The sequence below is a fragment of the Canis lupus genome, chromosome 23, assembly GCF_011100685.1.
Source record: "Canis lupus familiaris isolate Mischka breed German Shepherd chromosome 23, alternate assembly UU_Cfam_GSD_1.0, whole genome shotgun sequence".
NCBI lineage: Eukaryota > Metazoa > Chordata > Mammalia > Carnivora > Canidae > Canis > Canis lupus.
In genome coordinates, this window is record NC_049244.1 from 45,401,017 (window position 1) to 45,461,964 (window position 60,948).

At 46.0% G+C, this 60,948-nt stretch overlaps 2 long non-coding RNA genes across 4 annotated transcripts; one reads left to right on the plus strand and one right to left on the minus strand.

The window, feature by feature from the left end:
- Positions 1 to 19,772: 19,772 nt before the first annotated feature.
- Positions 19,773 to 60,647, minus strand: LOC119865420. Of its 2 annotated transcripts, none has more exons than XR_005377189.1 (3): positions 60,475 to 60,647; positions 26,032 to 26,150; positions 19,773 to 20,081 (listed from the first exon to the last, which is right to left on the minus strand). It is a non-coding gene; the product is annotated as an uncharacterized LOC119865420 (long non-coding RNA). The 2 variants fall into 2 exon arrangements; XR_005377190.1 differs by lacking the exon at positions 60,475 to 60,647 and adding an exon at positions 26,754 to 26,960.
- LOC111091988 lies at positions 24,523 to 31,984 on the plus strand. 2 transcript variants are annotated; one of them, XR_005377188.1, is made up of 3 exons: positions 24,523 to 25,824; positions 26,127 to 26,305; positions 31,927 to 31,984. It is a non-coding gene; the product is annotated as an uncharacterized LOC111091988 (long non-coding RNA). The 2 variants fall into 2 exon arrangements; XR_005377187.1 differs by lacking the exon at positions 31,927 to 31,984 and adding an exon at positions 31,062 to 31,751.
- Positions 60,648 to 60,948: the final 301 nt, after the last annotated feature.

Consider the following 60,948-nt stretch of genomic DNA (forward strand, 5'->3'; position numbering starts at 1 on the left):
AACATGAACGTACGCATGATAAAATTGCATGGAATGTGCACACACACGTACAAATGATGTGTATAAAAGTGGTGAAATATGCATAAAGCCTGTAAATTGTACCAAGGTACCTTGCTTGATCTTGTGCTATAGCTGTTAGCTGTTATCATTGGGGAACAGTGGGTGAAGTAGTATAGAAGGGACCTGTCTATACTACTTTTGCAACTTCCTGTGAATTTATTTCAATATGAGAAAAAATTTAAAATACTACATTTTTGTCACTGATCTTACTCTCTTCAAAATCTTTACAGAAGATGCCAACAAGTAGTCACTTGGGGTGATTTATTTTTCTACTTCTTCATGACTTGATGACAAGGACCCTGAATTGAAATGAAATATCAACAAAGTCACCTAACAGAGGAAGAGGGAAAAAAATAAATCAAGAATTTGGGTGAGGGCAGGGGAGCATTATTATGTCCAGTCATTACTGAAAGGGATGCTTTTCTCAAGGTGTTTATTTTTTAATGATCTTGAATTAACAAGAGTCAAGGCAGCCAGACAGTCTTAGAGAGGAGGTGTTTACAAATGAAGGGGCAGGAGGGGAGCCCTTGGAGACAATAAAGAAAAGTGAAGGTAACAAAAAAGAAATTTAAGAAAGAAGAATTCACTCAGAAGGCAAGGCGAGTAGAGGAGGCTGTCAATTCAAAAATAAAAATAATCCAAAGAAGCAGTACTTGATAAAATGATGAGCATGTTTACTGCTCACCCACCAGACAGACAGAGCTAGTCTATGTTGTGGTTTCCAAGAACTTTTGAATAACATTTATTGAGGTGAGAGGTAACAATTACTGAATTCTGGATTCAGTAAAATCCAGAAATACTTGACAATGGGTATTTACCATATAAATCTTAAAGGGAAAATATCTTGTTTCAGCAATGTTAATTGCTGCCTCATTGTCTTGTCTCTTGTTACCAAGTGAGCAAAATACAAATTGTTTGTTTGCAACTGTTCTACAGTTCTATGGTGTTCTATCAATATTTGCATTTCCCACCAAAAGGATAATTGGATACAGATGAAAGTGAAGAAAACTTAGACTTTCACAACCGATGGACTAGAATTCCATCCCCCTTACTCACCAGTATGAAGACTCAACATCCTTGAGCCTCAGCCTTTTCAGATGAAGATAGTAACACCTTCCAGGACTATTGTGAGGATTAGAAATGATATATGGAGAAGCTTCTAGAACGTCTGGCACGTTGTTGGCATGTAGTCTTTGATAAATATCTGATTATTATGTTGTTATTATTAGTGATTCTTCAGTATAACATTATTCACTATAAAGTGTCATTTTGTGCACATTGCATCTTTCTTGAGCCAATCCAAAGACTAGTGACTGATGAATCACAAAGGCCTCTGTATGAAGTAGTCTTACTTTATAAGGCTGTCTCCTGGAACGGATCCCAAGGATAGAGTTACGGGAGATCGTACATTTATTTCCCCAAATTATACAACTTACACGGTAGTGGTTTGTATTAATATAGTAGAAAGCGTATACTGCAGGTGTATTCTTCTCTGCTAGAAAGTCAAATAATATGTCCATAACATAATCATAGAAAAATAAATAGATTTCCCCAGAAAACTGCGGGAAGTCAAAGCAAAAATCATACATATTTTTGCTCCTCAGAAAGAAACCCATGTTTTTCTACCTCTTGACAAAGATTCTTTACTTGACCAAACTTTGGTGAGGCTCCTGAAGCTTTTCCTAGGCCCATTTTTACACTTCTTTACAAAATCTGCTTTCAGCAGGAACCCTGTTAAGTTGGTTTTCCAAGGATCCCCCATTCTCCATATCTGAGCACTCTGGACACCTGCTCAGGTTCCTCACCCTCTACATTTCCCAGGTGGTGTCTGGTCACCTTGGCCCGTGCACATTACATCTTTCTTGAGCCAATCCAAAGACTAGTGACTGATGAATCACAAAGGCCTCTGTATGAAGTAGTCTTCATACAGCAAGAATCCTGTTAGGTCGGTTTAGCCAGATCCCCCTTTACCTCTGATGCTTCCTCTAAGTAATTTTCAGTCCACTGACTCCTGCTCTGTTCCTTGGCAATAAATTCCCACTCACCCGTGCTGTGTTCAGACTTAAGCCCCATTCGATGACAAGGCTTCTTTTCTCCTATCACCACAGTCCTAAATGAAATCAGTTTTTACTGCTTGAACTACTCTCCAGTTCTGGCTTTACCTTGACAGTCTCACATCCTCAAGACTTGTCATGGTTTTCGGAGTCACTCAGGTGTTCAGTAAATTCACTAGACGTGCCTCAATTTTTAAGGGATTATATTGCGTATTATAAAGCCCCAAATCTTTGGTGGAAAGGAAGGAATAAATTCCCTGAAAGAAGTAACTATGGTTGTTCTCCCACCACCAAGTCCAGTGTTAGGCTTCTAGGCATTCATCTTCCAGTCATGAAGGGTTCACTTGTCTTCACTGAACCCCGAGTCACTCCCTGCGAGGCTCTTGCTCATTCACTTTGTTATGAAGACTTCTCAGATTCCCTCGTGCCTCAAAACCCAATGAACCTTGGAACATTTGGCCATCCTGAGTCGGCTGTCATGTTCCAATGACAATGGAAACATTTTATATTATAATTTTAAAAAGAGAACAGCAGGGTAAGTTTGGAAAGAACACGTTCTCAGGGAAACTCAGGGAAATCAAATTATCTGGGAAGATTTAATTTTCACAAAAATATTGCCTTGACCCCAAGTTCTCTCTGAGGTCTGCTCTATAAATGAACTAAGTCTGTGGAAGAAAAGTACAGTGGAATTTGACAACAGAAAAAGCATGTTATTTTTAAGAATTAATGGAAGAAATCATGACTCCAGTTCTTTTCATAATCATAAATAGTGATTGCCTGGACCCATAAAACTTTACAGCGGGAGAGACTTCAGAGATTATAAAATCCAGTCCCATCATTTTACTGATGATGAAGTTAAAGCCTGAAGGTGTGAATGGACTTTCTCATGGTCACACAGATCCTTAGCATTGAGCTGAAGATGAAAACCCAGGACTCCTCACCGGTGGGCCAAGCTCCTTACGTTATCATAGCAGCCACTCGAGGTCACTGTATGAGTCAGGGTCCTCCAGAGAAACAGAGTCAATAAGGACATATACAGATACACAGAAAGAGGTTTATTATGAGGATTGTCTCACATGATTATGGAAGGTAGGAAGTCCCATGATCTGCTGTCTGCGAGCTGGAGCCTTCAAGAAAGTTGGTTGGGACTCCAATCCAAACCTGGAGTCCTAAGAACCAGGGTAGCCCATGGCATAAGCCTAGTCCACATCTAAAAGCCCCCAAAATCAGGAGCACCGAGGAACAAAGGTAGAAGAAGATGGATATCCCAGCTCAAGCAGGGAGCCAATTCATCCTTCCTCCATCCTTTTTGTTCTGTTCAGGCCCTCAACAGATTGGATAATGAATGCCCAGGCTCATTGATGAGGATGATCTTTACTCAGTCTACTGATTCAAATGCTAATTTCTTTCAGAAACATCCTCCCAGACACATCCAGAAATAATGGTTTATTGGCTCTCTGGGCATCCCTTAGCCTAGTCAAGCTGATGCACAAAATTAACCATCACAGTTACCGTATATTTTCAAATATGTCTTTTATCTCCTCTTCTATGTCCAATAAAAAACTTAAACGTAACAGAAGGGGACTTTGTTGTGTTTATCATATTCCGAGCCTAGACTAGTTCCTGACACCTCGTGGACAATCTGTATTTCCTACAGATATCCCCGGGAGTGAGTATGAGGCCTACTCTCAGAGCTATACCCATCTATTCTAGGCTTGTAGATCCTGTGTGCAGGTAATCTTATATAGCTCATTGCCCCAGTGGTGGATTAAAGATGGCCACAAATTCTTAGATAATCCTCCAGTTGGGGGGTAGGTCTAAAGTCCCCTTGCTCCATAATCTGGATAAACTCTGGAACAGCTTTGACCAATATAACACAGCGAAAGCAATGTAGTGCCTATTTCCAAGGCCAGGTTTGAGAAACTAGAAACTTCTGTCCGTTTGAGCTCTTTCTCTCCGGGTGCCCTGAGCCACCATGCAAGGTCTGAGCCCACTGTGCTGAAGAAGCCAAGTGCTGCAGTCAAGAGACCCCACTGAGCCCTGCTTTAGAGGCTCCCTGCCAAGGCACCAGACATATGGGTGGAGCTGTCTTAAACCCTCCAGACACTAGACCATCCACCAGCTGAGTCCCACCCAGTGACCATAGTTGATGCCATATGGATCAGAATAATCGCTCAGCTGAGCGATTCGCTGCCTGGATTCCTGACTCACGAAACCAAGGAAGATAATAGTTGTTGCTTTAAGTTATGGTTGTGGAGCAGTCTGTTATGCAGTAACAATAACCAGAATAGGCTCCCACCAAAACCCCCCAGCCCCTTTCTGTGCCCTTATGGAGGGTCTCAAATAGAATTTGTTCGGCTGTAAGTAACAGAAAACCCTATTTAGTGGCTTAAACAGGTGACAGAGGTCCAGAGGCAGGCATCCTGGAATAGCACGACTTCTCCAGGCTGCCCTCAAGGGCTGGGCTCCTTCTACCCCCCTGCTCCATGCAGAACAACTGCAGTCTCTCCCATCACTGCAGCAGTGTTCAAGGCAGTAAAAAGAAGTAGCGGCAGAGCAATGAAGGGGCAAAGGCCTATGAGACTGCCAGGCAAATCTGCCTCTTCCAAAAGGTTTTTCTGGAGGTTTCCATTCAGTGACTTTCCCATGCATTTCATTAGCAAGATTTGGATCACAAAGGCCACCAGGCTGCCAAGGGAGCCTGAGAAGGTAAGTGTTTTAGCGAAGCACATTGTCACCCTCATACTCACTGAAGTTAGCAAAGAAGAATGGATATTAAAGAGGCAATAAACAGAAATGAAATTCTTTCTGTCCTGAAGCCTCAAGCAAAGAAGCTTGAATTCCTACAGAGGAATGGCTTAAAGCATAAATCTCTCCAGAAGGGTAGGTGAAGGGAGCTGAACTTTCATGGCAATTCACCGTTTTTTGCTTCATTTGTACATTTATGGGGACGGCTTAGGGAATCCGATGATTTTTAGTAGGGGAGCGGCTCCCCTCCCCCCCAGCACCCTCTGAAATTGCCACTGTCTTCTCAGGCAGTGAAACACCAGCATCCACAGCTCCTCTAGGGAATGGTTTGAATTTGCTCTTCACAAATATAAAAGGCCTTAATAACTAGGTCAACCCATACCAATCATTGCTGTACATCTTTGCATGACAAACGAACAAAGATGCAAATCAGCTTTCAGTAGCACCCATATACACAAAAACTCATTACAAAAATGGAGGCTTGTCATGTTTGGAACAAGAATTTTTTTTAAAAAAACAACCTCATCTGAAATCCAAATACCTCACAAGCACTTGAACGTGTAACATGGCCTAAATGTTAATGAAGCAATTCGGCTCACTCAGCAGGATGAGCAACAAAAGAAAGTCTTTTCAAGACACAGCTGTCAACAATTACACTTGGTGGGGTGGAGCTGGCTGATATTCAGCATCTTAAAACTCATGGAAATGTGGAGCCTATTTGACCGAAACCATTCCAGACTCCAGGGAAGACAGTAAACCCCTATTTATTTGGCAAGCCCGAGAATAGGATATTCTAGTTAGCTGGGCATCCCCACCCAGCTCAGAAATAAATGACAGATTTTTGCAAAGACTCAGAATGATACAGAAAGCCCTTACGAATGCTGGAGGATCTAACCTAGCCTTCCTTTGATGCGGTGATTCAGATGGCATTTCAGAGTCTGGCAAGGCCTTGATATTATATTTCAGAATTTTAAAAAATTTGAACTGTCCGATTATTTTTATAAACTGAAGTTCACTTTCCAGTACTATGGTTCCTCACAAGAGAAAGCCCTCATTCTATCTGAGGAGTGTTCCCTTGAGCATGATTCCCTTACCCCCACCTACGCACACACGCACACCCCCGGTGAACACACTTGTACTGAGTGGCCCTTTGACCACAGGTAATTGGACCAGGAATCATCCTTGACCAAAGAATGATACTCAGATTCTCCTTCCTGGCAACTTGGAAGTCAGAATTCAGGGGAAGCCAAGCAGTCTCTTCCAGTTGCCTTGAGCCAAGGATAGGAGAACCTGGGACCCAGGGAGTGGCCCCTTTCTGCCTGGTGCAAGAGATACAAAGCACCAGATGGGAAAGAAAAAATAGGAGGTAATTACGCTGAGTGAAGAAAGGCTAGAAACCATGTAGCCCCAGAAGGAGACCCCCCCAGAGTGGCGGCCTGGGTTCCTAATAGCCTGCGGTTTCTGGCTCTTGCCCACTCCCCAGCCCCCCATGAGGCCTGACTCAACGGCTTCCCTCCTGCTTTCCCCCTCTCCCCCTCCCATGTTGGGCAAGTCTTTCTGCCACATTGGTCTAAGCCTTAATATTTGCCTAATTGTGAAAAATTTCTAACCTCCACAAAAGAGCATAATTAAAACCAAAACCACCCCGTTCCCATCACCCAGATTTAAACAATTGTCAAGATTTTGCCACATTTATTGCATTTTTTTTCTTTTCTGAAGTATTTTAAAACAGATCTCAAACGTCACGTTATTTCACTCCCACATACTTCGGTGTGTTTCCCAGAAATATATATATAATTCCCAGACTTTAAGCTGTAAAATCAGAGGAGGAACAGTAAAGGAGGGAGTTGGGCAAAACTAGAGGAGGAGGGAGAAGAGCAGTGGGGCAGGGGGAAGGTAGTGGGGGGGAGGGTGGTGGGGGAGGGGTGGATGGTGGGGGTGGAAAAAACTTGTCAAAAGCAATGTCTAGAGTTGCTGGATTGGGGATGAGGAGGAGGGTTTGGGGTGGGCTAGTGGAAAGGCTGGGGGAGACTGAGGTTCATCAGAGCAGAAAGAAGAGACAAGGGGATACTAGAAAGATCATTAAGGATTGGATTTGTGTTACCCTTGCATTCCTTCAAAAGACTTGAAGACTGCATTTTAAAAATCTAATTTTTTTCATATTTAAATGTTAAAAATATGACTCTATTCTCAGTCTGAATCATGTGTGACTTGGCTCCACCAAGGTACATTAAATGTGTTAGTTTATCTTATGGAGGAAACGGAACACATGATTTTCCCTCAATATTGTAGGCATCTTAGAGTGTTTTTCTTAAGATTCCTTCACAACGGGCCAGGCACTGCTCTCAGCACTTCACGTGAACCAACGTGTTTAAATTCACAATAACTTTATGATGTGGGGGCTATTATTATTCCCATATTACACATGGGGATACTATGGCCTAGAGAGGTTTAAATGTCTTATCCAAGGTCATGGCTTGTGGGGCAGAACCAGGTATTGAACCGTGGTCTATCTCCTTCCAGAGTGTGGCCCTCAACCACTCTTCCACTCTAACCATTAGGAGGCTGTGAACCCCAAGTCATGGGTGGGATGCCCATCTGATATGCACAGAGCGTTCCACGGCTCTGTGCTGTCAGAAATGCCACCACAACCAGTGTGCTTCCCTTTCTCCGGGTCCTGCAGGGGTTTCTGTCTTTATATATTCCTGTAAAAAAGATAAAGTCCTCCTGAGAATGCAGAACCAGTGAGGTGAATTCGCTGCTCATGAATGTGAGGAGCTGGAAGGGAATTGTCTTAATCTGTTTGGGCTGCCATAACAAATTGCCATACACTGGGTGGCTTATAAACAACAGAAATTTATTTCTTATGATTGTGGGGGCTGAGAGTCTGAGATCAGGGTGCCAACACGGTTGGGTTCCAGTAAGAGCTCTATTTTGGGTTGCAGTCTACTTCTTGCTGTAACCACACAGGGTGGAGAGAAAGCAAGCTAGCTCTGGGGTCCTCTTTACTAAGGGCACTGATTCTATTCATGAGGGCTTCTCCCCCCCCCCCCCCCCCCCCCCCCCCCCGCTGCCTAAGTATGTCGCAAGGGCCCTACTTCCCCAACACCATCATATCGTAGGTGAGGATTTCAACACATGAATTTTAGGGGGACAGACATTCAGTCTACAGTAGAAATGAAGTGATTAGGAGCAGGAACTCTGTTTTCAGGAAAATCTGGTCTCATGCCCTGAGTCTTCCCACACAAGATCTGGAACCTTGGGCAAATTGCTTAATTTCTCCAGGTCTCAGTTTTCTCCTTGGAAAAAGAGTAGTTACGTGATTACAAAGAGTGGAGAAGACAGAATGAGGGAAGAGTGACATGGTTTATAAACGCTAAGAGGGGAAATAGCATGGAAAGGTGACAATGTCAAAAATAAGTTTCACATGTTGCGTTGGTGATGTTGGCCTTTTGTTCTGCCTATTTCAGAACCTACCGTCAATGTCGTAGTCTCTATAGAGTGTCCCTGGACATTGATGTCACTCAACCCTTTGGACTAGACTTTGTGGGTAGAAAGCACCTGATGACAGGCAGAGGTGTGGCCTAGTGGGAGAATGCGTGGAGCCAGGACCAGCTACTAACAGAACAAAGTCTTATTGCAGGTTAAAGAGTAGCAGAGATTTACACTGCCCTCCTCTTCATTGTTCAACCTTGCAACACACAGCCAGGCCTTCTGTGCTGCACATAGAGTGGCCACTCACCAACGAGGGGCTTTCATTGAATGCTAACACTGGAACCATCCAGGGCAAACTAGGAGAAACCAGCCATCCTATCTGTGCAGCTCCAGAGGTGGGGGTCTTCATGAAGTCGCCTGTGTGAATGACACAGTTTATGTAACTACATACCAGTCCCCAAAGGGGTTATTTTAAAAAAAAAAAAAAAAACTTTCAGGTTAAATTCTTATGGGCAGTTTGTACTCTCAATGGTTAACTCCAAATGCCTCCACAAATGAGCAAGGGCTAAGAAAAATAAATAAAGTTATTTGGGCTCTATTTGGAGAAAAGGTCAATCTTTTTTGGCTCTAAAAATAAATAACAAAATTACTTGGTCTCCATTTGAACAATGAGACCAATTTTTCTCCCAAACCATTTATTCCCTCAACATTTTCACACATATGGAAAAGACAGATTAGTACAAAAACCCAATACACTCCACCTAGGTTTTTAGCAATTGTTAGCATATTGCCATATTTGTGTGACCTCCTCCACCCCTTGTACACATGCGCTCTCTAGATGATAGATAGATAGATGGATAGATAGATAGATAGATAGATAGATAGATAGATAGATAGATATAGATATAAAGTCTCCTACAACACGCAGGACAGCCCCCACAGCAAGGATTATCTGGTCCAAAGTGTCAGTAGTGCTGAGGTTGAGAATATGAATTTATATGAATCTGTGTCCAGAGTCCAGTGGAACCATTGTATTTTAAGATCAGAATACTTTCTAAAATGCAATTCTTTGCTACCCATTTTCATGACTCTGTTACACTCTTGCTTCACATCAAACTTTATGTTGAATACACCTTCCTCTACAAGGAATGGTCTGATCATCATCTTCCTCAGGTTATACGTATGCCATTGATTCCTTGAACCCAAACGAAACCTTCTTTCGTTTTTTTCTTTTAAATTCTACATTGCTGATTTCATGCCATGGGAATTGTTTTCCCACATTGAATATAACTTGCCCTCCTTGCTTTGAATAAACTGTAAATAACTAAACAAAGGTATCGCACAGGTGTTTATCTAAACTATTAATAGAAAACCATTGACCTAAAAAGAGCCAAGGTTGGGTGTTTAGTGATACATCAAAAATAACCATCAGCTGGACACAGAAAAGAGTCACTACACTGTATGTGCTATGTTCAACTAGAAATGACTTAGGAAAACTGTCCTCCAGGTGGTCACACCTCACTGGGAATGGTAGCTGCTATGGACTACATTGTACCTCCCCACTCCCACCTCCATTCACCTGTTGAAGCCCTAACCACCAATGTGATGCTATTTGGAGATGAAGTCTTTGGGAGGTGCTGCGGTCTGAATATCTCTGTGCCCCCCAAATTCATAGGTTAAAATCCTAACCCCCAAGGTAATGGTGTTAGGAGGTAGGGCCTTTGGGAGATAATAGGTCAGGAGGGCAGAGCCCTCGTGAATGGGTTTGTGCCCTTATAGACGAGGTCTGAAGAGCTCCCTTGCTCCTTCCCGCATGTGAGGACACAGTAAGAAGTTGGTTTTCTGCAGCCCAGGAAAGGGCCTTCACCAGTACCTGATTATGCTGGTGCCCTGATCTTAGCCTTCCAGCCTCCAGAACCATGAGAAATAAATTCCTGCTACTTATACGCCACTCCTGCCACTCTTTTTATGGCGTTTTTGCTATAGCAGCTGGAACAGGCTAAGATAGGAAGTAATTAGATTGAGATGAGCTCATGAGTGTGGGGTCCTCATGAAAGGATTAACGCCCTTATAAGAAGAGACCGGAGCCTCTTGTTCTCTCCCTCCCCTTCCATCAACCCCCCTGCCCTGCGAGGACACAGGAGAAGGTGGTGGCCAGGAAGAGGGCCATCACCAAGAACCACATCTCCCAGTACCTTGATCTTGGGCTTCATAGCTTCCAGAACAGTGAGAAATCAAGGTCTATTATTTAAGCCACCCAGTGTATAGTGCTGTACCACAGCAGTCAAGCTAAGACACTACGCTTTGATGCTCAGGAAATATTTTATTATTCTTATGCCATCTGTAATCTGGTAACCCCGTCAAAAGATACAACCTAAGATGTCTTCACAATGCATTTCCCATGGCTTCAAAGTTTAGGAAAGGTTCTCTCTTCTCTGGAGCTGCCCTATGTGTTGTATCTCATAAAGGCCACTGATACTTAGAAGACTAACCATTATTCGAAGTACTATAGGAGATTAAAAATATATATACTGCCCAATGTCATAATGTTAAGAGATATACAAGACCCAGATAATCCTAAAGATGCTGAAATGTAAGAAACGTATGCTTTGTACCTGAGGACCCTATGCCCTGGGGAGAAGGTGGGACTCTAGGAGGGAGAAAGAACCAAGCACTTCCAGACCATGGTACTGGTCCTAAAGCTGAAAGTCCCTGTCTTACCCTGGGTTCCTTTTTCAAGGTCCACATTCAGAGAGTAGCTCTCTACTCGATGGTGCTAAATGGAGGGGAGACCTCTTTGCTATCCCCACTGCTGGGGCAAAGATTTGCTCAGCAGTGGAAGCACTGCCCGATGGGGTTTCGACAAGATGCTCTTTTTTCCTGTCTGAGCAAAAAGGTGTTAGATCTGTCTGTGTCTGACCAGTGAATTTCATGAAATTTAGGTGCTTCCAGAACCCTGGCACATGCCATCGGGTCTCCCAGCCTTGCCTCCGTACACATCTCTGCTGGGAAGCTGTCCACTGCGCAAGGTGGGGGGACACTCTGTGGTGGCTTTAGGCTTGGCTGTCACCACTGGAAGCCTTTGTATTTTTAAGATTTTATTTATGAGAGACACAGAGAGACAGAGATCCAGGCAGAGGGAGAAGCAGGCTCCATTCAGGGAGCCCGATGTGGGACTCGAGGACCCCAGGATCACACCCTGGGCTGAAGGCAAGCGCCAAACTGCTGAGACACCCAGGGATCCCTGCCTTTGTATTTTTAATTTCAATATTGTCATCTTGCCAAACAAACAAAAAACAATTCTTATACTGGAAATGGTTTACATGTTCAACAGCGTACCTTTTTGGAACCTGACAATCCCAAAGACCAATCCAGGGGGACACGGGAAGTGAGCACCATGAAGTAATAATAGCACTTGAACATTGCACTGCAGCCCCAGCAGCACCCTCCCCTGGGGGGCATTTTAGAAATCTGTGGGGGGGGGGGTGTTGGATTTCACCATGATTTGGGAAGGGGGCATCCAGCTTTCAGGGGATGGGCTCCCATCTCACACCAGAATTTTTCTGCATCCTGGATAACTTGTCAATGTCCCTCCGGACGGTTGTATAAATGAGAGACCTGTTAATAGTTATATGTGTATAAAGCCTAACTGGAATTACAAGGTACTTTTTAAAAAGCAATTATTCATTTATTCATGAGAGACACAGAGAGAGGGGCAGAGACACAGGTAGAGGGAGAAGCAGGTTCCCTAGAGGGAGCTCGATGTGGGACTCGATCCTGGGTCCCTGCAATCATGCCCTGAGCCGAAGGCAGATGCTCAATCACTGAGCCACCCAGGGCCCCAAATTTAGTGGTTTAAAAACACATTCATTCTTTCCAGTTTCTACAGGCAGGGGTCCAGAGGTCCTCTGTCAAGACCTCACAAAGCAGAAATCAAGGAGGGTGCTTGCTAGTTGTGATGCTCCTCATCTGGAGGGTCAGCTAGGACAAGACCTGTCCCAGGTTTGCATGAGTTGTTGGCAAAATTCAGTTCCCTGTGGTTGTAGGACTGTGGTCCTGGTTTCCTTGCAGCCCATCAGCCAGGGCTGCTCTCAGTATCTGGAGGCTCCCCTCAAGTCCTTGCCAACCAGCCCCTTCCACAGAGCCACACAGAGTATGGTAACTTGGAGAATGTAATATTTCACTTTCTTCTAAAGATCAGGTCCACTGGGGATAATCTCCTTTTTTATTAGCTCACAATCAATGGATTAGTAACTTAATCATGGGAAGGACATCCCCTCAAGTTCCCTGGACCTGCCCACACTCTAAGGAAGGGGATTAAACAAAGTATGTTCCTATCAGGGCTTGGGGTGGGGGTGGGGGACACTCAGATTTCTGCTTGTCCTTGGCAATAAACAAATATCTGTTATATGAAGGAGGCCTTGGGTCTCATAGAACTGAGCAACATTGCAGGCCACGAAAGGGAGTTTTTCATGTGCCTGTATCTTATTGAGGGCTCAAAACACCTCTGGAGGTAGATACAGTTTTTCTGGCCACTCTTCCCATAGCCAATGGGAATTACCACTCAGGCTGACTTAAAAATGCTTAGGGCACAGCACTGCAGGATCAAAAAAGAAAGAAAAGAAAAGGAAAATCCAATCTTCAATAATAAACTTACCTTGAATTTGCCAAACCTAAAAATTTAGAAGAAATAAGCAAAGCTATTATAATGCTAGTGTGCCTTAAAGGTTTTGTTTTTAGTATTTTACAATTTTTAATTAAAAAAAAAATTCGGGGGACCTGGGTGATTCAGTCAGGTGATTCTGCCTTCGGCTCAGGTCATGGTCCTGGAGTCCTGGGTTCAAGCCTCACGTCGGGCTCCCTGCTTGCAGGAACCCTGCTTCTCCCTCTCCTTCCCACTTGCTATCTCTCTCCCTCAAATAAAATCTTTTAAAAATTAAAAAAAAAAGGAATTTCATTCCTCACAACCTCCAAATGATTCCAACCTCACTCCACTTCTCTTCTACCTTGCAGCTAATGTTTATTGAGCACTTCTTATGTGCCAGGCCCCATTTTAAATAACTTGGCACAAATTAACTTGTTCAATCCCCATAAAACACCAAGGAGTTCTCCATCTCACAGGTGGGAGGATGGAGCAAGGGGGCTTGGTACCCCACTGATGATCAAATTGGGGGGTTGGACCCAGGTAGTCGAAATCCAAGCCCATCCTCTCATGCACTTCACTCTGCTGCCCCCCCCCCCCCGTAAGAAAACCAAAACGCTGGCAGGACTTGTCCAAGGTATCAAGACCACACTGGCCCATGGCTACTCTGAGTCAACAGCCCCCCACATTCAACCTCTAGAGCCCAGGTTCCTGTACCTGCCCTTTGGAATGCTTTTGTCTTTGTTTTGAATTGTTTTTATTGTGGTAAAATACATATAACATAAAATTTGCCATTTGAATCATTTTTAAGAGTGTGCGTCCATGGCATTAATCACATATATCACATTGTGCGACCATTACACTGTCCATTTCCAAAACTTTTATCAACCCGGGGAGAAACACTGTGCCCGTTAAGCACTAACTCCTCACCGTCCCTCCCCAGCCTTTGGGAACCTCAAATCTACTTTCTGTTTTATGAATTTGCCTGTTCTAGATATTACCCATCAGAGGATCATACAATATTTGCCCTTTTGTGGCTGCCTTATTTCATGTAGCATATCTTCTGGGTCATCTATGTTGTAGAATGTGTCAGATCTTCTTTCCTTTCTATGGTTGAATAGTATTCCGTTAGATACCATAATTTGCTTACCCGCTCCTCTGTTAATGGGCACTTGGATATTCCCATCACTTGGCTTTTGTGAGTAATGCTGCAATGAACCCCGAACTGCCTGGATCTGGCTCCCTGGTTTTAATTCTTTGGGGCTATATACGTAGGAGTGGAACTGCTGGACCATATGATAATTGTATGTTTAGATTTTGGGGAGTCACCAAATTGTTTTCTACGGCCTCTATACAATTTTACATCCCCACTAGCAATGTATGAGGGTTCTGATTTCTCCACATCCTCACCCACACTTGTTACCTTCCTTCCTTCCTCTTTTTTTTTTTTTTTTTTGACAATAGTCCTCTTACTAGATGTGAAATGGCACCTCATAGTTTGGATCTACATTTCCTTAATGACTGACAATGTTGAGCGTCTTTTTTCATGTGCTTATTGGCCATAGGTATGTATATGTTCTTGGGAGAAAGGTCTAGTCAAGTCCTTTTCCCATTTTCTAATTGGGTAGTTTGCCTTTTTGTTGTTGCCTTGTAGTTCTTTCAATCCTCTAGAGATTGTTTGACTGATAGCTACTGAACATCAGTCCCTCACCCGACAGGTAAGTCTTAGAGATCCAGGTGGAGATACAGACACATCTTCCATAGACGACCTGAACCCGGATGCAGAAGAGAGCAGGAGGTGAGGGAACTGAGAAGCCATCTACCGCTCCGTACCCACCTACCCCTCTCTAAAGCCGGCCACCCTGTACCATTCACAAAAATCTTTGCATTCTGCTAGTCAGTGCTGAGTGTTATCCCAGCACGGAAGCTCTAGGAGCCTGCCCCATAGTACAGGGATGCAGGGACCTCCACCCACATTCTGTTCCAGCCCCACGACAGTTGCAGCAGAGGGGCAGGGACTGGAAGGGGGAGGGTTCTGGGTGGGAAAAGGAAGAACAGAGCCTTTGCCACATGGCAGCGTGCTTCCTCTCAGATGGAAGATCCAGGGGTAAGGAGGGGACACCTGTGAGGAGGAGAGGAGTTTATGGAAGAAGTGACAGAGGGGTGGGGGGTGAGGAATGCAGGGATAAGAAGGAAAACCATGAGAGGAGGAGGAGGGGAAAATACCAGAAGGGGGCAAGCTGGTAGAGCCAGAGCAAGGGGAGGAAGGCTTCCAGGAAGAGAGGGCCACAGACCTCCGTGTTGCACTGACCACACTCCTAAGTTCGCCCCAGGCACCTCTCCTCCCACTCCTCCCTGGCTCGTGGAAAGCTTGGCTCAGTGGTGAGCAATAAACCTTCCAACTTCCTTAATTGTGTATTCACCAGGCCACAGATGGGGGCTAAGAGGAGATTTTTTTTTTTTTTTAATTCATGAGACACACAGAGAGAGGTAGAGACACAGAGGGAGAAGCAGGCTCCCTACGGGGACCCTGATGTGGGACTCGATCCCGGGACCCCAGGATCACGCCCTGGGCCGAAGGCAGATGCTCAGCCACTGAGCCACCCTGGTGTCCAGGGGGCTAAGAGGAGAAGGCAAACGCTTCTTGCCCCGACGAGAAGTGAGCCAGGCTGCCCGACGCTAAGTCTGGGGAGCAGAAACACAGGGCTGGGGAGTAGCCCAACAGACAGGAGGCCACTTCCTCACCTCCGAGCCACACTTGCTGCGTGGAGGGGGAGCAGCTGACCGAGGCCTGGAGCCGGCCTCCACTTACCTGCTAGTGCCATCCTCCAGGGGAGAGGCCGGGCGCAGGCGGGGATCAACCACCCATCAGGGGACCTCTCCCTCCCTTCCTCCGAGCTCACCAACAGCTGGGGGTACCCCAGCTTCAGCACAGTCGAGGGCTGCCGTGAGCTCCTTGCCCAGCAGCAGGTGTGCCGTTGACTGTACGGCAGGTGCAGCCAGGCCACTCCTTCCTGTGAGCTGGAGAGGACGTGTTGGCCCGCATCCTCCGGCCTGCAGCCCGGGAGCCCCAGCACAGGAGGAAGACGGCCCCCCAGGTGGGAGGAGAGCCATGAGCCCCCACCCCCTGCCCGGAGTCACCCCACAGCCTTCGCACCCAGCAGGCCCGGGGGATGGGGGAAGAACCGGGGTTGGTGAGACGATGTCCAGGTCTCCATAATGATCACGTCAGATGCGTAAAGTGATGATGAAGATGAAGGAACAAGCATAACCTTTCTACCCATGTTCCCGTTCACACACCTGCGTGGGTTTGATTCCGGTGGCAACGTGGCCAATTCTGTAGCTGCCTGAACAAGTGTGCAGGATACTAACAATCGGGGGGAAGGACAGAGCTTACATGTGTACTGTGGCCCGCTACTGCTGAGAATTTTTTTTCTATTAACTCAGTTTGCTCTACAAGTCATGACCCTATGAGGAAACTGAGCCAGTCCTGGAAGGCAGGAGGATGGGCTGACCTAGGAAGGCCCAGGATGGAGAAACAAAGTCTGGCTGCCAGAAGGAAGGGACAGGGACCAGGCTTGGTGGAGGAGCATGGTGCCCAGGGAGAGGGAGCCTCAGGAAGGAGCCCCACCAGCAGACAGGTGCCCAGTATCTCCGACCTGGCTAATCCATGTGGGCTCTCCAGACACCAGCTGGCCTCTGAGGATTCTAGGCAAGAGATCAGAAGGAAAAAAGCTTGGTGCCTCTCATCCACTCCTCCCCCAACTGCAGTGCCTAGCATGGAATCTGGCACGTAGTAGGCCTCACTATATACTTGTGGAATGAAGGAGTGAATGAATGGATATGGAGAAGCTAACGAGAACCAAGCAATGCTCCTATCCCAAAAGGATGGAGAATCCGGCACATAGCTCAGAGCCTTAGAGAGAGGGGGCAAGTGTGGATGTTTGGGGGAAGGTGGTGGTAGCTTCTATGATGACCAGCATTGACCTCTGCCTCCTGTTCTTCATGCCCCTGTTTAATTTCCTCCCCTTGAGTATGGGCTGGACTTAGGGAAACAGATTATGGCTAAAGTGATGGAACATCACTCCCAAGATTAGGTTGCAAATCTAGTGGCTTCTGTCTTAGGGCCGTTTTCCTCTCTCTACCTGCTCACTCTGAAGCAACATGGTGCCATGTTGAAAAAGTGCACTACGGGAAGAGTCCTATGGCAAGGAACTGGGGAAGTCTCCAACCAAAAGCCAGTCAGGAACCGAGTCCTTAATAGCCTACAAAGAACTGAATCCTCCCAACAGCCATATAAGTGAGCTTAGAAGCTGATCTTCCCTGAGCCAAGGCATCAGATGAGACCGTGGTCCCCAGCCAACAGAGTGACCACAACCTCATGAGGCATCTAAAGCCAGAGGCACCCAGCTGCGCCCCACTTGATTCCTGACACCAAGAAACTATGAGGTAGTAAATGTTTGTTATTTTAAGCTGGCTAACTTGCGGGGTGATTTATGACTTAATGACAGGCTACAAACATATGAGAGGCACACAGCTACAACTGATTAATATTAGGAGAGGCCCCCTCACAGAGCTGACTTCACGCTGACTCACCGAAGCATTGGAACAGGGCTTCAGAAACGCAGAATTCTTGATCTATGGATGAAAGAGGACTACGTAGAAGGATAGGAAGAGGTAGCTTATGCCAACGTGAGCAGCTTAATATTCAAATAAGTGTCGTGCCTTTCAAAATAGTCACTTTGAGTGATGTACATTTATTCGAAGGACACAATTGTTCCAACCACATCTAGAACTCTTAGATATTCCACTTTGAACAGCAAGGTGATTGGTCGCATCTAACGGATACTCAAGGATGGGAACCGTAAAACGTCTTCCTGCGGCTATGGCTAACCCTGGTGAGCTCCAAGAGAGCTGGGCTCTGGGTGCGAAGTCAGCTGAGGGCACTCTGATACTAGTAGGGCCATGGCCTGCGATTTCCTTCTGCTCTGCTCCCTGAGGAGCTGGCTAGGCTGGATGTGAGGTGAAGATTCCTTGAGTTCAATGTGGAAGAGTGTTTCCCCAACAGTGGTTTGTAGTGGGGTGCTCTGAGTGGGTTACTCTGTGCCCTAAGACCCCGATCTTCTTAGGCCTCCAGGCTTGAGAAGCTGGGACATCACTAATGAAATCTGTGTTGGTTGCTGTGCATGGTTGAGCTGAAGGCAGTGAAGGAGGCACCCTCCTACCTGGGCAGCTACATCTCCTACAGAGACCACCGGTGCCTATCTGGTTGAGGGACCCAAGAAGCAAGAATGAAGCCCATGGGGTGGGCAGTGGAGAAAATGAGACACAAAGCCCCAGCTTCTAGGCTTCACAGCTCCCTAATCTCTGTCTTCATATCCCTAGGATACCTCTGGCCATTTGCAGCAAGGTGAGCACCCCCATGACATGTGTGCCTCTGGAAATTAGAGACCTTATTTTGAAATATTTGATCTCAAAACATTCCACTGAATTCATAGTCTACTGGAAATGCCAACATTTCCTTTGTCAATGAAAGAAGAGGAAGAGCAGTTGGGTTCTCTTTTGTTATTTCAAACGTTGCAGATTTTTGAATGGTTGTAAAGCCGGCCTTAAACATTTTATCACCATCCATAGCAAACAAAGCCAGTGACGGGGACTGTCAAAACTCTGAAGAGGTTATTATTAAAGCCTTGAGGAATCGTTGCAAGGAGCCATCTTAAGCATAAAAATCCAATTTAAAAAGTCTGTTGATGAAAGCTTCTCATTAAAAGTGTTAAAAGATTTTCTTTGAGTTTCAAATTCAATACTTATGTATTATAAGGGGATGCCTCCAGACACCCTTTAATTCTGGCTTTTTATAAAAAAAAAAAAAAAAAAATTAGGGATCCCTGGGTGGCGCAGCGGTTTGGCGCCTGCCTTTGGCCCAGGGCGCGATCCTGGAGACCTGGGATCGAGTCCTACATTGGGCTCCCGGTGCATGGAGCCTGCTTCTCCCTCTGCCTGTGTCTCTGCCTTTCTCTCTCTCTCTCTGTGACTATCATGAATAAATAAATTTAAAAAAAAATTAGCCCTCCTTATGTATTTGTGATATACAAATGGTTGGGAAGCATTAGGACAGTAGGAGTCCAGTCCACTTCTCCAGGGCCCGTACCAGTTCAGACCCAACTTTGGAGGAGTGGAGGGTGTGTAGAGGCTGCCCTCCGCCCCCAGGCTTCTCTCAGCTGTGCAGGGACCAGGGAGAGGCTAACAGAGCATGACAAGAACATGGGACAAGTAGCTCATCCAACCTCCTCTCTCATCCAAGAGCTGCAGCCCCAACACCAAGGCTAGATTCCTTTTACTCCTCCCTCCTGGTCCCAGAATGGCAGCCCCTTATGGGGGTTGGGAGTCCTTATCTTCAGAAGGTGATTGATTTCCAGAAAAGCTTTGAGTCACTTGAGGCTAAATTCACATGCATAAAACACTTTTTAAGATGGCTAATAACATCTGGAGTCCCAAAGAAGCATGACATAATTTTTTTTTTTTTTAATTTCCCCAAATTGACTCTGAGGGCAGTTTCTTAAGCCAAATGCTTTGAGGCCTGCCACAACACTATAGGTTCCCGTGGTTTGCAGGAAGAGTGTCAACTGGATATAAAAGGTCTAAGATGTTTAATGAAAATCATCGTTGCTCCCAGCTGTGCCTCTTAGCATATGCAAAACAATCTCTCTAAATGGGGGCTTCCAAGAGGCACCTGAAATAGCTTTACTATTGTTTCTAACGAATCTCTAACAGTCGAAAGGCATCAGTCATTTGGAGTTTTATCTTTATTTAAAAAAAAAAAATAAGTGGGAATGACAACAGCTTCAGTTACCAAGAATCACTGCAAAACGTCAACATGATCTGCTGGTAATTTCCACTACTTTCAGGCCAGAGGTGGTGGGCTCCGCGGCAAGGCCAATCCAGAAGAGAAGCAATGAAATAAAAAGAGAGGGTGGGAACGAGCGCAGGTGCAGGAGGGCCAGCGCCTCGTGACCAAGCAAAACTCCCAGCCGGCCACTGAGGTTTCCGGGACCCCCAGAGCATCTTTGGGATGTTTTCCATCATTTTGCTCACTGCTGGTTCTGGGTCTCCCATTTGTTTTAAGCATGCTTATTTATGCCCTGTTAATTTAGAAAACAACGTATGCGTCTTTGGAGGAAAGAAAAAATCACAATCCTGCAAAGTAAAAGATGCAAGTGCCCCAGTGATGCATTTTTTTTTATATATAAAACATCTTTAAACCTTTGACACGCTCCCCCCCCCCCAGGTTGAACTCTGTAGGTCTGTTTTCCTCGCATGTTCTCTCTGTCCCGCTCCCCCCACCCTGCTAGGCCTCCCCGCCTTCTCCCACTTTGGTTTTCCATCCAGATTCCTTTTGTGGGTTCAGTCCCTCCTCTGGGGGGTCATTCCCGCCGCGGCGGCTCTTTTAAGCGCGACTCCCTGCGCCACGGGCTCCCTCCTGTGGCCGTCGGGGGTCACTGCACACCGCCGAGCGGCCCTCTCCTCTGCAGAGGCCCCGGGCTTGGGGGGTGCTGCACCGGCCTGGAGGCGGAGGGCTGCAAGGGCCTGGGGGGGCGGGGGGCGCTGCACGGGCCTGGAGGGGCCAGCCAGGCCAGGTCCCATCTTCTAACTCTAAGCACAGTCCCAGAGAGCGGTTTGGGTCTCCTCTGACCCCCTCATGGTGTCTCGGTGCTTCTGTGGGCCTCAAGGTTTCCAAGTTGTATCAAAAAGAGCATACCCCGAGCTCTGTGTGATTGCAAATTTGCTGAGAGCAGAACTTAAACATTCTCACACGAAGATACATACCTACCCACATACCTACACACGTGAGGTGAGGGAGGTGTTCATTAACTAGATGGAAGGGACGTTTTCGAAATGTAGCGGCACACCAAGTATTTTACAATTTGATATGTCAATTATGCATTAATAAAGCTTGGGTGGGGGAGCAAGGTCTGCAGGGTTGACATTCCTAGGGGTCAGAGTGTGAGGTTAGGTGAGAACCTGAGAACCAGAGAAGTGTGTGTGTGTGTGCTGTGTGCAAATGTAGCTGGGAAGGGAAACAGAGGAGTGACAAAGGCTCCTGCGTCTCTTTACAGGTCTTGGGCGGGGGGGGGGGGGGGGGGGGGGTTTAAAATTCATTTGTTTTGCCTCCAGATATTAAGCCATCAGGATACACCAGCACTGGGGACGCCAGAGCGAACCAGATACGATCCTGCTACCAAGGCCCTCTCTTACGGCTCACGGGAGACACAGTTTACAGGAAAGCCTGGCCTAGGAGCAAGCAAGGAGAGTCACAGAGCCAGATGTGAGGTTGGGCCGCTCCTCCACCACGAGCTTTGTGACCTTTGAAATATGCAGGAGAGTCGGAAGAAAGGGCCAACGGGGCTGTGCCCTAAGAGGAGAGCACCCTTAAAAGGGGTTTACAGCACCCTGGAAGGAGCCCTCCATCCTTCCCCATGTGATGAAAACCTGCTGGGTGACAGGTGCAGGGAGGGTTAACCAAATTAAAACAGGCCGCCAACGAGCCCATAGAAACCCCTAGAGTTAGGAACTCTGGTGGTAAACCTCTCGGGTCCCCTCCCTCCTCGGGAGCTTTGTACTATCACTCAATAGATTTTGCTTTGCTGCCCACCAGTGCGTCTGGTTGACTTCTTCATTCTTCCAAGTGATGTGACCAAGAACCACAAGCCCCAATGGAGGGGAAAAAAAATCCTGAAACAGTCACTTAGCCTCATTGAGGCTCAAATTTTTTTCATCTGTGAAATGAGGACAAACATACCCCCTCATTTTTCTCCACTGCCTCGCTGTGAGAGTCAGCTGAGCTGTAACACGGGAACGTGCTCTGAAAACCCCACGCAGATGCCGGGTAGATGCTGCTATTATTTTCAATATAATTTGGCCCTTCAAAAAGCTGGGTTTCTCAGAATACTCTCCTACAGCTTGTGCCTGAAATCCTTACCCAAGGAGTCACTGTTGAAAGGGTTTTCCTAACCGGGCAAGGCAATTGTAGCTGGAGGGCCCGGTGGCAAGGTGCGGCAGCTAGTCTGTCAGAGGAACCCCTCTCCTGGCATCCCAGTGCGAAGGCTCAGTGGGATCCGGCCCGGTGACTCACCCCACACAGCAGGGCAGGGTGCTGGACCCTAACTGGAACTCCTGAGCATCGTATTACCCAGTGGGTCCAGCACCAAGATCACGCGGGCTCGACCAGGTCTCTCTTCCCCCAAGACTTTCCAAGCACCATCCCCATTTGGGCTGGGTCAAATTTCGGGGATATCGCTATTGCTACCAGAGTGGGGTAACCCTTAACCCTTGCTCAGTTCTGATGCAAGTTTGTAGCAGAGGCTGACATGCCCAGCCCGCATCTCCTTGGCCCCCATCTCTAAATACCAACAGCTGTTTTTGTAAACACCTGATTTTTCTTTGTGCGCAGGGCGGTTTCTGGATGCCGATGAGTTAGTGCCCCCAGATGCATCCCTCCGGCAAGGACAGGGGAGGCGTGGGTGCGTAACTACAACTTTCTCATCCCTTGGGCAGCAAGTAACTGAGGAATGTTCTGGAGTGTTTCCCAGTGGGATTAGGGCCCAGTGTCCCCCCAGAAGGCTCTTGCTTAGATACCGTTCATTGGCTTCCTGCCCTTCCCTATCTCTACCAGTGCTTCCTGGGATCCCCTCACAAATACACTACTTGCACCCAAATCCTCGGGTCTGGGAAGGAAAAACTCAACCGAAGACAGTTGGTGCTGGAAGTTCTCCTGGGAAGCAGACCCTTGGAACGGAGTTGTGGAACTAACCACCCCCAGCCCGATGGTAAAGGATGCCTGCCGTTAGTCTTATGTGGAGCTTTCGAGATTCTAGAAGAGCCTCCTCTCAGCTTGTGAATAAGCTTGGTAAGACTGATGTGCAGTGAGCGATGGAGCCTGCTGGAAGGGGACGCAGCAGCTTCTGCAATAGCCCTGGCACTGTGCGTCAGAGGTACTGCGGCAAGAGACTCCGGAGTTGGTTCGTGGTTGAAAAAACCCTGCAGACTCAGGTCACCAACCACCAACCTAGAAGAAAGCCAGAGGCTTCTCAGGCCGCATCTTTACACCCCCAGCCACTGCAGCTGGAGGCCGGTCCCTACACCCCCACCTACTGCAGCTGGAGGCCAGTCCCGAGGCAAACCAGGCCTAGGATGGGCCGCAGGCCGTTGCAACAACCAGAGGAGCTGCAGCCACAGCCTTGGCGGCCTCCTAGGCGGAGCTGAGGGCCCCTGCGATGGGAAACGTGGGGGGACGGGCCTGGGAGCAACAGCGCCCTTGCTCTGGCGAGGAGAGCAGCCACCTGTTACCTGGGGAGGACACGAGGGCCTCCCCCAGGCCAGGTACCTCAGAGTTTGCTCCTGCAGCTCCATCAACCACTAGGGTCGAGTCTTAGGCCTGGGAAGCGGGGCCGGCCCCCCCCGGACCCCACCTCGGGCCCCTGGGCAGGCCTGCCTGCCGGCCACTACCCCACCCTGCGTGTACCCCGAGGGACTGCGCCTCTTGTGCCGGCGCTGGGGTCAACGCTTCGCGTTAGTGGCTCGAAACTGGGCCGTCGTCATGCAAGTTCCGCACAAACCAAGAGTCTGCAAATGCCGCGTGTTCAAACCAGAGGGTTTCTTTTTTTTCCTTCCCCCTCCCCTTCCCGCTCCCCAGTCCCCCCATCCCTTCCCCTTTAGTTTTTTTTTTTTTTATGCTACCATGCAACAAAACTTTAACATTTTGAACAGCTATTGAGAAAACCAGTGATTCAGCTCTTACTGAAACTGGTAATTTCTAAACTTAAATTGGGGCAAATGGCTAGAGGCCGAGCAATGCCATCATTGGGCACTAAGAATTCAAGATTGAAGAATTAACAGCCACCCCTCAGACGAAGAACCAGGTGGAGAGTTGACTCTTTCTGGATGTTGTAATCAGAAAGAGTGCGGCCCTCTTCCAGCTGCTGGCCTGCAAAGATGAGCCTCTACTGGTCGGGGGGGGGGGGGGGGGGGGGGGAGGGATGCCCTCTTTATCCTGGATCTCGGCCTTCACGTTTTCAATGGTATCACTGGGCTCCACCTCCAGGGTGATGGTCTTGCCAGTTAGGGTTTTCACGAAGATCTGCACTTTGACCTGCTAACGAACGCAAGGACACCGAAGTCCATCACGTCCAGTCACCCCCACACCGCCACCTAACAATGCCAGCCGCCTACGAGCCCGCCTTGCAGAACCACGCAGGCTGCGGCCGAGAGGTGTTCCCCATGCGCAGGTCGGGCTTAAAACAAGACCCGGGGCTCCTGAAGGCACCAATGAGCTGCCCGGGTTGCCTGCCAATGTCGACCAATCAGGGTGCAGCGTCTCCAGCCAATCAGGGTGCAGCCTTCCCGAGCAATCGGGATGCTGCCTGTCCAGCCAATCAGGATGCACCCCTCCCAACCAATCAGGATGCAGCTTTCCCAAGCAATCAGATGCAGCCTCTCCAACCAATCAGGATGCAGCCTTTCTGACCAATCAGGATGAAGCACTACCCCCCCTTTCCTTTATTAGCATATCGGACCCGAGTGGGAACCTGCGCTGGCACTTGGTATAAAGTTAGCGTCTGTGGCTCTCAGGAGAGCGGCCTAATTGCCTTTAGTTGTTGTTGTTGTTGTTGCCAGGCCCCAGAACCCAGCTCCAGGAACAACTGGAACGAAGAAGGAACAGTCCACGTGGGGCCCCAGGGCTCATTTGGAGCCTGACTCGGGCCACTGAGCTCATGGTTCTGTCGTGGTCCCTTCGATCCGGGGCCATGGTGGCATTTGGGGTCCCTTGTTGCAGGTCTCCAGCTCAGGGCCTGGGGAGCTCTAGGAGTTCTTTCCTCGGTGTGTCATCACCGGGGTCAAGGGGCACAGGAACCTTCATAGGGGAGGAGCTACCGAGTATACTGGACGTTGCATGGGGCAGGGGCCCTCGTGTGCTCAGGCCCTGACGACCGCCCTCTAGGAACTGGGTGAGGGCGCGCGATCCCTCACTTGGCAGCTGACACCAGCGTCTGCTTACTTGCTCCTACGTGGGCCGAGAGGGTCCCGTGCTGGCTGCCCCGACCTGGCCCGCAGGTGCACCGCGGCCCGGCAGTCCTGAGCAAGCCCTTCGGAGGGTTGATGGGAATTACTTCCACCTTGCCTCCGACAGGCAAATGCCTCCCCTCCCCACTCCCACCCCCCCCCCCATGACTAGAGCCCAAGTCTAAACTAAACCCTCCTTCAGCCAGTCTTGGCCTGCACAGGGCCGCCCCTGCGGAGCTGCTCAGCGATGGTGGGGTCAGTCCCCCCAACTAGTGGGCTCCTTATCCGGCAAAGAAGGTGCCTACCATACCTTCACTGGGATGCGAGTCCTGATTCAAGGGGGGGGGGAGGCAAATCAAGTTCTACCTTATTTCCGACCCCCTAACCCTGACTCAACTCTCTGAAGATGCGTTTCCATGCATGTTCTCCTGGTCCCAAACAAGGCGGACATAGTGATCACCGAGCAGAACTGACCTGGGAATTGTTAGAAATGCAGAACCTCGGGCTCATCCCAAGCACTGAATCCGCATCTGTTTCTAATGAGATCCCAGGTGATTTGTATCCGTATTTAAGGATGAGAAGCCCTGCTTCAGAACTATCCAGAAACCCCAGCAGAAAGGGTCTTCCGTTTCTTAGGCCTGAATAAGCCAACTTTCAACAACCCCATCGTCACCAACCCCTTTGTCGCTGTGACTGTCCCCGTTATCACCATGGAGCAGCATCCGTAGGGTAGACACTTCATCATGAACCATTTTTATGACGGTACATACGGAGCAGACAATGCCTTGCCCTAGCTGACCCTACTTCCACAGACATATTTATAAGGTAAACCACCTTTTTTTTTTTTTTTTTTTTTTTTTGTTTCATCCTCTGGAAGGATTCTGTAACTTATTTGCTTTCACTTAAGAGTTTTAAATCACCTCCCCCAGCAATTCCCACTTTCCCCAATCTTCCACACCCAACTGCTTCTCCTCTGCCCATCGCGCCTGGGTTCCTTTCTCACCCTGCCCCTGCACCTTTTTGTGCACTTACTTGAAGACTTCTGCTATTGTCAGAACAGCCAAAGACCACAATGCTTCAACTGGCAGGAAACAGTCTTCACACTCAGGATTTCCTATTATGTGCAGCCTTTTCCAGAAACACAATTGCATCTAAAAATAGAAACCGCCTGGATTTACCTTCATCTCAACACAATGACTCCATGGCCACTGTGACTGGCCTTGAATGACGGCCAACCACTTTGAAACACACAGACACTCTATCAATGGAGGTGAAGGAAGCCGCTTCCAGGGACTTCCAAGTGAGGGTAGGCAGCTGTTTACTTATTCCCCATTCTTTTGTTATTTTGCTTGATTTTGCCAGTAAAGCTTGGGTAGGAGGAAGGAAAGAGAGGAAGACAGGGGGCCATGGCCCAAAAGGAAGGAATGCAGGGGAGAGGGCTAAGGAAGACCAGGATGTGGGAGCGATAACCGTGGGGTGGAGGAGATGACTCAGGAGAAAAGGAAAAGTGGCAGGTGTGCTGTTGAGGAAGAAAAGTGAACCGGAGAAGGAAGAGAGGGAAAGGACTGCAGCCGGATTTTCAGTGCTCCCTACGCAGCTGGCATGGCCAGGACTTCCCAGCTGGCCCGTGGTTTCCTGAGAGTGGAGAATGAAGAGAGCTGCTCTTCATGCCGGTGCCAAGTTTGGTGGTGTTTATTTCCTTCTTCACAATCCCCTGAGTCGCATAACCGCCTTTGGGGAAGAGAAGTTCTCACCTCTATCCTCATTCCCTTCTGGGGGGGGGAGGAGGACGGTGGAGGTCAGACGGCATCTTGAAAGCTAGAGAGACTGGAGGAGGTTGGGTGCTGGAGGAGGTGATCCTGGAAGAGCATTTCTAGTGATGATCCTGCAAGAACATTTTTCATGAGCTGGAAGTTCGGAAGCAACGGGAGAACTGGTGAGAAGTCAGGAGACAGGTGCATTTGAGGTTACCTGGAGAGACGTGAGCAGGAGGCTGGGAGCTTTCCAAGGCTGGCGAGCTCTCCAGACTGAGTTAAGCAGACCTAAGGCTGGCCCCAGCTCTGCCCATTAAGTGGGGGACCTGGACATGCTGTCTTCTCTAAGCCTCAGGAACCCCAAGCCTGGATGAGGGCACCCATGTCATCAGGTGTTTGCGACAATTCCGTGGTTTGTGCATGAAAAGTTCCACTTCCTGTTTGTTCTATTCCATGGATTGATTGGCAGAGTCAGGATTCAGGAGGTGTTATGAAAAGAGCTTTGACCTGAAGTCAGGCCTTGGACCAGAGAGAGAAGGGGATGCAAGGGAGCCAGAGGTGGAGTGCGCGTTGGCCCAGGTGAATGAGCAGAGAAAACTGGGACCCTAAGGACCTAGACTATGTGACAAGGGGAGAAACGGTGGTGGTGGAGAAAGAGCCGGGTTCTTGTACATGCTGTGCCTCAGGACAACCCAGGAGAGCTAGAAAGTTTCTCCCTCTGGGAGCATTCCAGCTAGTAAATGAAGATAACGAGAATTAAAATTGAGCCATTTCGTGACCCCTAAGGCAATAGAGGACGTAGCTACCGATCATTGTGTCAGTCATCAACGTATAACCTCCTCTAGCCACCCTTCAGTACCTGCTCCGTATTAACGGACTGGGCTCCTGAAGCGTTTCTTATGATGCATGCAATGTTGAGCTTTGTCAGTAGAGGGCACAGGAGGGACCTTGCTGGAGAAAAGGGGCTTTTCTCAGTGGGTGTTCACGTTATTTTCCTTGCTCTGGCTGCATGGCCTCTCAACAGTGCCTGCCCTGCCCTAGCCACGTGCTTAGGATGCACAGTCCCTCAGAGACCTTAGAGTCCTAGCCTGGGCCCAGGCACCGCCTTCGCCTCTGCACCTGTGATGTGGACACGGTGCGCTCCAGGCCTCTTGGTGGCAGTGGAGCCCCATCTCCTCCTGGGCACTGTTTTCCAGCATCAGCTGCCTTGTACCTGAGACCTCATTCTCTCCTGTCCTCCCGATGTGAATGCTGCACACCAGGCCGTCCAGCCATAGGAGCACCCTGCACCCATGCTTGCCTGCATCCATGAGTTCTTTCTTGCTTGCCTGGTGACTATGGTCTAGGTCTGGCCAAGAAGCCCAGTGAACTTAGCTGCCTTCATCGACTGTGCTGCAGCCAGACCTGTTCCAACTAAGTTGGAGCCTCTGTCTTCAGGGAACCCGCCCCCCCCTTCCAAGCTCGTTTCTCCCTGAGTTACTTAGATACTGAATACTATATACCATACCTCTTTATTGTTACTCTCCTATCATAGTGAACAATTCTATTACCCCCGCGGCTGTGTGATTTCAGTTTCCTGGGTGGACCCAGACCAATGTGATCAGGAATGACTGCTAACCTCATAAAGACAACCAGAGTCATGTGGCCTCGTTGGAAATACACAACATGGGACTCCTGGGTGGCTTAGCGATTGAGTGTCTGCCTTCAGCTCAGGGTGTGATCCCAGGTCCAGGGATCAAGTCCCCACATGGGGCTCCTTGTGAGGAGCCTGCTTCTCCCTCTGCCTGTGTCTCTGCCTCTCATTCTGTGTGTTTCTCATGAATGAATAAATAAAATCTTTAAAAATTAAAAAAGGAAATACACAACACACCTATAAGGTATTCTTGTCAAAACATCAATCTTAAATCTAAGCAAGCCTTAGATATAAGTGTTCAAGAAACACACAGGATCCAGGGACATGTCAACACCATCAGATGCAATCAGCAAAATCCAGGCTGTGGAAAACTCCAAGGAAAAATAACCTGACCTGAAGTCAGGTTATTTGGATATAGATTCAAATGAATTGTTGGATCTAGATTCAGATTAATTGTTGGATCTAGATTCAAATGAATTGTTGAAAAAGATTTATGAGACAACGGAGGAAACTTCCTGGATATTTGATAACATTGAGGTAATTTTCAAGAGCTGGTGAAGGAAATATGAACACTGGATGTTTGATATTAAGGAAATTCCTCTTCTTTCTTTTTTTTTTTTTTAAGATTTTATATATTTATTTGGCCAAGAGCATGCAAGAGAACACAAGCAGGGGGAGCAGCAGAGAGAGAGGGAGAACCAGGCTCCCCACTGAGCTGAGAGCCTGATGTGGGACTCAAACCCGGGAACCTGGGATCATGACCTGAGTTGAAGGCAGACGCCCAACTGACTGAGCCACCCAGGTGCCCCCAGGAAATTATTTTTCTTTTTGGCTGTGATAATACTGTGGATATTTTTAGGAGTTTTGACTTTTTAGATTCACTATTTTAGATTTAATATTTTAATATTTAAAATATTAACAGATGAATTGGTATGATGTTGGGGATTTGCTTCAAAATAATCGATGCATGGGGTAGAGTGGATGAGAGAATATATGGGCCATGAGTTGATAATATCAAAGCTGGGTGATGAGTACATGAGCTCATTAAAAACCTTTTTAACATTCCTACAAATTGATAAGAAAAAAGGCAACTTAAGTGAAAAATAAAAGGTATAGATAGGCAATGGATGAAAGAAGCCTGTATGACCAAAAGAACATGTAAATGTGCTCACCCTTGCTGGTTATAAAGAAAATGCAAATATAAAAGAACAGTGGAAGACCAAGGAGGTCATGGGGAAATGAGTATTCCCAATGGTATTTCCATATTGAAGGACAATTTGGCAGAGTTTTTCAAATGTAAAATGTGCATTTCTGTAAGCCCAACAGCTGTTGCTTTTTAGATGTATCTCTCTTAAAGAAATGGTCAAATATATGGACAAGATTACTTAGTACAATATATATATTTTTTTGAAATAGCAACACCTAGAAGCAAACTAAATATCCATTAATGGAGAAGTGGTTAACAAAAAGTAGTTAAAACATGATGTGAATTAATACACCTGGGGGAAAAAACACCTAGAATTTGTCCCTTTAAAAATGGCATAATTTTTGTTTACTTATATACATATCGCTTTGTATATACACATATCCTGCTATGTTGATTTTTCTTAATATCTTCATGGTGCTTATATAATTCACTTTTCTTTCACTTTCTAAGTGTTTACTAAATTTGGCAAGAGATAAATCATTAGTGCCTTGAGCTTTAGTGATCCCCTGGGGCACAGCAGGAAACCAAAGACAGTGGAGTGGGGACATGGTGGGTGGGTCCCTCCCCAGAGGCTATGCCCATAGCCAGGCTCTGGCCCACCCTATCCACCTGGTCCCATTAACAGGTAGGTAACTGGCCAAGTTTCAAGATAGAGAAAACTCAAATGTTTCCTGTTTAAAAGGATTTCCTCAAGTATGTCTTGTCATAAGACTTTAGGGCCAGCTCGTCCAATTCCTGATTTTTAAGGATGAGAAAGCTAAGGTCCAGGGAAGCTAAGGAAGTTACCCAAGGCCACCAGACTGTTTGGCATTTTCAAAAGGTCTCTTGCAAAGTACTAGGAGGACAAGTAGGAAAGCATTCCCAGGAAACCTCTGAACATTTGGGAACTATGAGGAAATAACTAGGGAATTATGTGTCCAGGACAAGCATTCAGATTAGAATTCCTGCAAAGTTGCTGACAGCCATATGAGTGACCAGCATCCAGTGGTAAATCACCAGGATCAGGAGAATGAATCATCGCAGGCTTTGTTCTTTGTAGGACAGCACATTTTTCTCTGGCTCTCTCTGTTCTATATCAGGGGATTGTTTCCATCAGGTCACCGGGCTGAAGGACCCACTAAATCTGGCCTCAATCCTGTCTTGGCAAGCGGCCATGGCCAGGGTGATGGAGGAGTGTTTACACATGTCAGATCCCAGGAACATTTTCTCTGTTCTGTCTGATAAAGGCCAGAGTCAGATAGGCAGTGCTGAAGAGCACTGGATGAAGAGTCGGTTTGCCTGGGGGCTGTTTCTGTTGGGCCCTGAATCCAGCCGTGTGAGCTTGACCTGGTCATTTAAGGGCTTTCTAAGTGGGCAAAATAAACCGGTTGGATGCGACTCCCTAGCTCTCCTGTCTCAGGAACAGGCTTTGGGATGAAAGTAGCTTCTAGCCTGAATACTCATTTTCAAAATCTGTTCTCTCAAGCAGAGTGAGAAAGAAGTGCAAGTTGATAGCCATGACTGGTACAGAGCCAAGGCCGAGTTTAAGGAAGAGAAAGAACCCATGCCCTGTCCAGGCAGAGCAAGTAGGCTCATCCCTGGAGGTGGCTCTTTGTGGTGGCTGCCTGGACGCTGGGTTGAGAAGGATCTGAAGAAAAGCTGAGCTCAGGGAAGAGAGTTCTCAGACCCATGAATGATGTCAGCCATGGGTGAGGGGGTGAGGGCACACCGTGTTTTTGCTACCCTTGCACCTAATCACCACAGTTATGTTCCTATAGCCATGAACCCAGGAACCCAACACAAAGCAGGAAAATGCATCTGAGGAAAACTTAGAAAAAGAAAACTTCAGGAAGCTGGCTCATTTGGGATATAATTAGCAGATGAGAGAGTGGGATCCGGATACCCGGGTTCTGTTCTTTGGCCTATCACTAAATAACTATCATGGAGGAAATCAATAAATTGGGATGTCGATGTTGGGACCATTTGTTCTGTCTCTGTTGTGGCCTGAGGTCTGATAAGGAAGGCTGCTAAAGGCTCTTTGGAAGTGGAGGGGGGAATATGGAGCAGCCCTGATGCTCCTGCAGCCACTGGAAGTGGTTCTTAAACAGCCTGGCCCAGTTTTATCTTGTTTTAATTAGTGCTGTAATTGCACAACATTAACAAAATAAGGTAAATTATAAAATTTTCCATTATGATATGTTAAAAAAAAAAAAAAGGGAATAAAAAAGGAAAAAAAAAAAAAAAATAAAAAAAAATAAAAAAATAAAAAAATAAAAAAAAAAAGGGGGGGGTGGGCAGAAAAGAGAGACCAAAAGAAAATTACCTGTATTCTTTTTTTTTTTTTTTTTTTAAAGAATGGAGAGGAGGCGCAGAGGGAGAGAATCTTCATCAGGCTCCATGCCCAGTACTAAGCCCATCACAGGGCTGGATCTCACACCCTGGAAATCATGACCTGAACTGATATCAAGAGTTGGATGCTTGGGCAGCCCCAGTGGTCCAGCGGTTTAGCACTGCCTTCAGCCCGGGGTGTGATCCTGGAGACCCAGGGTCGAGTCCCACATCAGGCTTCCTACACGGAACCTGCTTCTCCCTCTGCCTGTCTCTCTCTCTCTCTCTCTCATGAATAAATAAATAAAATTTAAAAAAAAAAGAGTTGGATGCTTAACCAACTGAGCCACCCAGGTGCCCCCAAAATTACCTGTATTCCTATTGCTCAGATCCAACATTTGATATCTTGTATTCCCTTGATCTGAAGAGAATTTAGTGTAAATGTCTTCTGTGATAACTAACAGATTCACTTTTTTTGGCTCATGTTCAGGAAATTGAACCACAAACCAAGAGCATGTTATATATTAAGTAGTCAGTAAATAATAATTTAATACAACTAATAATAATTTTGTGTTATTTTATTATCATTAGTATCACGCATGACAAACCAGAGCCAAATAAGGGCAACAGCCTTTTTTTTTTTTTAATTTATTTACTCATGAAAGACACAGAAAGAGAGAAGCAGAGGCATAGGCAGAGGGAGAAGCAGGCTCCTTGCTGGGAGCCCGACGCGGGACTCGATCCCAGGTCTCCAGGATCACGCCCTGGGCTGAAGGCGACACTAAACCACTGAGCCACCAGGGCAAAGGGCGACACTCTATGTCAGATCACTTCTAACTTTGTGGATAAAATTGAGGCAAACCAGGCTCTTTTTGAAATTACATGTAAAAGTGAGTGAGGAACAGAAAGGAACAGATAAAAATAATAAACTATTTTTAAATTTTTATTTGATGCTGCTAAGTTATCTTGTTTGGTAAAATGAAATGAAAGTCACTTGCAAGTGTGAAGGAAAGCCCGAGGATGGTTTTCCAAGGGAGGGTGAAGCCTGGTGGTACCCAGTACTAGTTAAACCTGTTGGCGCTAATGTCAACTGGGCTGAAATCCTGACTCCCTCAAATAATGAGGATAATAGTCCTACTACTTCAGCAGATTGTTGTGAGGATTAATTGAGTTAACATATATATAATGGCTAATTTATTAATCAAGTTGACTGAGCCACAGGGTACCCAGGTATTTGGTCAAACGTTATTCTGGGTGTGTCTGAGGGCATTCTGGAAGAGATTAACATTTGAATCAGTAAACTGTGTAAAGCAGATACATGGCTTTCCCTAATGTGGGGTGGATCTCCTCCTCTCCATTGAAGATCTCTCTCTTCTCTCTCTCTCTTTCTGCCCGTCTTCAAGCTGGGACATCAGTCTTGTCCTGCCTTCAGACCTAACTTGAACTAGAACTATACTATATTGTTTCTGTTTCTCTGGAGAACTCTGATACACTATGTCAAGTCCTTAGGATAGTGTCTAGCACATACCAGGCACACACTAAATCTTGTTGTTAAGATACATCACATGGTTAAGATACACCAAACACGGTGAAGTTAATTCTGCATGGAGGGGTCCCTTGGAAGATCCTTGGGGGTAAGTATAGAGAGCAGAAACCATTACTAGGACTGAGGAGAGGGGTGCCCTCATTGGCAAGAAATAAAATGCAACAGCAAATGCTGGACATTTCTCAGAAGGTTCTGAGCACCTCTTCTCTCTCATCTACACAGCACACCATTGCCCAGAACACTCTTTCTAAAGCGCTTTTTAACATACTAGCTCATTGGGGGTGGACTCATTTGTTTATCCCACACATAGTTATTGAGGCGCTGGGCTTGGCCCTGGGGATACGACAGTGAGGGAAATCCCACATGCCTGTCCAGGGAGCATACAGCCTAGTGAGGGAGCCAGATACCCACACATACATACACCTCTCCAGGCTTAAACTGATACAGCAACAAAAAAAGAACTCGGTGTTGCAGAGGGGATCGCTGAGGAGCCCCTAATTCAAAAAGCTTTCCTGAAACTCCCTTCACTTCATATTCATACCCTCCTCACCCCAGTGCACCTCTTTGATTTGGGTTCGATGGGTTTAACTTGAAATGATTTATGTGTCTTACAGAGGAACCCAAGGCTCCGGGACATCATTTGCCCCTAATTACCCAGCTTGGGCATGGAGGGACCTGGATTTAAACTGGGATCTATCTTCTTCCTCCTTCCTGCTCCTCTCATTTTCTCCTGTTCTCTCCCACCTCCAGCATCACTGCAGCACACACACTTTGCCTTTGCTCAGGCCTTTCCTGGATGTTCCCCTCTCGTGGCTGCTCAGCTAAGTCCCCCCTTGTGGTCGAACCCTAAGTGCAATAGGAGAGGAAAGAAGGAGGAGCTAGCAAAGGCCAAAGTCATTAAGGAACGATAGGGGATTTATGTTGGACCTTTGGAGTTGTGTGGGATGGAGGATTTAGCTAAGGGAACCATAGACAAATAGGGCCTGGATTTGGAGAGCATGGGAAGAGGTGATGCATGCCTCCCGTGACCAAAACCAGGCATTTGAGTATTCTGGGAAAACTGTAGAAGGTGGGATGTTAAGGTGGCTAGGCAAGTCAGGGTCGTGTTATCATGGAAAAAAACAGACGATGTGCCTACCCTCAGGGAATCTCAGAAGAAAGAAAAAAATCTCTTTAATAACGCCTCTTGCCCAGGCACAACTCTGGGCACAGCATAGTTTCCAGAGTTTAATACCAGACCGACTGGCTGAAATTCTTTTGAACTCAGTGGAGAGCCGACTCCAAACCTTTCCATCTGCTGACTCCTTCTTTGTACACGAAGACCACATTTTCCATTTGCCTTAAAACAGCTTAACATTTTTGCTGCATTACCGAGGCCACTTTAATTTATCATTTTGTTTTAAAGAACCACGCCATCCAAAAATAGCACAAAATTACTCATTCTGTTCGAGGGTAGATGGTACTGCAACCTTTACAAGAGACGTGTAATCTTTCATTGATTGGGCAGGTGTGGATACGATCCCGATTCTCTGTGCGTCCCAACAGTCACGGATGGGAGCTGCTGAGTTTTTGTGAAGCCAGTTAGCCGGTTTATTTAATTTATTTATTTACTTTTACCTCCAGAGCCACTAAAGGATGTCTGAGCAGCTGCAGAGAGAAGCTGCACAGCTGGCTTCTGAACTCCTCCCCTGTCCAGGCCGAGGAGGCTCAGATATTTTAGAAAGAGTGGACTTCCCAAGCCTTCCTTCCCCCAGCTTTTCATGATGTTATTTCGTGTCTCTATTTCTAAGATGTTGAGCTTCCCATTGGATATCGTATTTTAAGCATGTGTGAACAGTTTAGGATGTTGCGGAAGGCTGGCATATAATGTAAAGGGAGAATGTTTTGAGAAAGAGGGAAGTCAGGGCTGGCTTTTCCAGAAATTTTGTTGGGATTATGGGTCATTGTTCTCATTTTTATAGCGATTATAGTTTCTCCTCCCTCACCACTTGCCTTGTGTCCTCCCCCTTCCCCCCTGCCCCCCACATACATAAAGAGGGCCTCGTCTGAGTGGTCTGTCCTGAGAAATCACCATAATGGAATATATATGAGGATTAGGCATAGAAATGTCAGGCCTTATTAAGTCTCAGTAGTCAAACTTGCTCTTGTGTTTTCCATTACGGCTCCAGTCTTCCAGACTTTCCAGAGAGGAAGAATCTTGCCTGTCCCATAGGAAATGCAGCCCCTCCCCCAGACTTAGCAGAACCTTGCCTGGGGTCAGTCATTATTGGAAGACTGCAATGTTTTCCACTTTTGTTGACTTTTAGAAAATTCTATTTCAGAGGAGACCTTTGGGAGACTCATGTAATCAAATTCTGTCAAGGAGGGGAAAGTCTAGCTGTTAGTATATTATTAAATGCCCTGGATAACCACAGAATCTGGGCATTCATAATCCCTCTCCCCAAGGAGCTCAGAGAGCTTTGGATACATTACTCTTTTATTCATCCTCACAAGGGACTCGAAGAAAAAAGAGGGGGCCAGACTCTCTAAACAATCCTCCCAGCATGCCCAGCAGCAATAGAACCATATTCCTTATTGTCCATCCTGGGCTTCCCTAACTTAAGGAGAAACATGGAGACTTGACAAAGCTTAGAAGGAACCTAAAATAACTGTTAACTGTAGAGACACCAGAATGGGGGCAGTTGTCAGGGTTTGGAGGCGCCCCTGCTTTTGGAGCAAAGCAATGACCTTGTATGTCCACCTGTGAGGGAGGAGAAGGGGCTTCTCCTTGACTGCCTGAGAACGGGCAGGTGACTTCAGGAGCCCAGAAATGAGCTACGGGCTCGACATACACCTTGCTCAAAGGCGACTCCCCGACCTTCTGCCATCAAGCAGAGCTGCTGACCCATCTCCTTGGCCATCTTCCACTTCAGAGGACGAGTGTGCTGATCAGCAAGGACTCCCCTTCCCGTGGGCTGCCAGGAAGCATCTGGGTCAGCGGGAGTTGACAGTCGCAGGTGGGGCCAGCCCAAGACACCAACTATGGTGACTCCGTATTACGCCCCGTGGCCAGAGTGACCATCACACTCTCCCAGGGGGAGAGTCCCCGATGTCAGACCAGTCTCTGGGCAAAATGTGAGTCTAGAAGCATCTCTTCCCTTGGGCATCTGTATTCCCTCTGGAGCGTTGGAACACACACTCTCATCTCTCCCCCCGGGGCTTTATTTAGTCTACAACTCACTTAGCTCAATCTGCTTCACAGAAGAGATTTAATAAAATTAAATGAGATTCTGTTGCTTCTCCCGGGGACATTTGCCCTTGGAGAACCCAGCTGGAGGTCAAAGAGTAAAACTCCTGTAACACGAGGCATTGGCGAGTGCGGTGCCGGAGGCGTGTTAGCCGCAGTACATCCGTCCCCTAGACGTAGGGTATCCCAGAAGGGGGGCAGGTGCCCGTTCTACCTTCACAAAAATGTGGGACATAGGAAAGAGCAGAGACTAGCGTGGAGGTTTCTCACTGGTTTACCAGCCGAGTGCCTGGGGCCTGACCTGCTTCTGGGCACCAGTTTGCTTCTCTGTTGAAGGAAGGAGAGAAGGAAGATGCAGGCCACACGGCTCCTTCCACCACCTCCTCGGCTCACGCCTCCTCCTCCTCCCCCACTGTTGGGGCCACCGTCCTGATAACAGGGTTTACTCCTGGCCAGCTGTGTAAGCCACAGTGGGAAATCGTGGCCAGTCGCCAGTCACCCCAGAACTCCTATGTGGGTGGAGTTAGGGAGCTGCAATGGGGTAGAAGGTGGTGCTGGCCTGCGCTGTTTCACGTGGGATGCTGTCCTCCCGGCCTCCACCCCACACCACTCTGGCTCTCCTACTCACCACACAGCCTAGGGTTTTAGAACTCAAAATGCCAGCCTCAGCTCTGGGGTCTGACCCACTTGGTGGCTCAGATGGACTCCCTCTCCAGCCCGTCCGTGCTCTCTGCCTCCGCTCTTTGCCTGCTCTGCCCTCCCGGGTCAAGCAGGCTGGAGACATGCAGGCCCCTCTGGGCCCAGCAGGCTCACAGCGGGTGCAAGGAGCTTATACTTTAAAAAAAAAAAAAAAAAAAGCTTTTGTTTATTTATTCATGAGAGACAGAGAGAGGCAGAGGGAGAAGCAGGCTGGCTCCCTGATGAGGGACTCGATCCCAGGACCCCGGGATCACGAGCTGAGCTGAAGGCAGACACCCAACCACTGAGCCACCTGGGCACCCCAGGGTCTCACACGGTCCTCCTCTGCCTTACATAGTTAGGAACGTGGTGTGGGGAAGCCCTTCGGACCCCGGCAGCTTGGGCAGGGCTGCAACTGGAAAGAGAATGACCCAACCGGTTCTATCAGAGCCACCTGCCTGATAGCAGGCCGGGCCCCGGGAAAAAATGCTAATAGAAATTAAAAATAGAAACTGCAGAACAGGTATTGCTCTTTTTCAGTCTGTTGGAGCCTGCTGCCAAGATCAGAGTGATCCCCGTGGCTGTGAGGAGTGTGGGGAAGGCCAGGCCAGGGACTGGCCCAAGCCGGCGACATGTGTGTTATTTTAACTTTCTGCGACGCTATTCTTAGGCTGTACACCTTGTTCCATCTCCGATGCTATCCAAATGATTCATAATCTAGTGTTATTGGCTTCGACACAGATTTAAAAGTAACGCGACCAAGTGTACACGGTGGGAGGAGCTGCGAGCACCTGGAGGCCCTTCCCTGGGGTCACCAGTGTGTCATGGGGCAACCTGCTCGAGGTACTAGAAGCTGGGGACACATGGTGAACACAGTGGGGTCCCTTCCCTCTCCCCACGGGCCCGGTGTAAGGCAGGTGACGCTACAATGATCTGGGATGCAGAAAGAGCCATGGGTGCTGGGAGGGGGGGCCCTTGACTTACAACGGGGGTGGGGCAGGGCCTGGGAAGATAAATGTGAGGTCAGGCTGCGGGGTGAGAACAGTCACCCAGGTGAGAGGGAGGAAGGGAAGGGCATTCCCAGCAGGGGGAGCTCTCCTTGTGCTCATTGCATGGAAGTCAGGTGGTAGCTGGAAGGGAAGAAATCAACGGGGAAGAAAAATGATTGCATCCTCTGCTTTTGCTTCCCACCCGGCTCTGATTCCTGCAGAGAGAGAGAGCAAGGACACACTGAAGGATGGTTTTTAGTGGCTTAAAGGAGGTAGGATAATGTTGGAGTACGGTTCCCACTAGTAAGAAAACCAACAGAAACCCAACCTGCAAACGACATGAATGTCCACGTGTAGAGAAATAGTTCAAATATGGTGCACCAAGCTATCTATGGGCAGTCTGCAGTCATTACAAAGGATAAGATAGATCTACTCGTGCAAACACGGATATCTGACAAACACTGTTAATTTAAAAAGCAAGTAAAAGAAAAATGCATATAATTATAACATGTGCCCTTTATGTAAAGTGGTATGTATTTTATTTGCATTTGTGGATTTTCTGTGTATTTATGTACCTACACATATACAAACCCATAGAAAAACGTTCTAGAAAGAAACACCCTCCTCCCCAGAAGCTGAGAGGTTGGAGGATGACAAAGGAAAAGGGACTAACTTTTGTTTAATTCACTCGTGCGTTATTTACATTTTTACATGAGCATGTATTACTTGGGTAATTTTTTTTTTCCAGTGGGAGAAAAAGCAACTGAATCAAAAGACAAAGATCTTCCAAGAAGTCCTAGAGAGTGGTCTTTGCTCATTCCCTTCACTCCTCGCAATTGCCTAAGTCCAGGAGAAAGTGAGGTGCCCCAGAAAATCCTCTCTGCAACTGGCCTCAGGAATAATACCCACATAGAGAGTCATAGTAAAGTGGTATATTAGGCGTACTGGACTTGTTGGCGGGCTTCCCTATTGTTGGAAAAAGATGGTTTATTTGATTTACTCTCGGGAGTTATTTTTATTAATTATTTTATGAATTACTTAATTATTTAATTCAAGTGAGCCTCTTTGTGGTCACCTATGGATAAATTAAAAAGGTGATATTGCAATTAAAATAAATCGTTAATCAACTTTAATGCTGACATAAAGACTGTCATCTAGGAACGCCTGGGTGGCTCAGTGGTTGAGCAGCTGCCTTTAGCTCAGGGCCTGATCCGAGGGTCCTGGGATCAAGTCCCACATCAGGCTCCCCGTGGGGAGCCTGCTTCTCTCTCTGCCTTTGTCTCTGCCTCTCTCTCTCTCCTCTGTGTGTTTCTCTCATGAATAAATAAAATCTTTTTTTAAAAAAGGAATATCATCTAAATTCTAACGTGAATTTAAATTATAACTGTGTCAGAGGCTATTGTACCAAGAGGTAATATTTTCTAAACTGTCTTCTCTTCCCCATTTCCCCAGCTCACCCATACATCCATGATTTCACTGGATCTAGTATAAAACCAACCACAAAACAGAAGTATCTAGCACTACAATGCTTCAATGATCTACCGTTAGAGCACTTTGCACCAACACCACGTGGGCTTAGAGGGTCATCTACGTCTTTAGGGTCTCAACCTGCCAGGGATTGAAAATGACCATAAGTCACAGAACTTTATCCTGCCTCTGGAACTCAGAGGCTGCAGGGTTTGAGGGCTTTGCTCATTGTTTCGTTCTGGAGGTCAGGTCACTTAACCTGCTTAAGCCCCCACTTCCGCACACCCACACAGTTTCTATGCCAGAGAATGTGTTTAAGCTGTGTGTGACCCTTGTGGGGTTGGGGCAAAGCTCTGGAAGTCCAGAAGATTCTCTTTTTGAGAAGAGCCTGGCAGTCACACACCAAAGCAAATCAATCCGCATAGAACTGTTTCCTTTTGCATGAAGGATTCTCTAAGTGAAGTACTAGAAGTAAAGACTGCTGCCCCTCCCAGGCCCTGAGATCCCCAAGGCCAAACTTGCCTAAGTGGGAGGTTTGTCACTGGGATCCTAGGACACAATTCAGAGGGCTCGTGAATTAGTTGGATGTGAGGAACAAAAATCCATCTTTATTTGTAGTAAACTCTTTCTGAAATATGATAACTTTTCTCCTTTAAATGTGGTCCCAAACCACGTAGTATTATCAGTCAGTACCTGTGATTTAGTCACCAGTAGAAATCACAGATAATTTTATAGACCATGACACTTGTCCCAGATATCTCAAAATATTTGCCCTCATCTCTACTCCAGAATTATGGTAGTTATTCAACCTGCAGTAAGACCTAGTTATTTCATGTTTAATAAAGAAGCATATATGTTATTATATGAGATTTTTTTAAAAAGATTTATTTATTCACGAGAGATACAGAAACATAGGCAGAGACCTAGGCAGAGGGAGAAGCAGGCTCCCTTTGGGGAGACTGATGTTGGACTCCATCCCAGGACCCCAGGATCACAACCTGAGCCAAAGGCAGACGCTCAACCACTGAGCCACCCAGACACCCCTATTATTTCACAGATTTAAAAGAATATCCCAATAACTGTATTTCAATATAATCAGATTTCTTTATAACCCAATGTATTTTCTTTTAGAAGTTTTATTTAAAGATCCATATTCTGAGATGGGTCCATTAACTTCACCAGACTGCCAAAGGGGTTCATGCCCAATAAAGATTAAGAACTTCTGCTCTAAGTGGGGTTAGAATGGGGCTTGTAAGTGTTCCTAAAGGTCTGTGTCAATGTCACTTTATTTACACATTCCTGAGATTCAGCCTCTAGCTCATTGAGCTCTTCCTAACCAAATATGCCAAGGAAGAAGCTGCATCTGTATAAACATCATCCAGCTCAAGTGTCAGGTTTCCTCCTCTTCTTCACAGTTGTTTGAAGCCAACAGCTAATGGCACTAGAAGGATCAAATATCCTGTATGGCTGGATGAAGGGAGGGGAACTTCTGTGGAATTACAACCCAGGCATTTTGGTTGAACCCTGCGAACTTGTTTGCTTTCCCTAGAATTAAGTGCAACCAATAAGTGGTCTGAAAATGAAAGAATAAGTCACAAACCCGTAAGTTGTTGCTTTAATTTTCTCAATATGGAATTTGGGCATCACCTAATACCTGTTTCGCACTTTGATTATGAAGAGTCGTGCTTCTGATCTAGAGCAGGCACGATGGATGGATTTCACCCTGATCTGATCAAGTTCCCACTGAGTTAGGAAGGGTTCTGAGGCCATCTCTAGGCTTAAGGAGGGAAAGATGCTGTGTTTGAATGCTGATGTCTGCTATGGCGAAGGGGTGTAGCTCTGTGCGTGTCCTGTGATTATCCTCAGTCCAGCCCTAACTGGTACCAATGGCCATCTCTACTTGAGACCCAAACAAAAATACATTCTTGAACATTCCTTTGGCGTCCCCTCTCTGTGCTGAACAGAAAGAGGAGCCTCAGTTCCTGTGACTCTTGCCGCAACTAATTGATTTAAATTGATGAACAAAGAGCATTAAACACAACATGATATTGTATAAAACTGCCTGGGATGCCCCAAAATCATATAGCACAATTAATTTGAACAAAGAAAATGTGATTTCTTTGCTTCCCCATGAAGTATGATGTCATGACTTTTGTTCTGAAACACTTTTCCAAATCTAATGCTTACTGACTCAGTTTCTTGGCTTTGTTTCTCATGTTGGCCATGATAGGCAGTTAAAGCTGCTGTGCATTTACAGAGGGCTCTGGCTTTTATGAAGCAGTTCTTAAGTTTTTAAAACACTCCCTCCTAAAAAAAATAAAAATAAAATAAAATATAAAATAAAATAAAATAAAACACTCTCTCCTGAGACTTCTCTCAGCAGACAGGAAAGCTCGATTGTCCTCATTATTCCCATTTTACAGATAAAGAAACTGGGGCTCTGAGAAGTCAGGTGACTTTTTTTTTTTTTAATTTTTATTTATGATAGTCACACACAGAGAGAGAGGGGCAGAGACACAGGCAGAGGGAGAAGCAGGCTCCATGCACCGGGAGCCTGATGTGGGATTCGATCCCGGGTCTCCAGGATCGCGCCCCGGGCCAAAGGCAGGCGCCAAACCGCTGCGCCACCCAGGGATCCCAGAAGTCAGGTGACTTAATCAGGATCTTATTGTCCGTTTAGTGCTCTCTCAACCACAAGATGTTGCCTTCCAGCATCTGCTTGCTTATATCCAAAGAAAGGCCTGGGTGGCTCAGCAGTTGGGCATCTGCCCTTGGCTTGAGGCGTGATCTGGGGTCCTGGCTCGAGTCCCGTATCAGTCTCCCTCTGGGGAGCCTGCTTCTCCCTCTGCCTGTGTCTCTGCCCCCCTCTCTCTCATGAATAAATAAATACATCTTAAATAAATTTCCTTTTAAAAATTAATTAATTAATTAATTAATTTATGCACACAAATGAGAGAGGGGCTGCACTGAGCTCGGGGCCCAACATGGGGCTCAATCTCATGATCCTGAGGTCTGAGATCATGATCAGAGCTGATGAGGAGTCAGTCACCTGACTGAGCTACACAGGTGCCCCAAATCTTTTAAAAGGCAAAATCAAACCATCATTCCTTTGTGATCAAGATATACTGTCATCCACATATCAACTCTTCCCATTTTGGCCAGACGAGAGGTGGTTTTCTTCTTTCTTTAAATTCTGATAAAATAGAAGGAATCTGCTTAAGCATTTGCACTTCATCCTTCTACCAGCCAATTTCAATAATGGGCTCCCAAGCCAGGATTCTAGATAGCTCACTAGGCATCCTAGTTTGTGATTTTTGTTACGTTTTGTTTTGTTTTGTCTTGTTTTGTTTTTGCTTGTCTTTGGCTTTTATTAGAAATGATGAAATAAGCAATTTGTCATTTAAGTATCAACTGGCTAGGAAGGGCAATTAGTCTCTGCCAGTCAAAATACTCAAGAAAAGAAGATGGATGGGATTGCTGGATTGCCTTAAATGAAACTGATTCAGGTGGTAGTTGACCAGGTAATTCATGGTTTCTAGTAATCTTATTAAACCAGTGGTTGGGACCCTTGCCCACATTTTGTCCCAGCTGCTAGTGAAATCCTCTGATCTCCCTTTACCCACACCATAACCTTGGGCTTTGGCTCTGCAAGAACAGAAGTGTTCCATGTTCCTTCTAATCTTGTACATGCATTTGTGCACCAACTGTAAGCCCGTCACCCTCAAGAACTTACAGTCTACTTAGGTACAGACAAGTTAAAGGGTCATTCTAATTAAAACAAAAAACTCTACACAGTGCATGATTATGAACCCCAGTCTTTGGGGCTCAGGGAAAATCTGGAGGAAGAGACATTTCAGCTAAAATTTTCAAGAAGAGTAGGAGAAAGCAGAGGGAAGAAGCAAGGAAACTTGTGTAAAAGGAGAGAAGGCAGGGGCACCTGGGTGGCTCCTTTGGTTGAATGTCCCACTCTTGATCTCAGCTCAGGTCTTGATGTCAAGGTTGTGAGTTTGAGCCCTGTATTGGTTTCCTTCATGCATGGTGTGGAGCCTACAACAAAAAGTGATGAGAAGGCAAAAGAGTTGATTTAGGGAAGAGAGAGAGGCTCTGGAGCAGAGAATATAAGCTATGGGGTGGAGGTGGGAAAAGTGTAGTGGGAACAAAGCTGGGGGAGTAAGGGCCAAGATCATAAACAATCTCAATATCATACTAAGAATGTAGGGCCATATCCTGAGAGCAATGGGTAGCCACTCTAACATTGATTGTATAAGCTCTGCTCTGGCTTCTCTGTGGAGTTAAAGGGAACCAAACTGCAAGCAGGGAGGCCAGCCTTAACCCAGGTGAAGGGGTTCGAATCGCCTAAGTATGCTAGAGATGAAGAGAAAAGTCAGGACTCCTCAGGTCAGTGGCCCTGTGTTGTGGGCCACTCTTGCTAGCTGCCCTGCATCAGGACGTTGCTGGCTTTGAGCTGTTCTCCCCTCCCTCAGCTGCAGGCCCTGAGCACAAAGACCCTCTCTAGTTAGTAAGCACTGGGGTTGGCCACACAAAGGGAGTCTGCAGAAGGTTTCTTTTCAGGGTCTCCAATCAAATGACCAGGTCCAGGGTTTGTAAACACATCTCATTATAGGCGCCAATGCCGAGGCTAGAGGTGTTAGAAGCTTATTTTAGGACATACCAGGAAGTAAGGAAGCAGAGGAAACCATCCTGACAGCTTCGTGGAGCACCTAAGTGTTCCTGTAGACACCACAGCAACCCCAGAGGCTCAGAGCAGCCTGGCAGCCAGAATTGCTCTGCTCTGGCAGAATTGCTCTGCCAGAATTGCTCTGCCACAATCAACTACCAACCCCCAAGGACCTCATAGCTTTTACTGCTTCGTGGTGTCTGCTCACCATCTTTTGTGTGTTGGCCTCAGATTCCACACCTTGGCAGCCCTAAGCATCTATCTTTCCAGGATCTCCAAAGACCAGAGATCAACTTCCCTGATAGGTCACACAGAACACTCCTGGAGAAGATTATTATTGGTTCTTTTTAGGTCACGTGCCTTTCCCTGCACAAATCACTGAGAGTGATGGGGGTGGGGGGGCTAGAGACGCACATATCACCAGAGATTTGGAGTCCTATCTCAGCCACATGTTGCAAGAACAAGTTCTCCAAGACATTAATGATCCATCAGCAAACTGAAGTAATTTTTCCAAAAATGAAAAAAGTGAAGTGTCTTTGGCAGGTACTTTGGGCTTCATGGCCTGTCCTGAAGATGATATTTTCCTAAATATGGGTAAATGCTTTCACAATTTCTTATTTTCTAGAAGAAAGTGAAACTTGAATCTGTCAAGCAGAGTATCAGCTGGATTTTTAAATAAATATCAAATCTATAGAAGTAAGTTCCATGCAGGGAGCTCGACATGGGACTCGATCCCAGGACTCCGAGATCATGCCCTGAGCCAAAGGCAGAAGTTCAGCCACTGAGCCACCCAGGCGTCCCTACCCTGGCAAATCTAAACCACGTAAAATGTATTGGGAGAATAATGAAAGGAAACAGGGCATCTCTGGGGGCTTTGAAACAGGAATCATAGGACCGGTAGGCCTTATAGCAGGACAGTATGTCTGAGCGTACACTGGGATGAAAGAGCTCTAGAGGTTCACATAGTTGGTGAAATGACAGAGGAAAGCAAGAAAATCATCTTCACAAAAGTTAGGATAATAGTTCCTTCAAGAGGTAAAGATAGGATCAGCTACCTAATTTATAGCACCTCGTGCAAAAAGCAGCATCATTTGTTCAAAGACTGTAGAGTTTTGAGACGGCAACTACAGAACATTAAACCAAGCCTCAGACACGTCTAAGCATGGAGTCCCATGTGACTGCCCAGCTCACACACCCATGAAGTTGTCCCCAAATGAGGAAAGGAATGTTAATCAGTGAGGGGCACATAGGAGGCTTTAGGAGGCCAATAATCATGACAGTGGCACTCACTTTCAATTATTTATAAATCTTTCCTGTAGTTTTATACCCTCTCCCGAAGTGTTGTTATATTTTACAATTAAAAAAAAAAATACGACCATACCTCCTGTCCTGTGTTGATCAGACAGCGTTCAGTGTGCCAGGAGAAAAGAGTCTGAGTGGCCAAGTTCAGACTGCTGGCGGACACAGGAATAGTAATCTAATAATCATAACAAAACTGAGAAGGCCAACCGGATCAAGATGAAGGAGAGGAATGCCAATAGAAGAGCTCATCATTACTAAGATGCTCTTCTGAATTAACTCATGAAACATTCGTTATCACCCTATGAGATAGGGACCTCCGCCCTCAGCTCCCAGAGTGAGGAGTGGGTGCTTGAACTTACAACTAAGATCTCACACTGTGAGGGAGAATTCTCTAAAAGAAAAGTGGGTCTGCTGGGCTCTAGAGTGGTTGTAGGTGGCCAAGAAATACCAAAATCCTGCTACACACATCAAACAGGAGAAGAGGGAGACAGGTTTTTCTTTCTTTCTTTTCTTTTTTTTTTTTTTTTGCATTTAATAACCATTTGTTGGTCTCCAAAGTCGAATGCCCTATGCAAGCTGACAGAGAAACAAAGTTGAACAAGACAATGACTTTCAAGTTACTGTCCTATGTTGTTATAAAAAAGGGGGCAGGGGGCAGGGGGAAGGAAAAAACACTTCTAAGGAAAACTCACTTAGGACAAAATAATATATGAAGTGCTTAGTAACTAAAGAGGTGAGTGGTGGGCATGTCCAGGGTCTTCATCAACACGTTGCATTCCCAAGGTAGCCTCAGGCCTGCAAAGACCGACCCAGACACCCAAACCCTGTCTGAGGCCCTCTCCTCCACGGTGCATCTGGCCTCAGAGGTAACCTGGCCACAGACACCCCTGCTTTCTTGCCAGCCTGGAACAGCTGAGGAGCACGCTATCCACATTAGATTCACGGACATGCAAAGCTGCCAAAGGAGGGGGGGCTCCCCAAGAGGCAGAAATCTGGAAATGCCATTAGCGACAGATGCAGCCCAGCATGCATGTCTGCGGAGGCACCGGCTCTGGCCCTTGGGACGGAGGCTGATTCATCTCGGATCCTGACAGCCACTCCGGGCAGACCTGGGAACAGCAGGAGGGGGACACGGGCCACACGGAAGGAGTCTTGATAAAGCAGCCAGGCAACTCGCAGCCACCCCCTTGCCCCAGAGCGGGGCATGGAGGCCAGCTGTGGGACACAAGGGTGCAAGTCCTTGGAGGCTGTCTAAGCCTGACATTTGAATTAGGGACCTGCGATCCTCCCTCTACCCTTCCAACTTGGGCAAGTTACTTCACCTTTCCCGGCCTCGTTTGCCATCTGCAAACCCAGGATGCCACATTCTGGGGTCATTAGGATTAAATGATACGGAGCCACTGGTGCCCATTGTGTCTTCTGTAAAATGTGGCAATGAATGAAAGGATCTCTAAGTCCCCTTCTCACAGTGACATTTTGTGACTGTCTTAAGGCAAAAGGCCTTATGACTCTGAATTTCTATGAACAGAAATAGCTGTGTTCAATGGAAGGCCCTATCTTGGGTGTGGATTTTCACTTCTGTTTTTACGCCCATTAAAATCTCTGATGATACTTACACTCCGGCTCCTGCAAGAGACAACTCTTTTAACCTAACCACTTGAATGTTTATAACCGGTGCAGCCAAGTGTTGAATAGGGAGGAAAACTTGGAGGCTGAATTTGTCTATTTTTAATCAGCTCTACCTTCTACAGAGGGTTCATTCAGGAAGAGATCAACTGAGGCCGTAAGGGGCACACATCAATGCGAAGAAGGTCACATGACAAGAGAATTCTAGATTTAGAAGTTCAACGTGGAGATTATACTTGCTGAAAATATTCTTAATGTATATTTTAGTGGTAAATTGTTAACATTCTTTCCATATTTCCTAACCTCAGCCATTCCCTTTCCTCCACTGTGGTTAGGGGTAAAATTCAGGAATGGATAACTTTCAGAGAACTGAGGAGACAGGACTTTGCCTGTGGTCAGGGGAAAAAAAAAAAATTCAAAAAGGGAAATTTCAGTTGCTTCGAAGCTGGTTTGTGAAAAGTCAGCGCAGGGGAAGGCAGTGGGAGGAGGCCTCTCGGGGGGCCCAGCTGAGGCTCCAACTCCCCATTTGTCTTAATTTGGCTTGTGGTTCTGGAGGCCCAGGGAAAACACAAACTTGCACTAATATAGCCCAGGCAAAATATTGGAAGGAAGGACATTTAGACATTTTGTACAAACTACAGCAAATAAAAGCAATAAACTGCAACAGCAAAGGAGACTTTCCTGATGCAGGTACTGCAGTTCCTCAAAGCCAGTAAAAGAGTCCTCGGATACATCCTCAAGAAACTTGCCTGTTTATTGTGGTGTCACATTTATGACTCCCATAAGTAGCAGTCAACTAATATCATTATAAAACTCTGATTTATAGGCACTTATATTGGATTTCTCCTCCTACTGGGGCCTCACATTTGACAGGACCATGTCCTTATTTGCATGAGGAATTCCTGTTGTAACTGGGGACTGAGGCTATCCAGTGGCCAAGATGGTGACCCGTTGATGACAGTTTTACATATTGCATTTTTTTTCAGGGGGCAAAAGTCACATGCATATGGTTGGATTCTTAGTAGGGGCTCTTTCCATTCTCATTATGTTGATACAAAGAATTGCCCTAGAAAAAGATCTCGAATAAAATTATGAATAAATCATTTGGACCGAGCCCAGATGGAGAAACCAACGTGATTTTTAGAAGCTGAAACCTTTTAGATCTTTCTCAGCGAGATTTTTGGTAAATTCACTCTTTAGAGACAGCAGCGAACCACACATTGGTCTTGTGAATCGTGTAGATGGGATTTGTGAGGCAGGGGACTAGGAACAGATGACGACAATGATCCAGCAAATGGTTGATTTCTGCTCCCCCCACCCCACCCCAAAAGGAACAACTACTCTTTCAGAGCCAACTCCTGACTTCAGGGCTCCCACAGTCCTGCTCTCTGAAAGCCCTGTAAAAGCTAGGGGGGGGTGAGGGGTGCGGAAGGCAATCATTTTAAAGAGATCACATTCAGTTTTATTAAAAAACCAAAACAGCTGGGGCATTGATTTGCAAGCTCTGTAATGCCATTGGTATGCCTGACCTGGCCAAGATATTAAAAAGATATTTAAGGAAATGTCAGTAAGTGTCTCAGGCACAAGCTTTGGCATATTCCAACCGCATTATGGTGCTTTGGGTAATTCATCTTCCTTTATGTTTCGCTATGCAGAGGGAAGGGAGGGAACATTTACAAGATGATTTACTGTGACACATCCATCCTAATGAAAGCATGTGCCGCTCGCCAGCACTCCTGGCTAATCTGCCCCCCCTCCCACATGCTCAGCCATATGTCCCATGCTTGGCGGGAGCAACGACTGTGTTGGTGGAGAACGAGTCCTGGGATCTGAGTAGCTTTTAACAGAAATCCCAGAAAGCTCTGAGGCTGTTGGCTCAGGTAGGAAAGCAGCAGGAAAGGGCTCATCAGTGTGGGGCTAAGTATTTTTAAAGATGCTCCAGTGGTATGACCCACAGGATGGAGGGAGATTTGCTGTCTCCTCCGAGCCCGGGAGGACTGCTGAGAGAGGAGCTCAGCCTTCACTGGGGAGACCTTCCCCTGGTGTTGCCCACCCCCCCCCCAACCTGACTCAGGTTCTTTGTTGCCCGGCCCCTGGCTGGCCACTCTCCGACTTCCAGCAGCAGCCACATTCCTCAGTTGCCAGAACCTGGCATCCCAGCCTTTCCCAGCTGCACACGGGACCCCCCGCTTTGTGCAAGCAGCTGCTGCTTTGACCAAGTGTGTTTCTAGCCCCCTACCCATGGCGACACTAGCTTAACTGCTTCTGGCTCTTGGGATGAAATCAACACTTACGGAACACCGACTGTATTCTATATAAGACATGGTGCTAGGCCCCGTGAAAAGACAGCAAGAAATTTGCAATAAAACAGATCTTTGCCTCCTAAAACCTGCGACCTAGTTGTGAATCAATGCTCCCATCTTACACCCTGGGCGTGCCCTGGATGAGGGTCTTAACCTCTTTGTAACTTCAGTTTTTCCATCTGTAAGGTTTGGAGAATAATAAGACAGAGGGTTGCTGTATATAAATTAATGTGTGAAAAAAAATAATGTGTGTAAAATGCTTAGAATAGTACAGGGCACGTCATAGGCACTCAATGAATTTTAGCTAGTTGTGAGCCCTAGTTGGAAGAAAAAGGGGAAAAAAAGAGAAGTAAATTAATATGTGACTGCCATACCCCAGAATAAGAGTTTTATATATGTACACATAATGCTCCCACTATAGTAGAAGGCAGCTCTTACTATTACCCTTTCATTTTTGAGTAAGGAAGACTCTGCTAGGTGAATAACTTGTATGAGTTTCCAGTGTTGACAGAGCTCACAGTTCAGGCCAAAACCCCTGGGTGCCAAAGCCCATGAGTTTGAAAAGACAAAGAATTCCAAATGTAATTAATGTTTCCAGGACACTGGAAGATGTGTAGCAAGGAGGCAGCTGATTGAGCCCCAACGTATCACACAGGAAGGCGTTGCTGTGAGAGTTCACTTCCAAATGGAACGTCAGGGAAAGGAAGGCTGACTGGAAAAGGTGGGGTTGGAAGACGGTCCTGAGGGATGAGTGTGATTTTGGAAGGGTAGCAAAGGCCCGTTGACCAAGTGAGCAATCCTGTGGAAGGAGAAAATTGCACCATCTCTCAGAGACAGAGCCCAAACTGGTTGACCAAAGCCAAGGGCTCAGGAGAGTCTAAAGATGGCAGGTTTTTGCACACTTTTCCACTGGGGGTGAACCGGGTGCCTCGGTGGTGCCTGTGAAAGGTTTGCTCTGCTGAAATAATAAGCTGGAGAGTGAGAGTCAGTGAGGGCCCAGTGCAGCCCTCTTCACCACAACTATCACCGGTCTCCTTGAGGGTGGCGGCAGGGAAAACAGATAAACAGCAAACCAATGACCTAGACACAAGGGTGCCTGAAAAACATGAACAGAGAGACCCTTCCCAGAGGTCTCAGTGGGGCTGGACTCTGCCGTCAGGGACGGAATCAACCTCTGCAGCTCTTGGGGATGCAAGCCCCAAGGGGGCAGGGAGGGAGGTGCGGTTCCTGGATTCAGGGAGGGGAGCTGGAAGCACAGGGCTGCTTGGCAGGAGCTGTGACTCTGGATGGAGCCACACAGCCAACCTGCCGTAACCAGCAGGGAGGTAGCCAGGAAAATAAATACCCCGTCTTCCCTCCTCCCTCCTCTCTCCTGCCAGTGCCCTGGGCAAGGGAGCCCTCTGTTCAGTGCATATAGGTCATCGTTCCTGGGCAGAGGACAGGGTGGAGAAGAGTCGAGAGGTGACCCAGGGGTGCAAATGGAAGACCCCCAACATAGAAGGTTTGTTACGGGCTTAGATAACTGACATGACCCAGAGCCTGGCACACAGAAGATCCTGAAGACTTGAGGGTGATGATGATTTCTTGGTGTTTTCTCTGCTTTGGTTGGCTTGGTATTCATGTATCCAGCTCAGCCCCTCTGGCCTCACCACAATCAAAAAACGTTCTCAAATCCCTTCAGTAGCATGAGAAGTGAAGTGACTCACTGAAAAAGCCAATTGAGTTTTTTTGCCTGCAATCTTTGGCCTCTTTTTTTTTTTTTTTTTTTTTTTTAAAAAGGAGGCTTGGAAATCGTCTTTTTAAAACACAACCTTTGTGATGTGTTTTATTGGAAGTTCTTAACAGAGGAAAGGGGCTTGTTTGTTTAGATTGCTATGCAACAGGAGGCATTGAGCAAATGGTGTCTCGGTTTTTATTATTTTAAACTTCACCCAGGAGAAAATTGATCCAAGTTTAAGAAAGAAGGAAGGAGTGGAATATAGGCTCTAGTGTTTTCAAAATTCTAAATGGCATGGCAAACAGTAGAACCTTCAGACAAACATTTGCATATGAAAAACCACCGTCATAATTCTCACTTCCCAGGTAAAATTAAAAAAGAAATATGCATAGTTTCATATGTATGCAAATGTTTGTCTTACGTGGTTTTTGTTTTTTGGGTTTTTTTCCAGCCTATTTATATAGATTACATGCTGAATGTAGTTTCTCCTGGAAGTTGAAAATCTATCACTTTCAACCAAACAGCACCAAAAAGTGAAGTGGTTCTGCAAGAATTGTTTTGTCCTCTCCCTCCTAGGCCGTGAGGTTCACAAAGCACTAGGGCAGATGCAGTCCCAGGTGGAGAGGGTAGAGGGACAGATGCCTCCCCAAAGTCTCACCGATCTTAAGCTCAATCCTCAGTGTTGTTTACGAAAGCTTCAAATTCCCCGTCGCGTGATTTTTCATTATGCCAAGGGGTTTCTGACTGACACTCGTGTTGGGGCAGACTCTATCAGACTGGCAGCCTTGGTGTCGTTTCTGAATTTTCTGTCCAAGCTAGGGGAGAGAAGGACGGGAGTCGAGAGCCCTGAACTTGGTTAAAGCAGACATCTGGAAGCCAATGGTGGAGAAAGAGAGCAAAGGTTAGGAGAAAAATAACACTCGGTAGCAACCAGCAAAACAAACTTTTGTCTGGGACGACAAGAAGGCACTGCAAACGTGGATCAGGGCTCATGTGGCACCAGCTCATCTTTTTAGAAACAATGTCTTACTGCTTCAGCTAATGTTAGATTATACAAAAAAGTAGAAAGAAGTAAATACAAATAATCAAAATATTGCTACCCAAAGACTGCCAGTACTAACACTTTGACACATTTCCTGCTGGTTTTTTAAAACATGTACATGTTCTGTGTGTGTGTGTGTGTGTGTGTGTGTATATATATATATATGATCATATATATATGTAAGATCGCAAAGAGATACGAAGAATATTTTTCAAACTAAAGAAAAAAGGGTTATTTTACCCCTCCAGTTTTATGCCTTGCATTTTAAGCCTAATGTTATATTTATGCATTTTTCCATATCTTTAAATATTCTTGGAATGACTCTTTTTTTAATTTGCTACATCATAGCTGTCCTACAGATGTAGCGTGGTTTATTTCCCCAACCTCATATTGTTGGCATTCGTGTTGTTTCCAATTTTTTACTGTTTCAAGGCTATCCATCAAAATATTATTTGTAAGAATATCTTTATAATTCTGTCCGTGGGATAAATTCCTAGAAGGGAAATTACTGGGTGACAAACACTTAAAACATAGGTCTCAAACTGCCATCTCGGAAAGTAATGCCAACTCTTGGTCTTGTGGGAGCATTATGAAAATACCCATTTCGTTACACTCCACCAATCCTGAGAATTATCATCTTTAAAATTCTTTACATATTTGAGAGGTGGAAAGTGGCTCCTTGATATTTTAAAATTTCATTTTCTCTCTCAGTATTTACTTGCCGTGCCAAACCAGCTTAGCTATCTTTGAAAAAAAAAAAAAAAAAACTAGCTTCCTTGTAAGTAGACCTTGGACTGCCAGTTCCCTGAGAAAAGTCAACTTCCATGGGACATGGGAATACACCCTCTTAAAATAAATGTCACAAAATCCCCATCAGCCTTAATTTTAATAATAATGCCACAATGAATTCTCTCCTGTCACATTTTATAATACAGTCATACCAGCTTTCAAAGGCTGGTGTGCCCTGAAATTACAAACACAGTCTGTGGCAGGAGACACTGGCAATTCTCCAGCCCAGTATGACAAGTGAGCATCTCTGTCACTCCGAGCCCACAGGGTGATGGAACGGGGACATGAGACCAAGTGTCACGGGTATCCAACAGCAACCTGACACTTGTTCACCCCTCACATGTCAGGGGTTCCTAATCTTTGTGCCAATTACCCCTTTGACAGTCAGGCGGAGGCTACAGATCCCGTCTCAGAATAATACCTTTAACTGCATACAAGAAAATGCATAATTATAAAGGAATCTAATTACATTGAAATTTTGTTATCAAAATATTTACAAGAATCTGTGGCATGGTAATATATGTGCTTATATTTATTAAACACTAAATCACAAGATCTAGTGGGAGATCTAACTACCATAACTGCAGAGTGGTAATGAGAGTAAAGATATTTCAAGATATCTACCACAACTAATATAATATGAGAATACTTATTCCTTCTATTAGTGACAAAGTCCAAGTACTGCAAAAACTGTTGTGGTTTGTTGCCTACATTTGTAATGAAGGAAATGCTCCCTTTCAATGGGAGGTTGATAAAAGACGCAGCTTTTTTCCCCATCGTGGAATGCCCGAGCTCTCTCCGTGGACCTATGGTCACATGAAGTGCTCTGAAAGTTGGAAATTATGTAAATGCACTATCTCCACCTCCTCCCACTTCTAGAAATGTGACATTTTCTCTGGGCCCTATCCATTATTTTTCTTGCTCTAATTACTACTGTTCTGGGAAGCTGTTGGAACAGGGTGGTAGGGTTGGCCACAGTGGAAGATCTTAGTCAAAGAGTTGAAGCCACTGAGTTAAAAATACTGTACTTGATGGAGTTGTAGACCTGTGTACTCTGATCACAGGCCATGCCCAGCACTGCTCTCTTCCCCGTGCCTGCGAGTCGGCTCTGACCACAGCTTTGCCACTAACCAGCCGTGTGATTATGAAAAAACCTCTTGAGATGCCCCTCTGATTTTCTTAATTCAAAAACATCATTCAGAAAAGACAGTCCTTAAGTTCCTCTTCCAGCTCTCACAATAGGTGACTTTAAAACTTCCATTGTGTTTTGACGATTAATGTATCTTTCCAAAAGAGTTCTTTAGCATCCAGAACAGAAAGCCTTAACTGTTCTCTAAAAGTTTTTTTTTTTAATTTTCATTTATTTTTATTTTTTTTTGTTCTCTAAAAGTTTTTATCCCTTTCTCTGTCACTGCTTGTCCCTTTCTCCATTATTTCCCCTCATTCTTCTTTTAAAACAAAGACTTTGTCTTTTCCTTAAAGCAACAGAATGTGAATTATGTTGATTTTAAAGAAGAACTCCAGGGACTCCTGAATGGCTCAGGGGTTGAGCCTCTGCCTTTGACTCAGGTTGTTATCTTGGGGTCCTGGGATCCAGTCCCACATTGGGCTCTCCATGGGGAGCCTGCTTCTCCCTCTGCCTATGTGTCTGTCTCTCATGAGTAAATAAAGAAAATCTTATAAAAAAAAAAAAAAAAACCTCCAAGTTTGTCTGGATCTTCAATTTCTTCACCAGGTCTAAATGCCTAGGACAACCGGTCTACATTTCAGCCTTGGTTTGAATGTTCCCCAACCTCTGTTCCTAAAGCATCCTTGCTTCCTCAGGAGGTGAGCTTTTCCTTCATGGGCTTTTTTTCCCCTGAGGCCTGAGGCAGGAACTTCTGAACTTCCTATGTGTTGTTGCACCGAAGAAGTGGAGTAGTCTATTCTCCTACTCAAATGGAGTTTATGGGGTAAATATTTCTATGAATTTTCCTTCCTAATCACCCAACACTGTTAAACACTTGGCAGTCTGCTCTGTTCAGGCAGTCGAGGCCAGACTCAGGGAGAGCCTGAGCTTCAGGTGTCAGAGTGAACAGGAGTGCTGGGTAAATCAAGGGGCCTCGCAGGAACACCATGGGCCCCTGGGGCCCTAAGAATACTAACAAGGCTGAAGGGAGAGGCCCAGAGGCAGCCCTGCTCTTGGCAAGCCCAGGCAGGGTTCCCTTTGATGTGAAGTCTTGCTTGATACTGCTTTGTGTGTCTGCATTTGTCCTTGGCAGCCAGAAGGCAGTTCCTGTCCAACAGTGAGGTGCCCTTGTGTATTGCTGCCATCCACTGAAACAGAGATGCATGCAAGCAACTCCCAGGGTGACAGGGGAGGAGGGAGGGAGGGGAGAAGCTGGGCTTGGTGGTGGGGGTGGGGAGGACACTCAAGGAGAGCCCAAGTGCCAAGGATGTTAGCAAGGAAACTGAGACAGTCCTGGGAGTTTGCACCACGGTTCTTAAAACATTTTACCTTAAAGTAGGAACAGTTTGAGAGGGATGTGGAGTAATTAGGAGAAAAATCTTGAGAGTTATTTCCTTGGATTGAAACACAAAGAGGTTTAGAAATACAGATCGCAATTGCCTCAAGTTGGTCTGGGCCAAACAGAGGCCTACGAATGTTAATTATCACAATTGGCTTGACTTGTCTTAGGTTCTGTAGATACTATTAATGCTGTTCTCTATATGTTTCCAGTTCTCTGCCCTTTCAAGCAAGCACAAGGCGGAATGAATTTCTGGGTCTCCTTGTGGTTGGATAGGACCATGTGACTAATTCTAGCCAAAGAGTAGAAGTGATAAGGATCTCTTCCAGACTGGAATATTGAATTACCAATGCAAAACCCTCCAGAGCTTTCTTGCCTCTTTGGAATGGGGACCGCCAACATTTGAGATGGTAGCTTCACCATCAGCCTGAGTCTTCAAGTACCTATATTTGTCAGACTCCTCCTGCCAACCCATAGGAGGTAAGTAGCATGAGCAAGAAGTCAACTTTTTGGTTTAAAGCCCCTATGATTTGCCAGCTTACAGGAACATAACCTAGACTATTATAATTGCTGAAGGCCCAGAAGACTCCCCTTCCCTTGTCCTGGTACGCTCATAGAGATTAAATATTGAATTATATTGAAGAGAATCCTCAACTTCCTTGGGAAAGCATCCCCACCTTATTGAGGCAATGGGAGCTTTCACAGCAGGGAATTTCTCTATGGAGTCGCCCTGAGGTTGAGTGACTACCACTGCATCTCAGAGCCTCAAGCTTTGAGGAGCCCAAGGTGTTACAGCTGAGAGCCATGACAGTCCCAGAAGATGCAGGAAGATGTTCATTGAGACTGGCTTAGCCTAAAGGGAGCCAAGAGAGAAACTTCATCAACTATAATGTATGAATCAAGTGTCTGTTTTCATATATTTCTGTGGTCAGAGGACTTCAGTCCCTGAGCAGGTTTTAATGCGAAAGTGGGAGAAAAAAAAAAAGAAAGAAAGAAAGAAAGAAAAGAAAAATATGGTTGGAGAAAACTCACAAACTACAAAGAGCCCCGAAAGAATACTGGCTGAAAACCAGAAGCGATGCAGTTTACACTACAGAACATAATTGATAGCCCTGGTAAGGCACATAAGGGACATTGGTTGGAGCTTTGTGCAAACTATAAAAAGAGCTGTAGTTAGTCCAGAGAAGTTTCAAGGAAGATGTTGTTTTCAGGAACTACTGGACTTTTAGAGAGAAAACTAGAATGGTGGGTCAGGAGAAGGGCAATACAGTCTGAAGCCCTTCTTGAACAAGGATCTAGAAGCCAGGTCAAGGTGACTTTACAAGAGGCATTATGGAAGCTTGGCCTGAGGGGCCCAGTGAGTGTTACATTTTCAGGGAGTCATAAAGATGGGGGTGGGGGGGAGTCAGGTGGTCAGGGGTAAGCTGATAGAGAAAGAATCTTAAAAGTAAAGTAGCTAATGCTAAGAGAAGTACTCCAAGCAAAATGATCCTGGCAAAGTGGGGCAAAGTGACAAAAAACATGACATCAGTAGGATCAAGATTATCACATGGGATGGGGGTGGTGCTGGGACCTGAGAATAAAAGAGAAGGAAAACAGCAAGCTTTTAGGAGGGAGAGGGGATAGTTATGGCGATGTGACCTGGAGTGCTAAGTGTCCTCCCATATCCTTTTTTGCCTCCTCCCCTAAGATGGAACCTCCCCACCCTACCCCCCACCTCCCCATTTTTAGCTGAGTACACAGCTGCACAGAATAAAGATTACATTTCACACCTTCCTCTTCAAGTAGATGTGACCATTGGGAACAAAGGAACACGAGCAAAATGTCACATATGGTTTCCTTAAAGAGCAGGCTCTTAATCTTCCTTCTCCCTTCCTGCTGCCTGAAATGCAGATATGAGAGGGCAAGCTAGAGCATTCAGCTTGGACAATTAAGTGGGAACGTACCAAAAAAAGAGTAAGGACAAGAGAAAAAAGCTCTGGTTCCTGGTGGTCATGGAGCCCCCAGACCATCCCCAGATTGTTTACCCATGAATTTATTTATGTGAGAGAGAAAGAAATATGCGTCTACTTTACTTAAGCTACTGCTAGAGTGAATTTTTTGTAAAAGCTGAATCTCATCCGTATTGATTCAAGAAGTAGCTCGAGTACAATGACAGGTGATTTTTATGTCCTCCTTTCTAAGTTTGCATGTTTCCCAAGCTTTTTGACAAGGAATACACATTATTTTTGTAATCAGGTGAAGTGTGTGTTTTTTAGGATAGATGTAAGAGAAGGCCCAGAACAGGGGCCTACACAGACAAAAAGGCACATGGATGCCCCTTGGTAGTGCAAAAGGACCTCTGACTTGAATTTCTTTCCTTCCATCCCATAAGGAGTTGTCCTTGAAAGACTATGTCTCTCTGCTTTGCAAGTTTCCTTGTCCCCTGTTCCCGTTGGTGGTCACTGCAGGAAACAGAAACCATTTTAGGTATTTCGAGTAGAAAGGAATTCAATACAAGGAATTGGATGCTACAACATCACTGGAATCGCTACGGAAATGTGATGGTGCCCTGCTAGATGGAAAGAGCATGCTGCTCCTGTCACCCAGTATATAACCTGGTATCTGTGAGCCAGAGGTTAGGAAATCACTGTCAACACCCCGAGGTCAAGGAACTGCTGCCAATTTCACAGTTGCCCCACATTCACGAAGCTGGTCACTAGACAGTGGGATGGGAAGTCTGTCCACAGCAAAAACTCATTTCTGCCAGAACCTCCCACTGCTGTAGAAATAAAAATGACGTCCACTGGCATTTCACCTTCTAAATCCCATAGGAGGCATTTTAGACCCTAGCAGAAGAGAGCCTGAGAAGCCCACTTGCTACCCTTCCAGCCCCTGTGCGCAAAAGGGGTGGATATGAATACCGAGGGCCAGCCAACCTCATCTGGTCCATCCCTTGGTGGTTCCCTCTAAGGTGTCGGACATTCTTAATAACTTTCTCAGATGGCTTCCCTGTTGATAAATTTCTCTACAGACGGTTTAAAGAGATCACTGAACACTTATTCCATGCGAACACTGTGTTAGGCGCTTCGGAGGGCGCGGAGTGATAGCACGGTTCCTATCATCGCATACCTCTTCCACTCGGGAAACATATGTTCAGCATCCAGCAGGTACTCAAGAGACCATCGGTAGCTCCTCATTATCTGCCAAATAAAGTTAAACTGCCTTCATTTAAACCTAACAGACTCTCTAGAATCTGACCTCAACTCATGTTCTCAAACTTTATCTCTTATTTTTCCACTAAATGAACACTTATGGACCAGAAAAACCGGATTGTTTTCTATTCTCTATACATATGTTTCTCTTTTCTGCCACCAACAATTTAGCCTCACTGTTTCTCTTCCCTAGAATGTTCTTCTTTCCATCTCCCTGTGTCAAAGTGCTGCTGATCCCTTAGCGTCCAGCTCAAATGTCACCTCCCCTATGAAGCCTTTCTTGATACCTTACAGCTGGAGATAATCCTTCATATCAGAATCCCTGGAACTTGATCTATATTTCTGCCATGGGATTTAAAACAGTCCACCTTCTATTACAGCTTTTTATATAAACATCACTTCTTCTCTAGTAGACCATGAGCCCTAGAGGAGCAAGGATTATTTTGTATTTATTTTTTGATCCTCCATAGTACCATAGTGTTTAAGTGAATAAATGTAAACCTCAAAGACAGTTATTACTCAAAAATTTTATAATCTAACAATGAAAAATATTTAAGAAGCACCATTAGTTTCTGTTCCTTAGCATATGAAATCTGATCCTCTTTGCCCAGAATTTCATGCTTCCCCAACTGACATCCCACCTCCTACTTCTTTAATTTTCTGTGACAATAAATAAGCATTTTGTTCTCCCTACATGTCTTGTTCATTTCATTTTTCTGGTATTCTTGTAACTAAGTGTGTAATTTGTGTGATGTTTTTTTCCATGTGTTACAAAACCCCAAAGGAGATGGGAATGCCTCCTTAGTGTCTATAGCATTAAGAAACAGCAAGTTGTGTTTCTGTGTTTCTACTCTAAGCCAACAATGCACAAATGGTAGCTTTGATTTATAAATGAAGAATATATTTCACAGGTACATTTTAAGATTTCACAGCAAGTAACCTATTTACCAATTCTTTTCATTTATTAATGCCTCCAATTATAGAACAAGTCATAGACCTTAACTCTTTTTATCAAACATGGATTCAATATAAAAGCATTGTAATTAAAGAGTCCCTTTTTGCCCAATGTAGGCTTCACCCCCTTCGCAAAAAAGTGTTTGTAAATGTTCTGGTTTCCTTTCTTAGCTATGTGCTGTGACCCTTGGTCCTCGAGTGCCTAGACCATGGCATCTAGTATTCCAGTCTTCAAATGGTAAGAGTTCAAATAATGCTTATTTCAAGTAATTATAATTGAAAATAGCATGAAGTAAGTTGTCACTGATTTCTTTGTGCAAAGCTGCCCTTCCAATTATTACCTAAGCAAACCACCACCCGCTGTTCACTAGAAGAATTTTTTCCCTCTAACTATTGCTAAAAACACACATAAGTCTGTTATATGAAAAATAACATGGTCTGGGGCTACAAAATGAGTAGGCTCATAACCAGCAATAGCGTTACATAAATCTGGGTTGCACATACAATCACAGAGATAGACAAAGTGCTAAGGGAATACAATGGAAAGAATGATTACCTCTTCTTGGGGGCTCATCTCCACCAGTCAATGAAGGTTTATCCATCAGGCATTTGTCTTTGTTATGCCTCTGAATTTGCATAAGGAGCACTTAGCCCTCCTCTGTTGCTAGTTGGTTGTGAAAGCAGGTACCTGCCCTTATCAGCCATGCAGACTTTTGTGCTCCAGGTAGGTTTGTGCTGGAGATTACAGGCTGTGGATATATGCCTGTGGATCCATTCTTATTCAAAAACCAGTTGTGAGAAATAATATTTACAAAGGAGTGGTTCCAGGGCATTGCTGCCCATTTATTATTCTAGGTAGACTAAATGCTACTCTTGGATTAAACCAGGTCATAATAGGGCTGTGAACTTGACTTGTTGTTTTAATTCCTTGTAGACTTCCTTTTTTTCCAAATTTGTGCCTTAAGCCTAAGCCATTAGCCTAAAAAGAGAAAAATTAAGTTCCATGGAACATGATGGAAATTCTTGGCGC